At 51.7% G+C, this 70,281-nt stretch overlaps 1 protein-coding gene across 1 annotated transcript; it reads left to right on the forward strand.

Moving 5' to 3' along the window:
• Positions 1–16,685: 16,685 nt before the first annotated feature.
• LOC105072776 (rho GTPase-activating protein 20) lies at positions 16,686–37,275 on the forward strand. Its single transcript, XM_074356963.1, has 7 exons — positions 16,686–16,782; positions 23,894–24,072; positions 25,462–25,623; positions 28,913–29,022; positions 31,745–31,934; positions 33,102–33,216; positions 34,373–37,275. Exons 1-7 carry the CDS (start codon positions 16,704–16,706, stop codon positions 36,220–36,222), a joined length of 2,685 nt encoding a protein of 894 aa, XP_074213064.1. The 5' UTR covers positions 16,686–16,703; the 3' UTR covers positions 36,223–37,275.
• Positions 37,276–70,281: the final 33,006 nt, after the last annotated feature.

Consider the following 70,281-nt stretch of genomic DNA (forward strand, 5'->3'; position numbering starts at 1 on the left):
ATGTGAAACTGAGTGAATATTGACATATAATAAGCACTCAATAGGTGTTAGCTCTTATTGTTTGTACTTAACGTTCATGTTTTCTGTAATTCATAGTACTATGTCCCAGTGGTTCAAGCCAAAAATCTAGGATTCATTTTCAGCTCCTGGCATTTCCTCACTCTATAGCAACCATCAGAAAGGCCAGTTGACTATCACTTCAAAACATGTCTTGAATTTCTCCACTTCATCTCCACTGTTGTCACTGTAGTCCAAACCACCACCATCTCTCTTGTACCTTTGCAGAAAGTCCTTAACTTGCCTAACACCTTTTTTCTTGCTCTTCCCTGACCCAGTCTCCATTTAGAAGCACCAGAGTGATCTTTAAAAAATGTAAATTGATGCTGTTGCTCACCTGCTTAAAATCTTGTAGTGGCTTTCCGTCATACTTAGGATAAAATTCAGACTCCTCTTCTTGGCCCCCGTTTACTTCACCCACCTCACCTGCCTTCTCTGCCTTGTTTGTGGATGCTCCAGCCACATGGGCCTTCTTTTTCACACATCACGTCATCAGATTCATTGTGTCCCGAGGCCTTGGTGTTGCTGTGCCCTGGGCTTCTGCCACAGGTCTTTGCTGTGTGGACACTTCCGTATTGTTCAGATCTTGGGTCCTCCCCAAGACCCGTCCTGACTGCCTAAGTAGGAGTTGCTCCTCAGTCATGCTCTATGCCTTCTGTTTTATTTTCATCTTAGCATTCATCCTGGCCTGATATATTCTTATTTATTTCTTTGCTGTGTTATCTGAACCACTCACCAAATTGTGAAAACCATGAGAAGAGGGACATTATAGTGTTCAAGGCAGCCTCCTCAGTGCCTAGGACACTGCATTTAACATATTCATTAAATATTAGCTGGGTTGTGTACAGCAGCGAACAGGGACAGATACGCCCCTGTGTTCAGACTTTGTGACTTAGGGCAGGGTCAGCAATCCTTTTCTGAGAGGGCCAGGTACTGAATAATTTAGGTTTGTAGACCATAACGTCTCCATTGCAGCTGCCCTCTATGCCATCATAGTGCTAAAGTAGCCATAGACAATGTGTAAATGAATGGGCATAGCTGTTTTCCATAAAACTTTATTGAGAAAAACCGGCAGTGAACTCCTGGTATACAGTTTGCCAACCCCAGTCATTGAGCATCACAGTTGACTAGAGCTTTCTGGGGTGACAGGACTACTCTTTATCTGCAGTGTCCAATTTGATAGCCATGAGCTCCATGTGGCTATTGAGCACTTGAAATGTGGCTGGTACAATTGAGGAACTAAACATTTTTTTAAAAGCTTCATGGAGGTGTAACTGGCATACAATAAACTGCACATATTTAAAGTGTATAAATCAGTAAGTTTTGACATGTGTATACAGCTATGAGACCATGACCACAATCAGGACAATGATCATATTTATCATTCCCCAAAGTTTCCTCGTGCCCTTTTCTAGTCCCTTTGTTCCCTCCTCATTCCTAGGCAGCCACTGGTCTGCTTCCTATCACTATAGGTTAATCTGCATTTTTAAGAATCTTATCTAAATTGAATTATACTATGTATTCTTTTTTTGGTCTAACTTCTTTAATTATTTTGAGATCCTTCCATGTTTTTATGTGAATCAGTAGCTCATTTCATTGCTGAGTAGTATTCCATCATGTGGATAAACCACAGTTTGCTTATCCATTCACCTATTAATGGGCATTTGGGTTGTTTCCAGGCTTGAGATATTACACATAAAGCTGCTGTGAACATTCGTGTACAGATCTTTGTATGGACTTGTGCTTTCACTTCTTTTGGGCAAATACTTAGATGTTAAAATGCCTGGGTCATATTTTAGGTGTATATTTCACTTGTTAAGAAACTGTCAAATTATTTTCCAGAGTAGTTTTACATTTCCACCAACAGTGCATAAGAGTCCAATTCCTCCACATCTTCACCAGCACTTATTATCTGTCTTTTTTGTTATAATCATCCTAGAGACTATAAAGTAGTGTCTTATTTTGGTTTTGATTTGCATTTCACTAATGATTAATAGTGTAGAGCATCTTTTCATGTGCTTACTTGTCATTCATAGATTATTTGTAGTGAAATTCAAATATTTTGCCCAGTTTAAGTTGGGTTGTTGGCTTTCTTATTATTAAGTTTTGAGACCTATTTATATATTCTGGATTCAAGTCCTTTATCATATATGTGATTTGCAAATGTTTTCTCTCATTCTGTGGCTTGTCATTTTATTTTCCTAACAAGGTCTTTGAAAGAACAAGTTCTTAATTTTGATGAAATCCAGTGTTTCTTTTTTTATTTTATTTTACCTAATTGTAATTTATTTGAATTTAAATTTAAATTGCTACATATCTAAAGGTATTGGACACTGCATATTGAGAGGAAGAGACAAAAACAATAATAATTATTATTATTATAAATTAATAAATGGTGATAACTGTTTCTAAAGAAACAAACATGACACTGATTTAGGCAAACGTAGATGTGGAACTAGACCACTCTGGCATTAGGGTGTTTAGGGAAGGCCTCTTTTAAGGGCTTAACTCTTCTATGGGTGAAGAGAAGCATGCGATAAAAAGATTCTAAGAAGTGGAAGCAACTGTTCAAAGGTCCTGAGGTAGGAAAGAGCATGATGTGATTGAAGACCTTGTTTGTAGATGCTGTGTAATGGACCGTACTAAGTCAGTCTCTTTATTTTATAGCCACATTTATTATTTTAACCTCAAGAAGAGTGATCTACCTAGCTGGTTCATCCACCTTCATTTGCTAGTCAATTTGACTGTTTCCAGAAATCGAAGATTTTCCATAACTGAGGTTCTGCCAAAGAATACACAATAAATTTGTACAGTAATTTCTAAAAATGTGATTCTAAAAGAGCAATATATAGGTAATGCTTCTGGATAATGCATAATGGATAATTCTTCTGGATAATGTATCCGTGAGGATATTCACATTTGGACAGAACAGCTTTTGTGAAATGAAAAAGAAGTACATGGGGGAGGGCATAGCTCAGTGGTAGAGCACATGCTTAGCATTCATGAGGTCCTGGGTTCAATCCCCAGTACCTCCTCTAAATATAAACAAACCTAATTACATCCCCCAGCCAAAAAAAAAAATAAATAAAATGAAATAATGAAATGCAAGTAAATATTAGAATCATTTCAGTTAGTGTCATTCTCAAGCACCCTGACCCTTTGGTTTCACTTACTAATTGAAAAGCCTTTAAATAAGATAAGTATTCAGGTAGGGAAGAGAGACTTACAGGCACAGAAAATCAGTCAAAGTGAAAGGATTTTAAAATAGCTCCAACATTTTAAAATGTGACAGCTGCTATTACACACTTTATTCTGTCTTTTCTTCCTCCATTCTCTGGGTTCAAATCTGTTTATAGCAGCTCATGGTAGAACACCCCCAAGAGCCAACTTTAGCCTGTATGTGTCTTGTACTGGGGTTTGAATGAAACGTCTTTGTGAGTAAGACCTGGTTTTATTCTTTAGTACTGAGAAAAATATTATGCCCGTGGTTAAACCAGCATCCTATCGAATACTTTTCTCATGTTATTCACAAAGTAAATGGCATAAAATCAGGTACGTGTTCTGGCTGAGAGCAGTCTGGAATTATCAGAAGCTGAAATAGATTGATCTGACTGTACTGTTTCTTTGTAAAATGGGAATAATAATCCGTATCCATATCTTACAAGGTGGTTTTTTGTTGGTCAGAAGAAGAAAGTATATTAAAACACTTCTGAAAAATGTGCAGAAGCCAGTCGTAATGTTTACCAGATGAAAGTAAGTATAAAGCAATCAAAAGAGTTTTATTTCTTTGAATTTAATACAAGAACATATACATGCAAATGAGTGAATGCAATCTGTCGTATTCAGCTCGGGTTGCCATAACAAAATGCCATAAACTGGGTGACTTGAACAGCAGAGATTTTTTTTTTGTAGCTGTGGAGGCTTGTGGGCTGGCATGATCAGGGTGCCAGCCAGTTCAGTTCCTGGTGAGAGCCCTCTTCTTGGCTTCCAGTCAGCCATCTTCTTGCTTTGTCCTCACATGGGAAAGAGAGTAAGAAAGAAAGAAGGACAGATATCTTCGGTCTCCAGTCTTATCACGGGGCCCCACTCTCATGACCTCATCTCAACCTCATCACCTCCCAAAGACCCCACCTCTTAATACCATTACATCATGGTTTGGGCTTCAACATACGAATTTGTCAGGGACACAAGTGTTTGGTCCATAACACTAATCATCAAAGCAGTCACTCTTGCAGGCCATAAATATCAAATAGCGTAAGGTAGAAACTTGAGCAAAAAAGATGAGAGTTTACTCATTATAATATATGGAATTGTAAAGGAAAGTTTTAAAAATCTCTAAGTGAATACCTAACGATACCTAATGCACCTCAGTTATATGAGGTGTTATTAGCTGCTCTCCGGGAAGCAGGAACCAAGCCCTGCCACGCTACATGCGGCAAACAGCAGAGCTGGAATTTGAACCCAGATCTCCAACTCTGTTTCTCTTTCCAGCTAGACTATAGATGCATTTGCTATTCTCTGTGACATGAGATATAGGAGAGAGTAGACTAGAATTATGTATAACCAGTTGAGCAAAGCATATTTAAGAGGTTTCTTTCTTGAGAGGTCATTTTCTTCTTTAGGGAGCAGAGTCTTTACCTTCTCTGCCTACCATTGAAGGTTATGTTCACTGCTGCCATGAGATGCATGTCAGGGGCAGGTGTTAGTTGGGGATCTCCATTGAAACAGACCAGCAGGAGTCCTGTGACCACCATCTGCAAGCTAGAGACCCAGGAAGTCAGTGGTGTGACTTGCCACCATCTCTTCTGGAGGGCAGGACAGGAGATGAGATGAATGTCCCAGCTCAACAGGGAGCCAGGGAAAAGGGGGCACATTCCTCCTTCCTCCACTTTTCCTTCTATAAAGGTCCTCAGGGGATTGAATGATGCCCACCCACTTTGAGGAGGGCTGTCTGCTTTAGAGTCCACCTATTCAAGTGCTAATCTCATCTGCAAACACCCTCACAGACACACCTAGAAGTAATGTTTTCTCTGGACATAGAATTAACCATCATAGTAAATATTGAATGATAGTGACAATCAATGACACCATTATTGGTATAGTTTCTTTGGAAATTTGTGATCTTTATGCCTTGCCGTCTGTCCTTTTTCAGATGTTTTATATAAGGCACTTGTATTTTGGGAGCTCTTCAGCTAGGTCTGCCTTCCACATTGATATCTCAGTCTTGCTTACTGTTGGAAAGCTTGGTGTGTCTTCCAAACTCCTAGAACCTGATTACAGAGCTCTGTGTGGGTGCACTGAATCCCATGCCTCCGAGGATTCCACCGTGGAAAATTGTGCGTGGGAAACCCAGCTGAAACTCTCTCCATTCAGTAAACATTTTGTGTTGTGAATCTTGAGCATAGGGAAAAACCTGCTTCTATAGTTATTTTCACTTAAAATAGAAACACAATACTGTATTTTAACATAGCAAAAGAAAAAGTAATTTTTGTGAATTTAACATTCATGTATTAGAACAGAGTAAATTATATTTCATAAAATCAAAGTTAGAGACATTTTATTTTTACACACATTTACACATCTGTGTAAAAAGTAATTATTAATTTTGAAAATTGAATCCTCCCAGTTAAATAGAGCATTGTAACTTATGGACTGGAAATTCACAAGTCACAGATACCTGAAGGAGGGCAGTTGTTGCTTTGTGGCTTTGAGGTGAAGACTGTTATGAAGCAATTTATCACTGTCCAATTTCACCGTTCTCCCAGCTTAGGATTTAGGGAGAGGTCTGCAGGACAGGAGGCGGGACATGATCTGTAGACTGGGAACAGTGAAACAGCGGGTGGAACCTGCAGAAAATGAAACCTTCAACTTCAGTAATTTGGGCGTCTGAATTCTTTCACGGTTCTTATCCTGCCATTCAGGACCTGGTGGCTTTTCTTTTCAAAGTAAAGACATCTTGTGCCTTCTAGGAACACATACAACTTAACAAACATACGTGATTATAAAACATGCCTTCCTAGAAGGTATCAGTAGATGAAAATATACTAGACTTCAATTTAAATTGCCACTGAAATGTTATAAATGATACAGTGTCACAAAAATAGATGTATAATATCAAGGTTACATATGTGTGTGTACACACATATACAGTTGTATACTCAGTGCTTTGAAGAAATATATGTATATTTTATTACTGTGATTTGATGGAGTTTTGTGACTGCATGTCTCCAGAGTATTTGGCAGAAACCTCTGTTAAAGGCTGAATGTTTGTGTCCACTCCCCCTACCCATATGTTGAGGGCCTAACCCCCTGTGTGATAATACAGTGTGGGGGGCTAGGGGTGCTGACTGTACGCAGTCAAGAATCCACTTAAAACTGCACAGTGGTCACACCTTATCTGCGCTTCTGTGTCCTTAGAGTCAACCACCCTAGTGCGGTGTAATTTGTAGTATGTTTTTATTGAAAAAAAAAATCACATGTAAGTGGACTTGTGCAGTTGAGACCTGTGTCATTCAAGGGTCAACTGTAACTGTATCTGGGGGCCTCTGGGTGAGGTCATGAGGACAGAATTCCTACGTTGGGATTACTGCCCTTATGAGAGTCCAGAAAGCTTCCTCCCTCGTGTGTCCCCCATGTGAGGATACAACACAGAGGCAGCTGTCTGCAAACCAGGAGGAGGGCCCTCATCAAGAGTTAAATCTGCTGACACCTTGACCTTGGGCTTCCTAGCTTTCAGAACCATGTGAAATAAGAAATAAATCACCCACTGTGTGTAATTTTGTTATAGTAAGTAGGCTAACCGTGCTGACCACCTTGAAAATAAACTTTCCTAGAGGGGGAAAGTTTGCTCTCCTCCTTTCTTCTGCTCGTATCTCAAGTTTTCTGGATCCCAAGGATTCTACAGGCCCAGATGTGTGCAGAAGGCCTGCACGGATGAATGCGCCATTTGGTAGCTACAGTTTTCTGAACCTAGGATGGGGTGAGGTTTAACTTTTGTTTACTTACAGCAGACTGAGCCACAATGTGGGAGGCTGGAAAGGGATCAGAGGAAACTGCCTCTTATCAGCTACCAGTAATGGGGCTTATAAGCAACACAGCCCGGATTATTTTATAATTTGTTTCAGTCTGATTTTCTATATCTAGAACAAGTTTAGATTAGAAACATCCAACCAACAGCAGAAATAGCCCTATCAGCACCATATGTCAGGGAAGAGGAGCGCCCTGGCTGCCCCCTAGTGCCTCCTGTTGGAGGAACATCGCTTCCAGGAAGAAGACTCTCAAGCAAATCCCAGCCCAAGAGATCCCAAGACGTGGTCCTGTCCGCGGGACGGCGGCCGGACGGCCGAGGACGCGCAGTGCCGAGGGGGCCGCTGCGCTCAGGCGGCGCGCGGGGCTCCAGGTGCGGGCCGCGCACCTCCCGACGGGGCCAAGCACCGCCTCCCGCCTTCCGCAGCACAGCTGCAGGCGATTGCGGCGGCGGCCGCCCCGCCTCGGGTCCGCCCCTCCGCGCCGGGCGCCCTGCGCCGGGCCCGTCCCTGGCTGCCCTCCTCTGGCCGCGGCCCTCCCCGCGGCGGCCCGGCCTGCCGCCCGCCTTTCTAGATATACATTAGGACACCGGCCACCGACTGACCTTCTCAGTCCGCGATGCCAAGTGGGTCCAGTCCGAAGGGGCTCACCGGCCGGTGTCACTAACCGGGCCTCTAGCGCGCGGATGCGCGCCTCTCCCGCCGCCCAGCCCACTCGCGCCCGACCCCATCCCTTCCCTCGCTGTGCCCGCGGGAAAGGCGCCGCGGCAGCCCGTGCATCCGCACGGCAGTGACGACTTCAGCCCGAACGGAGGAGTGCGGGTGATGCCTGTCCGGCTTTCTAAGTGCCGCAGGGGGGCCTCCGCCCCCCGCCCCGCCCCTCCCGGGAGGCCCGGGACGGAGTCGTGCGTCGAAGAGGGGTTTGGAAGCACCGGCTGACCTCCTGTGCAATCCCGCACGTTAACCTCCCTGGGGAACCCGCGCCAGCTTCTGCAGCCGCTGGGCGGGCTGGGCAGGCCGGGAAGCAGCCCCCGCGCAATTTGCACCGGCGTTTTCCGCTGTCTGTGGGCGGCAGAGACCCGGGCATTCCAAACGTGCAAGCGCAATTAAGGAAAACGCAGGCAGAGAGCGGACTCCGAAATTTGGCTTGGCTGTTGAGAAGGCTACAATATGTGGAAATGTTTACCAGGTGTGTGCGCTGAGAGCATAGCTTCCTGTCAGCCCAAATAGTGGCAAATTTTTTAAAGGCCAAAGAATAATCAGAGGGAGGGGATTTGGAGCCGACCCGGGCTGAGTTGAGCGTTGCCGCACTTTGTAGGACTGGCTGACTGGTGCGGATGTTTGGGTAGGTGGCATTCTTCCCTTGGAGTCAAGACTACAGAAAGGGCAGATTAGTGATGAAGGACGCCACTCTATGATACTGGCTTGTTGAAGGGGTTTGTTTGTTTTTGTGATAAGAAAAAACAGATCGAGGTTCCTGCCGGGTTGGACTGTTATCAGGACAGGTTGTGGAAGAACAAGGTTCTGGCCCCCCTGTTCCAAACAGGAGTTGCTGTCCAAAACACACCCACACGTACACACGCCCACACACAACCACCACACCAAACCCCGGAATTGTTTATTGTGGAAGTAATGGGGGGAAAATGTTCCAGCCCGTTTTAAGACTTGTCCATATCATATGGTTTAAAGTAGGCTTACACAGGCTTTATAAATCATGCGCGCGCACACACACACACACACACACACACACACACACGTATATAATTATATAAGTCATGCTAATAAATATGTATGTGCATATATATGTATATGTGTGTATATATGTATATATGTGTATGTGTATATATATACACACACATATACATACAAACACACACATATATACAGAGTTTTTCAGGGTGATTCTTTTTCTGCTGCTTAGACCGGTGTCCTGAGATAAGACTTTGCACCCACCCTAGAGTTTATCATGAATTTTACACTTTATACTGCAGAGGGCTTTTCCAGTTCCTTTCATTCCTTGTTGAAATTGTGCTATGATGATTCCTACCATGAATGTATGATTTCAGTTTTTTTTTGACTCTGCTTCATTTTTAAATTTTAATAATTCTTAATCTCCTTTCAATATTTCATGTGATTTACTTGTTCCATTTGAATTTTGTTATTGTTGTGCTGAGCAGCCTTGACCTAATTTTGACAGACAGCTGTCACATGGCAAAACCAAAGGTAAAAACCTGTTTCTGGATGTCTGGTGACTTGTGTGTGGATTCTGAAAGTGGAATGTATGTGTGTCCACATCAGCTCATATTTCAGAGCTACGGAAAACTCAGCTTCTCTGTGGCCTTTTGTGTCCCATTTACCTGGATCCTAATTTATAGCTACAAGTGTGTCTGTATTTCCTCTTCCACCCTGACATTCACCATCTTGAACCTCAGCTTCCACAGTAGGCATTTGCTAGGTTCCAGCACATCTAAATCTGGACAGACCTTGGCCCACGGCCTGTCTTTTTGATTCTCACTTGAGATACTCTGGTTTTTACCATTGCAGTTTCTGAATTTGATCACTGTGCTCTCCCCCTCTGCAGGGGGAAAGTGAGAGGTTGCTGTAAGGCAGAAATTCCCAACACACCAGACTAGAGGGGTCTGACACATTCAGCCTTTAGCCTTCATGCAGGTGGATGGGCACTGGGGCAGCCAGAGAGCCCCTTTGTTTATCGCAGTGTGCTGTGGACGTACAAAGATCACATGGGCTTTGTGTGGGCTGTGATGTGAAAAATGTGGTGCAGCCCTGCCCCGGAAGGGACTGTTAGGAAGAGAGCACTGGTGGTCGACCTTGCCTCCCCTAGGATGCTGCTAAAAGGGAATCGTAACTGGAGGTTGAAACTGGCGATTGGCCGCAGAAGGAAGCCCAGCCAGCCTGAGGGCCTGTAGTGGTCCTCCAGGAGCCCACATGGGGTGGGCAGAGGCCAAGGAACAAATAACAACGTAGAAGGGGGTTCCACTCTGCCTGTGTTTACTGTGTGAGTACTTGCACACTCTGCAGCGTTCCTCCGTGTGGTCTGTGATGCTGTGAAAGCACTTCCCCTGTCAGAGGACTTTCACATGCATAGTCTCACCTGAATCTTCGTGGTGGGTCAGACAGGCATGTCATCTTACAGAGAGAACTCGGAGCAGTGGTAGAATGAGGATCTGGAACTTAGGTCCAGTGTCTCCTAGCCCGGCGCCCTTTCATCTCCGTAACACAAATTGTCCTGTTTGTTGTTTTATTTCAGAGTGGTTGTCTCAGAAAGAGGAAAGATTGAATATTTGTATATCTATGTCTGACTGAAGCACTGGGCTGTACACCAGAAACTGACACAACATTGTAAACTGACTATAACCCAATTAAAAAATAAATAAATAACAAAGAAAGAGGAAAGATAGCCAAGAGTAAAAACATTTGTTCCTTAACCTCAGAAAAGAAATTATATCCATTTGCAGTAGCCTGTGCTGTGATGACGTTTGTTTTAATTAAATGCTCAGACTGATTCTGAATGGGATGATTATGAGTAAATAGAAAATCATACCATCACAGACCAGAGAGACAGCGGTAGGAGCCTCACCTCGCCCAGCACTCAGAGCCTTGTTGTGACAACAGGGCCTGGCAGCGAGGGGCAGGGGTAAAAATAATTTTCTTGTGCCCTTGTAGGGCCACTGTCTTTGAGGTATGTCTCCAAAATAAATGCTGTAGGCATGTAGGAAAGTCGAGAAAGAAGTAGTTTATTGCTCAACAAATTGTACAGATTAGCTACAAAGTATTAATAGTCAGATTTGAGTAAGATAATTTGTAAATTTGATTAAGCTTTCTTTTTCTATCCTTGAAACTTTAGAGTTCTTAAAAGCTTTCCTCAAAGCACTTATTTCAATGCTGTACTAATTTTAAACGTTTGAAAGTGACTTAAGCACATTTGACTTAAATTCAACTGAAAGGCTTGAATTTTTTTCCTTCATAAAGTCACTGGAACAAAACAAAGTATGAAAAATTGCAGTTCGTCTGACTTAACTTTCATCCTGTTTCTCTTTTGATAGGCTTTTCCCCCTTTAAGTCTCTATGAAAACTAAGAATGACCAGATTCAGAGAGATTTAGAGCTTCTAAAATTAGTACTGTATCTCCTGGCTCACATAAAGTGAGAGACTACATACAGGTTTTTATGTAAACAGTGTTTTCCAAGTTGTTGAAAATAAAAGAACAAAACTTTCTTCCTCAGTTACCGGTTTACAATGTACATAGGCGCAACTGTGTTACCACCTTAAACTCGCAGATACAGGTCGCATCAGTTCTTTGATTTAATGCACAGCTGTTGAGAATTTGCAACTGAAAATGCTGAGTGGGGCCCGGGAGGAGTAGGGAGGCGTGGCGGCAGGAGGCAGATGGGCATCTTTCTGAGCTCTCGGGGAGCCACTCAAACATTTTGTACAAAAACATGTTGGACAAAAAGCAAACAAGTAATTTCCATTTTCATGTATTATACTTCAGATGACTGTTAGATGAATAAGGAAAATTACAGCTTCTGGCTATGAACCAGTTTGCTGGGATGGAGGCCAGTGTTTCAGTAGCTCAGTAGTTAGTTTTTTGTTGTTGTTTTTGGTTTTTTGATACTGTGTTGTATGAGCTGTTTACATATTTTGGATATTAACCCCTTGTCAGTCATATCATTTGAAAATATCTTCTCCCATTCTGTAGGTTGATTTTTTGTTTTCTCAGTGGTTTCCTTTACTGCACAAAAGCTTTTAAATTTAATTGGTCCCATTTGGTCATTTTTGCTTTTATTTCCTTCATTGTAGGATATGGATCAAAAAAAAAATTGCTGTGTTTTATGTCAAAGAGTATTCTGCCTATGTTCTCTTCTAGGAGTTTTATGGTATCTGGTCTTACAATTAGGTCTTAATCCATTTTGAGTTTATTTTTTATATGGTGTTGTATATGCTCTATTCTTGTACAGTTAGGGGATTTTTGTATAAGATTCATAATAAGAAAGTTTCAATCTCCTTCTCCATTCCCCACTTGTCATTGTATGACTATTCTTTCCCTGTTTCCTCTCTTAGTTCTTCTTTGTTATCTGTTATTCTCTTTATTATCCCAAAATTCAATTCAGTCTTGGGATGCTGAATTCTGAAGGATTTACTCTATAGAATTTTTACATGAAGAATATATAGCTAGAAACCATATTCACTGGCTACAGGTTCAGAGGATAAGAAGGATGGTGCCTCTGATGAACTGCTAAATTAAAAAATAAGCTTTGAATTAGATCATGGATTTAAAGATCTTTAGTATGCACACCACATTTTCCTTGTTTAGCTTTTAGCTTCCACTTATTTCTTTTCATGTTCAATGGTGAGTTTTTAAAAATTTTATTAGTGGAGAAGATTGGAATGGTTGAGGATGAGGTAGGGAAAGAGCATTGGAGAGTCCCATCTCCTCCTTACCGGTGTATCAACACCACACAGTGGGTCCTCATATTAAAGGGAATGACTTTCAAAAGGATGGATGCTAAAGGAAACACTTGGACAATACCATTTCTTGCGTGAGATTCTCTATAAATATGAAGACACGGTGTTACTATGATGTGACGTGACATGTATAGTCATAGTCATACGTCATACGTCATAGTCTTAAGTATTTTGATTTGCTTCTACACATTGCTATCGTTAAGCCCTTAAGAAAGAACTCAGGGCCACCAAAATTTAGAATAAAATATCTGATTTAGTGTAGTTCAATTTAGTAATATATTTAAGATATAATTAAATCTATATGCACTGAGTAAAGCAGGCCCCTCTGCATAGATTTCTAAGCCTGTAGAATTATACATTGGAAGAGAGTGAATAGCTTGAGGGGAAGGAAGGGAAGTTAATTAATGACGTGACTCATTTTCTTATTTATGCTTTTCTTTTGGATAAGTGATCGGTCTCATCACCCCAAAAGTATTTCTATTCAGTGTGTAGTTAGGAATTAAGTCTCTCTGGTTATACTGCTCTAAGGAATTATTAATGTGTACACTACACTACATGAAAAGAAAGGATTTTTACTAGATTGCTCTTCCTGTTTGCAATAAAAATTTTTGACTAGAGGATAGGAAAGGAAGTGACAAAGTAGGGGAGGGGACTTGGCAGGATGATCTCATAGCCAGTTCCCTTCATTATAAGGTCAGGGTCATGATTTTTAATCAGAAGATAAAGGCAAGAATATTAAATATTGCCATTCTGTTCTGACTTCATTTTAAACATTTTTGCTTTATCCTCTTCTAGACGATACAGCAAAGTCTGTAATAATTTGCTATTATTTCTTTCAAATGGGATTTTTAGTATTACTGGGTTGTAATTCTGCTAGTGAACGGTTTCATTGTTTCCCATAACTGGGCCTATTCTCTAGACAGAATTCTTGTCCTTTCTGTCCCCAGGACTGGACTTGCCCAAAATAAAGCCAGTGTACACTGTGCCAACTACCTGTCTCCTCAAAGCCCCTTGGTCAGTCTTTTCTTTCCACTCAGGAGCAGCTGACTTAATAATCAGCCTCTGAGATTTTAGTTTTTCATCACAGACACAGCAGTGTTGTGGTTTTCTGGATAACAAGGTTGTCTTTGCAGGGGCACATTGGAGATTAATTCTAGTATTTGCTAAGGAGTGCAGAGACCTAACAGAAGTCAGGACTCTAAGTAAGATAGATTGATCTTTTAGTAAACCAGGAAGGGTTTTGGGGGGTTTTGGGGGTTTTGTTTGTTTGTTTGTTTACTTTACACAAGGGCATGTATGTGATTTCACATTCTGTGGGCTACCCTATTTATAATACTGAGAGCCTGATTCCACTGAAGTTCATGGATCCCTCGTCATCACTAGGGGAAAAGGGCAAGATTTCTGAATCCTCTGTTAGGGGTTAGAGGAGAGATGGGTTGTAGGAACCAGCATTACCACCTTCAAAAATCATATCACCCCCATGAACCATGAAAGCATTTATATTGGCCCTGTGTTTTTGCAAAACACAGAAATGCCAAAAAAAAAAAAAGTCTTTGTTTAGTTACCAAATATGAGAGAATGATTGTTAATTCTTTTATCTCCAAGGGCTCTGAGAAAAAGTATCATTTCTGGGTGAATTCTAGCAAAGAAGAGGCACCATACCCACTTATTGGTAAGTTTCTGTGAAAATATAAGATGGATTGTGTTTTAATTATAGTTCTAAATGTCTCAGAGAATTGGTCATATGGTCCTAAATTTAAAAACTATTAAATAATTAATCCCATGTAATATTCACTTATTCATTTAATAAATACATATATCAAGTATGTCCTATGTGCAGATAAATGATAGCTCTTCATTCAAGCAACTAGTGGTGTAGAGGAGAAGAGAAATGTCAATTTTCCTTTCTTTTTTTTTTCACTTTACAAACAGAACTATTTTGTCAAACCTTTTAAAACTTTCTTTCTAAGAGAAAGCAAGATGTGCTGGAATTCCATTTTTCTTGTATATTTATTTTTCATATTTAGTTCTTGAATCTCCTTTCCTTTTCCTACCTTTTGCCTCTATAGAAAACCTTCTATGATCCAGTCATGCCTCTTAATCTATCAGTGAGTATTTAATACCTGCCCTGTACCCAGATCTTTGCTAGGCATCAAAAAAGAAAATGAAATTAAACCATTTAGATTCCTAAAAATCTTTATTGACTTATTTAGCAATAGGTACTACCTTACCAACTAACTACTTAGCTATTTCTCCAGCCAAATTTCCCAGCATCTGTTTTGAGGAATTACTGGTAAATAGGTCACATCTCACCTTATTTAAATCATTTAGCTACAAAAATATTTCTTGATCAGTGAAGTCCTTCAGTATAGTTAATGGAAGTAGGGCAATTAAAATAAGGGACAGCATCTGGAGCAAATCTTGAGATGATGACATTGATGATGACGATTTCTGTTAATGATTTTTAAATGCTTGCTATCTGCCTAGCATTATGCAAAGCATATCACATGAGTTATCTCATGTAATCCTTTCATTGACCTGTGAGATCACTACAGTGTAATTTAGGTTTCAAGTGATCTGAATAATCTAAATCCAAGCTTTTCTATGAAATGTATATTCTCAAGCTTTAAAGCAAGCCATCATGCACATAGCACAAAATTCCCTGCATTTCCAGTTTATTTCTTAATGTTGTCATTTGTGTAAAAGTCAATGAGCAACAATTAAATCTGTGATGAAAAGTCAAATAAGTACTTAAAATAGTTGTTTTAATAAAATATATTAATTTAATTAAAACTATGTAGGTAGTAACTGTCAGGCTTAAAACAACATGAAGCTTCATTTTTAACTCACTAAAAAGAAAAACATAGGATATGGGACATGGTTGTTACTTAGCAGCAATTCTCCATTGTATATTTTACTGCACCTTGCAAATTTCAGTTGTGGATTAGCTACTGGCTATTTTGGTAAATCAATTTTGTTTTATTGCTGTTATAGAAGTCTTTATTTTTCTGCCTTAGTCCCTGAAAGTTGCTGTAGTACTTAATATCAATGAAACATTGACACTGTATGCCTATGCGAGATGAAAAGGAAAAGTTCACTGAATTAGATTCAGTGATAAGTCTGGAATAGAAGAGACCTTACTCTCTGTACTTAAAAAGTAAACAAATCTACAGCACAATGGTACTTAAGAATTGAGAAAATGAAATTACTCAGCGTACTAAAGAGCAAAAACTGATATTGCAGTCAGGTGTCCAGGGTTTAGTTTTTCTAGTTTGGAAATTCCTCTTTGAATCTTGTTTTTGTGTCTCTCATACCCTGCAGTCTTCCTTCTAACTATTGCCTGTGAATAACAGCCTCAGAGTGGTGTGGTGGGAGGGAAGCATAAGTCAGACAAGCCAGCCCTTGAGTAACTCTAATTGTGTATAACTAATAAAGAGTATAAAATGTCTTCTTTCAGGTAGATATCTTGTACTGAATAATAGTAATAATAGTGATCTTTGAAATATATAGTTATTTGCCCTTTGTATTTAAATACTATTAACCACTGAATTTTACTTATTTGATCCTTATAATAGTGTGTGATGGGTAGGATAAATATTTTAAATCATGGATTTAAGGCTGAGAGAGGTAAGGGACTTGCTGAAGATTTACAGAGGTAGGAAGTGTCAAAGGAGAAACTAGAATGCCTTTCAGTATTCTCAGATGTGAACATAGGAAAAGTCAACATGATGCAACTCAAACTAACCTGTGCACTCCCAAACAAGATATTCTTTAAAGACTTTTTTCCCTTTGTTTCTCCTCTCTACCCCCCCCCAAAAAAAAACTACTTTGGTGGGGCCACCTGCATTACACAGTGGTCTCCAACTGTAAGAGTGTGCATGGCGATCGCTCAGTCAACAAAAGGATTCTTTATACCAAAAGTCCCAGGAGCAAATTGCAGAACATTCCAGTCTGCAGCACACATGCTCATACTGACACGGTGCCAGTCAGCCTGAAGTCTACATTTAGATTTTTCTCTGTATAGGACATGAATTCCCCTATGGGATTGAAATGGGTCACCTTCGAGACACGGCACTCCTGACGCAGGGGTCGAAGGACTCCCCAACACCTTCCAACCTCCAAGAGCCCTTCCTCATGGAACAGCTGCCCCAAGAGAAGCAGTGCCACTTCATCTTGAAGCCCAGCCAGCTGGCTGTGGCGCAACAACTGGGTGGTGAGTTTTCTCCCTCTTTCATGAGAGCCTTTTTTTAGCAAAACTTTTCATTCCTGAAAACCAAGTTTTCAAAGTTCTTTGCCTTTATACAGGCAAAGACCCAAACTTCCAGCCAGTTGAGGTATTTTTTTTCTTTTGAATTTTCTAAGTGTTTTGAAAGGAAAGATGGAGCTTTAGAAGATGGGTTTGTAAATCAGCGGTAGGAGTGACTGACGGGTAATCAGTGGTTGGTTGTGGTACAGTCTGTTCTTTCTTCACTATCCTTCCCCCTTTAACCTTATGCCCACTGCAGAGTCAAAGGCACCAGGCAGTGCGGCAGGTGCTTCAATGCCTTCTTTGTACTGTAATGCATTGCATTGTGTGTTCCCCCTAAATGATCACATTATTAAAAGAAGGCCATCAGTGATGGGTGTCAGGAGACGCTGGTGCCCTACCTGGATCCTGGCACTGATGATCATGTGAAGATGAAGGTAATTTCCACAGAAATCTCTCCTTAGCCTGCTAAGCTAATCTGAATTCCCTGGGAACATAGCCATCTGTTACCCTCCCCATAATAAAGACTCCAGAGTGATAAAAAGTGGTGTTCAACATAGGAGGACCATCATTAACTACCCTAACCTGTGTTTGAGCTTTAAACCCTCAGTCTGAAAGTAAGATTGTATAGAAATAAAAGCATATGTATCATAACAAAAAGTGTGAGTTGGAGGTGGGGGATAGCCGAAAATTGATGCTGAATGTTTGGAGCTGCTTCTGTAAACCTAAACAAACTGGGATACTCCATGGACAGTGGCCACTGTTTTATGCTCATCTCCACACACATGCATGTCCAGCCCTGTCTCTTTTGGTTGATGACCTAGCCTCAAACTTTATTCTGTATTGAAATCACTGGTCAGGACTCCTTCATCTTGCCAACACCAGCGATAAAAACTGACCCTGCATTTGCACCAGTCCTCCTCTCTTCCAGAGAGTTAAAGTGAGTTTTTGAACTCTAAGGCTGTTTACTCACATCTTTGGGGTGTTATGGAGACATTACAGTTTTCCATCCCCTGAAACATGAGCTCCATGAAGGCAGAGAGTTGAGTCTGTTTTGTTCACTGCTATGTTTTCAGCACCTGAAACAGTGTCTGCATATATAAATTGAACTCAATAAATATTTGTTGAATGAATTATTTTATTGACAGGTCTGTTGCTGGTACTCATTGAAGACACAAAGGGAATGTTGCCTTTATAACTAAGCTGAGGAAAATGGTGTTTTACTCTTCTATCTTTATACCCATGTTGTTCAAAATGATATCTTTGGGTCCCTTGTCAGTAAAATAAATTTATTTTAACTGACTTGACCAAAACAATCAGGGGTCAAGAATCCTAAGAGTTTTACCCAACTTTGTCAACAGCTTGCTTAATTAGACTGTAGACATCCTCTGTGTGTTAGTCCTCTGTTTCTCTCTGTTGGAAGTTAGGATGATATTGGTTGCAGCTGTAAGATGATTCACGCTAAGGGAATGGAGTGACTACAGACCCATGGTGGCAACCTACCTGTGAAACTGAAAATTTAACAAGCAAACCAGTTTTGTATTTTTTTAATACCCAAGATTTTGATGAACAGCTACTTTGGAAACCACTGACTTAGACCAGAGCTCAATAGACTTTTTTCTGTAAAGGGCCAGATAGTAAAATTTGCAGATCAAGAGACAGAATTGACGGTATTACACAGGTACTTAAATAACAAGAGGAAAAGCAAATTTTAACAAATTTTTTTATCGATGACATTCGATACATAGTAATAGAGTACGATTTTGTGTAGTACAGATCTACTAATGAGAGGAATTGGATTGTTTTGGGGGAATAACATTTCACTTAATTGAAGTGCAAAGTTAGTATTCCAATTGTCACCATTGATTGGAAAGTGTTCTGATATGTAATTAGGTTTTATGTATTTCATCATCTTTGAAAATACCTTTTCACACAAGTAGATACTGCCAAATACTGAGATACCATGCTACAAGTGTACAATTTTAATGGAGAATGTTTCTCTCTTCAGAGACATTTGTAGAATTTTGTTAGATTCTTCTTTTGATATTTGTCTTTTGGCATGTCGTTTCATTGCATAGTAATCACTTCCACTTGAAAGTTAGGTAGAAGTGAAAGGCTTTTGAAACATGAAATTCCTCTTTGCACAGGTTAAAGGATTTTTAAATGTAGAAATATCCTTTGCACTTACATTGAGGCAGGTAAATACTGCTAGACGTGTAGTTTGAGCTCAGAAAATACAACTGCTGCAGTTTTTTTTTATGGGAATGGAGATCTTGCTTCTTGTTTTGACTTTAGACGGCGAGAAAAGTGTGAAAGTAGCTTGGCATTACTTGATCACTAAATGTCATTAAATGTCAAAGTAGTGTTTTTGTTTTCTTTCAATAAATACCCAGCAGTGGAATTGCTGTGTCATATGGCTGCACTATTTTTACTTTTTGGAGAAGCCCCCATGCTGTTTCCCATAGCGGCTGCCCCAAGTTGCATTCCCACCAACAGTGTGTGAGGGTCCCCTTTCTCCACATCCTCACCAACACTTGTCATTTGTGTCCTGCTGATAATAGCCATTCTAACAGGTGTGAGTTTCTATCTCATTGTGGTTTTGATTTGCATTTCCCTGAGAATTAGTGATGTTGAGCATCTTTTCATGTGCCTGGTTGCCATCTTTATATGTTTCTTGGAAAAAGTCTCTTCAAATCCTCTGCCTATGTTTAATTGGGTTGTTTGTTTTTTTGCTGTTGAGTTATATGAGTTCTTAATATATTTTAGACATTAACCCCTTATCAGATATGTGATTTGCAAATAGTTTCTCCCATCAACTTATTGAAGTAGGTTGATTTTTCATTTTGTTGATGGGTTCCTTTGCTGTGCAGAAGCTTTTTAGTTTGATGTACTCCTGCATTTTTTCTTTCTTTGCTTTTCATTTTTGGTGTCAAATGCAAAAAAATAAAATCATTGCTCAGACCAGTGTCAAGTAATTTACCCCCATGTTTCCTTCTAGGAGTTGTATGATTTCAGGTCTTCTATTCACATCTGATCCATTTTGAATTAATTTTTGTGTATGGTGTGGTCCAGTTTCATTTTTCACTTACTGCTCTCCAATTTTTCCACTAGAACAAATCATAATAAAATTTATGTGGAATCACAAAAGACCTAGAATTGTCAAAGCATTACTGAAGAAAAAGAAGGAGGCTGGAGGAATAACCCTCCCAGACTTCAGACAATACTTCAGAGCTACAGTAATCAAAACAGCATGGTATTGGTACAAGAACAGACATCTGGATCAGTGGAACAGAATAGAGAGCCCAGAAATGAACCCACATCACTTTTGAAGAGACTGTCCTTTTTCCATTGTGTATTCTGGGGGGTATCCCAGTGGCCCTGCCCCTCAGACCAGTGCCTTAAAATTGGGAAATGAGTCTCTTTAACATGAAGTCAGTGATTTGGAAAGAACTGCTTCTGCCCTGAGACCTGGGGTGGGTAGTGTGCACACAAGTGCTCTAAGAACTGTTCCCCAGTCCACCACGGACCACAGATCTCCTGGGCATGAGCTCTCTTGGCCTTCAAAGTGAGATGTTTTAGGGGCTTGTCTCTCAGGTGCCAGACCTTAAAAGTTGGGGTGACCTATGTGGGGTACAAACCTTTCACTCCTTCTGGAGAAGGTCCGGGTTTTGAGGAGATTTTAAGTTCCCTCACAACTGTAGGTTGTTGCACCAGGGGTGGGGTTTATGGTGAGATTGTCTCAGCCTTTTCTAGCCACTTCCCTCTCATTTGCCCAATGTGACAGTCTCTCTGCCAGTTTTTAGGTTTTCTTCCAGAGAAAACTGTCGCATAGGTAGCTGTAGATATGGTGTGTGCGTGGGAGGAGGTGAGTTCAGGATCTTCCTATGTCACCATCTTGCTAAAATCTATTAAAGGGTTTTTTGTTGTGATTATTCTTTAACAATCTATGAGGACAGACTTCTGAGAATTATACTTTTTAATATTCAGCTCCCTAATTGAAGCATGGAGAAACACTGGCTTGGACCTTGTTGGGGCTGTCTGGGATGCTAAGACTTCCTGAACCCCACCGGCCCTGCATTTACATCTCCCTTACAGTTTTTATAGCAATTGCATGTCTTTTCATCAGTCTTTGACATTTGGAAAGTAAGAGCTGTGCATTAAAGCTCTGCAAGAAAGTAAACTTTAATGAGATTTTTTTTCTCTCAGTCCCAGAGGGAACGTGAGCTCTAAAATTGAATGTTGTACATTGTAAAAGACATGGCTGCAGCTGAAAGTATTTATAATAAAGTTCAGGACTCAATTTCTGCTTTATCCTCTGTCTGCACTCATAGGATAGCTGGGTATATAACTTTATGATAGAGCATTCTTCCTAAGTGTATGAAAGCTAAAAAAAAAAAAAAAAAAAAGCAAATAATTCTGATAGTTTTAGAAATAATGAAACCAGATTAAATGTGAGGAAACTAGACTGAGTAGAACTACTCATCATATGTAAACATACATACTCAACAAACATTTGCACAGATTGGCATTGCTGGCACCCAGGAACCCTGTCCTGGATTTAAGAATGGGTTCAGCTTCCTTTCCTGTTCTTTAAGATGGTGCGAGTTGGGGATGTCAGGACAGGAAGAAAGTGCTTTAGTTAAGCAGAGTCTGGGATTCCTTCCTGTCCACACACTTCCCAAAGGCTGTTAAACAAGTGGAGAATGGATGTGGGGAGGAGGTCCTCTTTCTGGGGAGGAGATTGGTGTCTTGGCAGCTCTGTTCAAGGCTGCTGTGGACCTATGCCCTGGGCAAAGTAACACTTTTCAAACATTATCCTACTTAATTCTCTCGGTGAGGCTGTGAGCTGTAGGTGGTGTTCTCATGTTAAAGTGAAGAAGCAGGATAAGTAACTTGCACAAATAAATGTCTGAAGTGGGAGTCTAGCTGGGCTCCTGACTCCTGAAACAAAGACCTCTACACCTGGGTGTATGAGCATTTATGATGCACTTCCTGTATCCTGAGGAAGCCAGGGGTGGATGATGGTCTAGATGCTGTTCAGTAAAATGTTTCCTATTTGATTATCTTCCCATGATGTGGCTTTTTTAGTATTTGGTTTATGTTGGTTATGCTGAGGAAATAAACAGTATGAAACACTTGATTGAAATGAGCACCGGGCACTGCCGACCGTGCCCCCCCACCCCCTGAATCATCTCCTTCGTGCCCCCCCGGAATCATCTCCTTCGTGTCCCCCCCCCGAATGTTCTCCTAGGTGTCCCCCCCCGGAATCGTCTCCTCGGTGCCCCGGCCCCTGAGATCGTCCCCTTCGTGCCCCGTGGTCAGAGAGAGCTGAGGGGTAAAGCACCATCTCTGGCAGCATGGTTGGCTGTCAGGGCCTCACAGCCAGAGCATGATGACCAGTTTCATGCACTGTCCCTGGTGAAAAATGTAGTCAGACTCTATGTGGGCACCACCTGGGGGCCCGTTCCCCTCAAGAGCTGTTTCGCATCTGCCCCACGCAACGCAGGCTTCGGAGGTCAGCCAGAGGCTTGGGCAGAATTCATGCCCATTATTTGGGTTGGGGCTCCCACTAGTCTGTCTGCTCCTTCCTGGGGTTCCCCCTTCACCCTCCAGCTGCTGTGGTCACGTCCATCTCCATTCTTTCTAGTTTTTTCAAACCAGCAAGAGGACAGGTTTCTCTCCAAATTTTAGTCACCCCTGCCACCCTGGGGCCTGTGCTCATGGAAGAAGCTGTAAAAAGGGGAAACTCACCCAGCGCCATGCCATTCCCTTCTTCCCAGGTGTAAAACTGTTACCTCCACTCTGTGCCTTCCTTTGGTCACTCTTTAGCGTCTTCAGGTCGGCTCTTGTATCTTTAAGTGTTGCCTGGAGTTTATAGCTGTTACCTGTGTGTATTTGTTTAGGCCAGGGGGTGTAGGTGGCAGAAAGGTCAAAAAGGACCCTAAAGAGCTGTCTTTTTAGGTATCAGGTCCTGTGCAGATCCATCCATTTTTTGTCTTAAAATTAGATGCAGATGACATCAGAACTGTTTTAGAACTATGATCTCACAAAACCGTGATTCACTGCTGACCTTTCTCCTGCCTGTTTTGTTCCTGCTGTCTTTTTTCACCTAAATGTCTGCTCAGCTCAATTACTGTTTGAGAATGATTTATTGATTACTTACTAGACATAAGGGATGATGCTGGATCCTCTACCTGTTGAAATCATGTTGATTCAAAATTCCCATCCAATGCAGGTGCCTGCAGGACCGCTCCCTCTCTCCTGACGGGGAGGCAGATGTGCTTCATGGTTCTTCTGAACGCCTCTGGTGCCTTGTTCCTCCCTTAGGACGTCTTATTTATTAATATACTTGCTCCCCCCCACCCACCCATCACCAGTCTTGTCCCCCCGTAAGATTATAAACTTTACTGTGGCAAGGGTGAGTCTCACTCATGTTTTCATCCATCCATGCTGCCTTAAACATACTTTTTAAAGTCAGAAACCAAAAAGATACATGAAAAGTCTGCAGTTGGAGAGAAAGGGGGGGAACACAGAGCATTAGCTTCCTGCCTCTGTGCTCGACAGCAGAGTGGGGCATCAGGTAGCAGAGCGTTCTTGTTCTCAGAGAGCACCTTCATAGCGACGCCTCCTCCCCTTCCCCCAGGTCTCCTCCCTCCCCTTTTCCTCCTCCTCCTCCTCTTCCTTCTCCCCTTTCCCCTCTCCTTCTCTCTCCTTTTCCTCCTCCTTCTTCCTTTCTTTTTCTCATTATTGAGTTGTGGTCTAATTTGATCTTCAGCTTTTTTGTTCACTTAGTCTCCTCTTTAAAATGGCCTGTGTGTTGGTATGAAATGCTTTGTGCTGTAAGTTCAGTAAAGGGGGAGCCCTTCTTTCACCTTTGAAAATTTGGTACCAGAATTCAAGCACATAGATCAGTGATGTCCCCAAAATGGGGGGGGGGGGAGAATAACCCAAGCGTTTAATGTTTCCTTACCTTATAAATTGCTGAGCCGTGGTGCTGAGCATACTATAAAATGGAAACTATAGAAATAAGATTAAGTGAATTAAATTAGTTTTGCTAATAATCTCACTTCTTCCTTAGATTCAGGTCAGAAGACGTTTAAAAGAAGAAGATCTATCATTAACTGGGCCTTCTGGCGGGGCTCGAGCACCCACCTGGACAACCAGCCCGTGTCACCAACGTCTCTGATGCCGGGACTGCTCTTCGGAGTGTCTTTGCCAGAAATCTGTGAGAACGACAATCTACCCAAACCTATCTTGGTAAGTCTTGTTTTGGTCTGTAACACTTAACAGGAAAGGTGAGCTCCGGAGGGAAAATGGAAAATTTGTGGACACTCATGGCTTTGGCTAAGAACCTTTACTATTACTTCAAAGAATACAAATCTTGACTAAACTATTGCAGCATCATAAGGCAGATGTGATGGGGAGAGATGGTCTCGTCTGCTGGCGGCAGGAAGGAGCAGCGTGAACCTGCTCAGATCAACTAGAGTCTGTCTGCTCCGTGAACGGAGATCGCACTTTATCCCCACGTTCCTCTCACATCCTTTCTTGAACCCTGTGTTGTTCAGAACATGACTCTTTTAGTCACCTTAGCAGCAGGAACTAAACCTCATACTTTTTATTAGTATTCTAAGTGTTTAGGCATGAAGATACATCCTCTGGCATTTAGTTACCTTTTTATGTACAACAGATCAGGTGAAAGCCACTGAATGTGTATGGTCTTCAGTGAAGGTAGTAAATGAACCCTGTCAAGCAGCATTTTTTGAGTGTCCAGTACCCTTCAGGCACCGTCCCGGATGCCTGGCACTTCATGCTCTGCTGTGTGTCTGTGAGTACCAGACGCTAGTCTAGTCACTTTATCGCTTGTCTTTCGCAACAGATTTAGAGGGTAGTTGTCACCATCGTCATCATCACCATCACCATCTCCATCATTCCTACTTTACAAATTAAAGCCCCACTCCCCCCCCAAAAAAAACCCTCAAGTTTACTGAAAGTCACACACAGCAAGCCTGAGCTGTAACTAGGTCTCAGGTCCTGTGGGTTGCATGTCTCCGACACCCACTTGTTCCTCCTCTGCAAGCATAGGATGTGCAGCTGGAAAGGAAGCAAAATGAAAGACTGATTGGAATGGAATGGGACAGAGAAAGCTTCCTGGAGGCGATGATTTTGGAGGCTGATTTTAAAAGAAGTCAACACAGGAAGTAGGATGAAGTGTAAAGTCGCATGAAAAGCAAGACAAGCAAGTGGAGGATGAGTTAGGCAAGAACATTTCCATGTCTGGGGACAAGATTTCGTGTTAGAGAACAGTGGGCAAAGAATAGTGAGACAGGAGGGAGGCGAGGTAACAGGTACCTTGAAGTGACTATTGGATCGCTGAAAAAGGACAGTCACATGAAAGCAAGTGTTGAAATGTAGCGAGAACAAATGGGAGAAAATAGATTTAGACACACACACACACACACACACACACACACACACACACACACACAAAGTGACTTTAATCCTCTGGCAGCCTGTCCAGCCCCAGCCCTTCAGTGCCTCCCGCCGGGCAGCCCCGGCCCCTGGCAGCCAGGGAGGGCAGCGGTGTGTTCTCCGGCTCCTTCTGCGTCAAGTGCCATTTTGATTTTTGTTTCCTTTGTTTCCCCGTAGGATATGCTTTTCTTCCTTAATAAGAAAGGACCCCTCACAAGAGGGATCTTCAGACAGTCGGCCAACATGAAATCCTGCAGAGAGCTGAGAGAGAAACTGAATTCCGGAGTTGAAGTATACCTAGACTATGAATCGGCTTTCGTGATAGCCTCTGTCTTAAAGGTGGGGAACGCACGCCCTTCGCCCCCCCCACAGTGGAGCTCTGGGGGAAGACAGCTGGGGTCCCTCATTATAACGAAGAAGCGTCATAGTTAGAGTCTCACAGCCAATTAGCTATGTGGTAAAAGTATTTGTAGCAGAAATTCTTGTGGCAAAGATGTCTATGGCAAATAGGTTTACTTACGGGAAAAAAAAAAAACCTGGAACCCAGCCCCATGGTCACTTAACTCACATCCATAGTTGAGTTAGACTTCTTCTAAAGTGTTTTCCTCCCCACATTCTTGAAAATGCCTCACGTCTTTGCAAAACCTAAAGTCAAAACGAGCTTTCAGCAGCACTCTTGACCACAGCAATGGCTTCTGCAGACCAGTGTCAGGCTGCCGTCTCTCAGCAGGCTTGGTGTGCGCCCGCACCAGGGGTAGGGACAGGGCCCCAGCCTGCATCCCAGGGCCTGAAGCATAAAACCCAAATTCCGGAAAACGTGGTGAAGAAGGCTCTTACGTGTCCCTACTCCCAGGCAATTGCTTACAGAACCGTGCTTTATGAATTTAGGAACAGTCAGATGTCTCTCGGTAAAAGGGCCATGTCTGCTCTTAAAACAATCCCTGCCACAGACTTTGACAATAAAGTATCACTCAGAAGAGCTGGAGAGTGGAAGCGGGGAGCATCTTGTCTGTTTTACACAGGGTTTGCACTTGCCTTTCAGTCGTGGAGCTCAGTAGAGATATGTGTGGTGCGCTAGCTGAGCGAGACCCATGTCAGGGATGTGTATGCATGGTGGATTTTTCTTTGCTTTTTTTTTTTATCATATAATTAGGCTTTCTCCCATCTCTTAATTTAAGAAGTTAAAGGCTATGTTTTAGAAGATTTTCCTAATTCTGCTATTCTTCACAGCACCATACTCCTCAAAATTTTGAACTAAATTGTTGAGGCTGTTAACAAAGAAGTTTGGATGTAAAAGAGTTAAGCTGCATTTCACATTGCAGAGAAAGTAATTGTACAAGAATAAGCAAAGGGCAAAAAATAATTCAAATGATTGGAAAGTCTGGTTAGATGGGTTCCAACTAATTAAAGCTTTGTGACCGTGGAACTGTGCTTTACTCTCAATTTTTTTCCAAGTGGTTGCAGGAAAGGAAGTACTTTTTGCCAAAAGTTATTGAGCTTTAGTTTTGTTTCTTGTTTTTGAGACTATTTGGGAGTGGTACTTAAGTTTTCCCTTAATTTTTCACTTAGGCTGGTTTTGCTTAAATATAAGCTTCACTCTGAACTATAATTGGAATAAAATTGCTTGAGAAAGCATAACTTTGACCCATCAGACATTTGAGAAAAAGTTCGTTTTTTAATCCTGTAGGAATCTCATCTCAGATTAATCTGGGAGCTCTGCTGATGGCCAAGGCTCTGCCTTTGGAGGGGAGGAGACTTTGAGTCGAGCACTGGGTGCTGGCAATTGTAATTCAGAACCAGCTTTCACATCCTTCTCAGCTGTGATGGTTGTTATTTCGTAACTTGTTATTCCAGCTGTGGAGAGTTCATTGCGATGTTACGACTTATCTTTCAAGTGTAGGTTTTAAGATTTAATGATGTTTTTCTTCAAGACAGATCATAAATATGTTTTCCACTGAGGTTTAAAAAGAGAGCTATTGTCACTGCCCCACTTTGAAATAACTGATTTCGGCTCTTCTGAATCTGACTTGTCAAGTAGGTGCAGCACTAAAATTAGTTAGGAATTATGAAAATTCGATAGCTTTCCCCCCAAAAAAGGTAACTTTTGTGATGACACATCTGAATCACGAGTATCCAGGTACGTCTCTCCTGGAAAATACAATAGAACAGAGAAAGACTTTAAATCAGTCACTTTCCTGCTTACTAACCACTCCAAAAAATTGTCTGATAATAGGTAACATGACCACGAAGAGGCTTTTAAATTATTTGAGAGCCTCAGCTATAGTTAGCTGGCCTTCCCTTGTCCCTCACTAATATTTGGCCATAGGACATACAGCAACATTTCAGTAATGACCCCTGCTACGTCTGCGACTGTGCTTGGCGTTGAGTGTATGCAGTGAAAGGCAAGGGTCTGGTCTGGTCCTGCCCTGAAGTAGCTCGTAGGCTTGTGGGAGACATGCTCACCTAATCAGCTGACTGCAGCACCGAGGCCCAAGGCTTCCATGTTAGTCACAGAAACACGACATGTTTTCTGTCACAAGTTGTGTGTCGCCTTTGGTAAGGCACATATGTAAGGCTGCTATTTGATTTTCCAGCAAGAATTAAAATTACTCCATTGCACACCTGTCTCCGTGTTGTAAGCAGGAACTTGCAAGAGGGTGGTCAGCCATGGGTCCAGCACTTAGACATAGAATTGGGTTTTCTCTGCCTGAAGTTTCCTAAGGTGGAGATCAGACTTCGCAAGCTTGGCTTGTTAGGACCGTGCCAAAAGCAACAGAGAGTGTTGGCCTAGAAAGGAAAGGAACATAGGACCAGGACCAAAGTGTGTTTACTTTTAAACTTTTTTATAAACAAATGTCAAACAACAACCTCCCTTGGTCAGATCCTACTTGTGTCATAGTCTGGTTTCACCCACACCCAGCCCCACAAGTGCTCTCAGCAGGAGTCTCGAAGGCCGAGAAGCATAATGTACCAGGGACATGTTATTTAATATACATTAGGGATGAGGGTGCTGCCCCAGGCTCCCAGAGCCAGCCATAGCCTGGAATGCCATCTCCCCCCCTATGAAGAATACAGAGAGACACTCCAGACACCTCTGGATGGAATTAGTCACCAATGCCACTGGAATCTAAAGTTCTAAATTACCAGGGACTTTGTGTTATTTACTACCCTGTTCCTGGCACCTCAAACAGTGCCTGGCACAGATGAGTAAATATGTGTAGAATGACTGGATGACTGACTACCACATTATGAATCTCACAGATACCTTCGTGCATTCCTTTTAACTAGTGATTTGAGAGAGAGAAAAAAAAAAAAGATTAGGATGGTTTGCCAGACCCTGCCATGTTATACTAGTTTGCTAAGATGTATACAAACAGGAGGTTTCAGCCCAAACAGGTTGTCCTTTATCTTTCCCACTGTACTCCAAACCCCAATTTCCCTCTGGTTTTTTGTTAGAAAAAAAATCAAAGCATATTTTTCTCTGTGTGCACATCACTGGAGGGCTGGCGCAGAGCTCTGTGTGTTCCAAAGAAGGGAGGACTGAACTTTCCAATAAAGTGTCTTCTTTCTAATTTCTCCAATACAAATTATTAGAATAACAATTTAAATTTTTTTCCCTCTATGTAAGGATTTTCTACGGCACATTCCGGGAAGCTTATTATCATCAGATCTCTATAATCATTGGGTCTGTGTAATGGACAAAGGAAGTGACGAGGAAAAAATAAATGCAGTTCAAAGGTAATTATTCCAATTTGGTCATTTCTCAAAAATACTTTTTAAAAAAACTTATTTTATAAGCTTGTCTGTTAATGTAATAATAACTATCAAAGTCATATCCATAGGGGCCAGTTTAAAAATAGACTTATGCTAGCAACTGTTGTTGTTATTATTGGTTTTTTTCCTAATCTTATTAATGTGGAATACTCAACCATTGTACACCTTCTGTATATTCTAATCTGATAGGCACTGAAACCCATTAGACTAATAGCTAATACTGTAGACCCAATCTACAATTTATGACCTTAATTTTGGTAAATATATAACTAACCAGATGATTCCTTATACACTTCATTTAGGAGCCGAATTCATACAGAAAATTCCTTCCCCTCAAGGAGCTCACAGTCTAGTAGAAATAGACAGATAAAACCCAGAATTCCAGTGCAGCACAGTCAGTGCCGTGACAGGGGTATGTGGAGGAGGGGACGTAAGGACAGTCCAGAGAGACAGTCAATTAATTGAAAAGTGTCAAGGGAAAAGGGAGTTGCAAAGCCTCAGCCTGATCACAGAGATTGCATTGTCTGTCCTCATGGAAAGGGAAGTGGCCGGCAGAACCCAGCACCCCCATTCCTGAGTATTTCCCACATCATAAGAGAATAGAAAAGAAGTGTCCATTAATGAAAAGCAATGCTTGCATTTCTGTGAAACCCAAGAATCCCAGTATCATTTATTTGCAAACGCTTGTTTAGTGCAGTGTTATCTTGAGCAACTTTCAAATGTAAATCATTATCTACATGCAGCTACTGATGGTGTAAGTGTTGAAGACACCAGACTCAGAGCCATGAACAAAATGCTGTCTCTGCTTTCGTGACAGCTTGGTGGGAACCGTTCAGAGACAGGGAACCTGAGATTCTGTATGTTGTTGCTCATTGTCTAAAACTTTATATTCTAGAAGCTATTAAAGGATGATTTTTAAAAGGACAGAATTATGGCTCTCATATAAATATGCACACATAAAAGAAATTTTATTTAAAACATGAATTAATAAAGAGAAGTACTAAGACGTTACTGCCGCCGGTTCAGAGAAGACGGTTAACTACTACAAGTTATAATAGTTGAATCAGAAATGCTGAAATGAACTTATAAATAGATATAAAAACCAAAACTGGCTTTTTCTGCTGGGGCATGAGGCAGTGCAAGTAAATCACGTGTCTCTTCACCAGAGAGAATTTTCAGGTCTATGGACAAGTATTATGTGTCCATATTGCTGTCAATATTCTATAGTTTACAGAGGTGTAAAATAACTCAAAGGCTCAGGGCCCCCTCAGAATCTGACACCCCAAAAGAGCACACTAGGCAAGGCCTTAATTTCCACTGAATACATTCAGTAATCTTTTGGCCCGTTGTAATCTGTCATAATTTGTCCCTAGAAAACCATACTCATTGTCAGTCTGTGGTGCTGAAGAAGCACCTCTCTGGTATTTATGCAACAAGAGTCAGATTACCTGATTTTCTTCCCCAGGTTGTGATACAGGAAAGCGGGGCACGAGAGGAGGGCTGTGTCCCAGGTCTCACTTGAGTCCCTGGGATGCGCCCCGCCAAGTGAGGGTTGTTGGCTTCACGCAGGAAAGAATTCAAGAGCGAGCCCTAGTTGAGTAAAAGTAGATTTGTTTAGAGAGATGTACACTCTGTAGACAGAGTGCAGGCCGTCTCAGAATGCAGGAGAAGGGCAGAGGGGAGCAGGGTTGGGTGTTTAGTTTAAAGGAGAAGTAGACACACAGTCCATAGACAGAGTGCCGGGCATCTGGGAAGGTGAGGGAGCAAGAGAGTCCATGAGGCGCGGTGTTGTGAGTTTTTATACGTTAACAAGTGAGAGGATTACTCCAACTGCTTTGAGGAAGGGGCGGGGATCCCCAGGAATTGGGCCACTACCTTCTCCTTGACTTTCATGATCAGCCTCAGAGCTGTCATGGCACCTGTGGGTGTGCCGTTTGCGGTGCTAGTACATTACAGTGTGTGTGAGGGAGCTCAGGGTCCGCTGGAGGTCAGCTCTCCATCCATCCTGGTCCTCAAGGTCCATCAGGAGTTGACTGTTCCTCCACCTTGGTGCTAACTGCTGTGTCATTCCTTTAATGGCTGTATCCTGCCCCCTTCCCTCCCGTCTCAGTTACAGGTTCTTGTTGGAAAAAAGTAACAACCATGAATATATATATATGTACACACACACACACACACACATATATATGTATATATATATATATATATACATATATATATATATATATACATTTCCTGGATGGTAGTACATGATGGTGAATGATAATTTAAAAATTCCTTATCAAGTACAAAATCGGAACAGTAGGAAATATACTGTTATAAGCTTGACTGACGTGTGAAAGTGGGACCACTGAGATAAAGAGACATGGGACAGAACTGACCTTAGAAGCTGGTAGAGCAGAGTGTAAGCTCTCAGGATGGAACTGGGTGTCTTTGTGGCTGAGGCTTGAAAGGTTCTCACCCAGAGACAGAATATACAAAATAAATGAATAATCCCCCTGAGTCTTACTCTCTCCCCTCTGTAAGACAGTCCTCGCTTTGCACGTACTGTATGAGCTGACACTCCTGCATACCTGAACTATGTTTCTGCTTCGCGTGGTTCCCCATGAAAAGCGAAGAAAGGTTGCCCTGTCTACAAGTTTTCCATGAAATGTCTTGCTTAAAGAGCACCTTTGTCTGTCTTTAGGCTGTTAGACCGGCTCCCAGGAGCGAATGTTGTTCTGCTAAAGTATCTTTTTGGGTTATTGCACAAGATTGAAAAACACGCGTCATCGAATCAGATGAATTCATTTAACTTAGCGGTGTGCATCGCTCCAAGCATCCTTTGGCCTCCTGCTTCCTCCAGCCCCGAACTAGAAAGTGAATTTACAAACAAGGTAATGAAGTTTTTCATTTTTCTGCCCTGGGGGACTGAGTCCCCGTTTTGAACCTAAAGTTTGGGGTATTAATTCTGAAAGACATGTCCTTAAGTACATCTTCTTATAAGTCTGAGTTCATCAACTGTTCCGTCCTCTCCTGGTAGACTGCAGAAAGGTGATTTCTTAAGCAAAGAAAGTGATAGTAATTGGGTTACTTCTGTTTTCCCTTTAAGGAGGCAAAACAGCTGTGACTGACTGAAACCATAGAGGGGGAAGAGCAGTTGATAAGATTTTAAAAAGAAACAAAAGACTTTGAAATTGAACAGGCGCAGGTGGAAATCTCAACCCTCCCCACTTGCCAGATGTACAATCTAGGGCAGAATTAGTTACACTGATCCACAGTTTCCTCATCTAACACAATGGAGGTGGGGATGGTACCTCACTCACTCAGTACGTACTTGAAATCACACTCCTGCAGTACCTGGTGGTTAGTACAAGGATGGGGCACTGATTCCTCTTCCTCCCAATGTTCTGCCTGCTCCTTTGCCTCAGCTACTGGGGCAAGAAGACTATGGAAAGGTTCCAGTATATCTCAGTGGAGGCACAGCGCTCCCCAGTGAGCTCTTCTCCAAGCATCTCCAGTTCTGGCTCCTCAGGGAGGGAAACGCATAGGAAGAGGCTGGTCAGGGAACATGTACGCTTTTCTCTCCAGCCGTCTCTCTCCTTCACAGTAAATCCACAGAGGATGCCCACCTCCCACACTTATGACACCTGCCTTTTACATAAGAAACATATTTTATAAGTCTTTATCTAACGATGCTCCATGAATTTTAATAAGAAAGTATATTTCTTCATCCCAAATGCCCTGTACAGAGAATATTTAAATTACCCTAATTTTAAAGACAGGACCATTAGTATCAAAATGTTAGCATTAAACCAAGGCCACAAATAATAACTTTAAGCCACTGATTAAAATCAATTTCTATACTCAAACTACTCTTGTTTTTTTAGGGGAAATGGTTCTGTTTAGTTTCTAAGCAGACATGAACTTTGAATTTTTCTCAGGATTCTTTCGCTTTTTTTTTTTTGGGGGGGGGGGTTTGAACCAGGATTCGTATATGAAGTGTGATTTATAGGTGCACTATGTGAAAAGTAGCCCTTCATTTTTGTTCCTTTTTTGTGCAGGTTTCTCTGCTTATACAATTTTTGATTGAAAATTGCTGTATAATATTTGGAGAAGAAATCACTTCCCTTTTGGAAGAGGTTTCAGTGACATGTGATACGAAAGAGAAAGCCTCAGGTATTGTGAATAATGGGGTTGTTTTTGTGTGTGAGAAATAGACACACATGTGAAGGTCAGTGAGGGCACCGGTTACCCTGCAGCCCAGAGCAACTCGGGTGAAGGGGCCTCTCACCTGAGTCAGGGGCTGAGGGCTTCTGCCCCTTCCTTAGAAGGCCTGCTCGTAGGTCAGGCTGTGTTAACACTGTGGTCGGGTTACCTAGTGTATAAGACAAGGTTCCCAAACTCCAAGAAGTTGTTAGTGGCAGAATTTTAACTTTTTTTTTAAATAAAACCTTACAAGGATATACAATAGAACAATTAACAGACTTACAATATAACAATATTGTTACAACATATTGTTACAATATCTTACAATATAACAGAACTGCTGTGGTTGAAACTGGAGTAGGAGACCCAGAAGCAGGCCTGGTCTGGTTCCTCCTCATCTTCCTCTCCGAGGTCCCTGACACCTCTCAGAAATCCAGCACCCTGCAAAACACTTGAGAAAACAGCTAGCTTCATGGGGCGGGGCAGGGTGTGTGGGGCTTGAAGACATTCAGCCTTCCAAAATATGAATGCCTGTACCACCAATTCTTGGTTATCTTTGAACAATTATTCTGTGCCACCATAACATTAGTATCTTCTCCTGTAATTGTGGGAAACCATAACATCTAACTGGTATGATTGCTGTAAAGAATAAACAAAGTAATAGATATTAAAGAACTTTGTCAAAGGGAAATTGATAAGGTTGGTAAATGGTTTCTCTGAGACTAATAGAGTTAATTAGGTATATCCACCAGCTAATCCATTTAAAAGACAGTCTTATTCAGAACCTGAGTGTTCTGAATAAGTGCATTAATTTCTTCATATTTTTTACCATTACCTGGTATTATGACATGTCTTCATTGCTTTGAGGAAATCTTACTTAAAGAAAGGCTATTTCTTCAGGGACTGAGGTAAATCTAGTATACCCCAAGAATTTACTTTTAGTTTCTGCACTAACAACTAGAAAGATTATGAAAGATGCTTTCTTTCTTGAGAGTAGGAATTTAAAAAATCTGCATGAAAACAGAATTAAACTGAACAGCATAGTTGTTTAGTTTTTTTTTTTTTTAAGGCAGCGTGTATTTGAGGCAAGTGCAAATGTTAATCATGGTTTGATTTTTTTCGACAGATAACTCTTTCTTCCAGCTGAATGACTCCTCCTATGACAGCCTGGAAAATGAGCTGAACGAAGAAGTCGATGCTCCGTGCAGTGACTTGGTAAAGAAACTCAGTCTGGGCAGCAGAAGCATGGACTCCATGTTAACCCTCAGTGACTATGACCTTGAGCAGCCTGAGGTGGAAAGCATTTTAACCCTGAGCGACTTTGACTTAGACCATCCTGAAGATGAAGACGTTCAGGTGGAACAGCCCGGTGAGCCCGAGCCGGTGACCGTGGCGGCAGTGTACAGAAAGGCCTCGCTGCAGGACCAGGCCAGTGCCCCCTCTGGCATGAGCACCCCCAGCCACCTGTCCGCAGCTATGGAAGATGCTCCAAAAACCCCGAGGCAACAGCGGCGCTGCTCGGAGCCCAGCATCGGCTACCTGGGCTCAAAGCTTTCCTTTCTCAGGGCGTTTTATCCGAAAAGGATACGCAAGTCGAGCTGTGATGCAATCCTCCTGAAAAAAGATGAGAACCATCTGAGTCAGAATCCACCCCTCCAGGAAGAGGGTAAGACAGGTTTTAAAACAAGTTTAGTCACAGACACTGATGTCAAGAAAAATGCCACTGATAAAAATGATAAGAAGAAAAGCTGGTGTGATAGCGAAGGAAATCATGTAAACCTTTTTCCTAAATCCAAGCCAGTGACCATTTCTCACAGCCACCTGTCTTCACACGATCGTCCCAGGAACCAGCCCTTCACTGTGGACACGGCTGGGTACTCCCCACCATGCACAGCAGAGCCCCTCAAGGGCTCAAGGAGGCAGCGGCGCTGCTCAGAGCCCAGCACTGATGACCGACGCTGCAAACTGACCTATCTCAGGGGACTTTATTCAAAAAAGAAGCAGCACAACACGAGCTGTGACACCAGTCTCTTGCACAGAGAGGAGGATTATCTCAAGCGGCACAAGTCTTTGCAGATGGAGGGGCAAAAGCTTATCAATCAGAGCTTGGTCATGGGGATCGAGGTTGGCAAGAGTGGTGCCGCAAACCAGAACACTGAGAAGGTCTTCCCTCCAAGATTAAACATTTGCCCGAGGAGTAGCTGTTCCAGCTTGTCCTCCCCGGACACGTCCCCATCTGGCTCGCCAGTAAGCTCCCAAGACAGCGCATTTTCTCAGATTTCTGAACAATCGGTGTTTACACCCACTGAAACATCCTCTCCAATAGATTGCACTTTTCAAGCTCAAGGAAAACAGGAAGAGCTTTCTTCTGACTTTAGCAGTTCCAGCCTCATTTCTGGAATTCCCGGTCCCTCATCAGGGCAGGCCAGCAGCCACCAGGCTCATACAAAAAAGGACAGCCTAGAGGGGCATTCACAAATGCGTTCTGTAAGTCTTCACCCCAGCACATGGTTGAGAAATGGTATAGCCAGTTTGAAAAATTGGTCTCTCAAAAAGAAGGCAAGGGCACCGAGACCAGAAAACAATAAAACAGGTTCTCTAAAAGGACCCACGGAGCCACCTCCACGTGCTCCTGGCATTCCAGAAGCCAGCGCACTGCAAGAGAGACAGACAGACATTCCCCAAAGGGCAGCCGAAGGGCTTGGAGCTGTGCAAACAGCCCAGTCCTGTAGTTCTTACCCCAGCCAGGACTCAGAGAAGGATGGTAGCTCTCCATCCAGCCTGGCAGAAGACGGACTTGAGCTTTGTATGAAGTCGCCTGAGGAAGGAGAGAAGGATGGGCAGTGCTCTCCTGGTACTCTGCCTCTAGAAGGATCCTCACCCAGCTCTTTGCCAGTGGATGACGTGTCCAGCCCAGACTCAGGGCCAGCAGTGGTTTCTGATGTTGAGGACACGCGTGTAACCAAAGACATTTAACCACAATCAGAATCTAATATCTGCAAGGACAGAAACCGGGCTACTAATAACATAAAGATAATAATTACTATGACCCCTGTGTATAGAATAACCGAGACAGGTAGCATCGGGGTTATCACTGCTGATACTTAGAACAACAAAAGAATCCTCTTTGTTGAGACTATTTGGCAAAAAGTCAAGGCTAAAAGATTTTATCACCTAACTGGGAGGCTTTTCCTTTTTGGAGCATGGATTGATCCTGTCATGCATTTTAAGGGATCCCAGCAGAGGGCTAAAGATGCATCATCTTCTCTAGAGGAAACATGCCTTTGATGACGCTAAGAAGGCCAGGATATCAAAAGTGAAGAATAAAAGCCATGGGCAGAGGGGGAAGTCTGCAAAGAAACCATCCACATTCCATGAAATGTTTGTAATAAGTAGCAAGAAAAATGCCACCAATCAAAGCATTAAGAAGGAAAGCATGTCAGATGATCGAGGAAATCACGTCAGACTTTTCCCCGAAACCAAGCGAGTGGCCAGTTCTGAGACATCTCATAGTCAATCACGTGCCCTCACAGAATCATTCCAGGTACCAGCCTATTAAGGCAGCTAGTGTGGAAGAAACTCAAGGGATTCGAGCCACGAGTACCATGACATCATAGTTTTTGTTGGTCAGTTTGTTTTTCCATGAGCGTTTCACTGCTCTGCAGAGGCCCCCGGACACAGCTGTGGGGAGAAAGAAGGAAATGGGTGCTCATTTCAGTGTTCTTTCCAGAGGTGCCTGAGCCAGGAACATTCTCCAGAAATGTACTTTTTCCTCCTAGGAGGTGCCCTCCTGACAGCATTGGCTGTTCTTAGTGAGGAGGAAGAGTCTGCAACAACAGTCCTTCCTTTGTTACACGGTCACTGTTGCCAACAGGTGATCAAAGCAGGACTCCTCTTTGCTGAAATGTTTTTCTGCAGCCTTGCCTCTTGGATTAATCAGCCAGAAAAAAAATTGCTGATAAATCCTCCTTTTCTGATGGCCATTTAACAGCCGAGAGAGCAGTTTTGAGAGCTGGCAGGTTGTAAAGAGTCACAAAACAGAAGAGCCACCACAGTGGCTGTCTGGCCTTCTTTCAGATACTCCTTGACGCTGGATTTTCTGACCTCCAGAAGTTTTTACATCATTTTGTCCCAAAATGATTCACGGTGTATACCCCACTGGTTTATTCCAGCGGGGTACACACCACCGTGCGTACCCCACTGGTTTATTCCAGCGGGGCATACACGGTGGTGTATACCCCATTGGTTTATTCCAGCGGGGCATACACTGTGGTGTATACCCCATTGGTTTATTCCAGCGGGGCATACACGGTGGTATATACCCCATTGGTTTATTCCAGTGGGGTATACACTGTGAATCATCTTGGGACAAAAAGATGTAAAAACTTCTGGAGGTCAGAAAATCCAGCGTCGAGGACTGTCTGAAAGAAGGCCCGACAGCCACTGTGGTGGCTCTTCTGTTCTGTGACTCTTTACAACCTGCCAGCCCCTCTCTCTCAAAGGTTACACCTCTCCTGGATTACCTCCATGGATTATTAGGCCTTGCCAGACAGTACGAAGGGACAAGCAGGAATGGCTGCGCACCTTCCTTCATTTTAAACACTTACTTATTAGAAATTGCTTAGAACCCATTTGACCTCTTTAATTCAAATTCCGATGGCCCTTTCTCCCACAAACTTGCTTATTCCAAATCACTTTTCTTAGCCACCCAGAAACTTTCATGCCAAATATGCTTCCCCTGTTGTCCTAACGATTGCATTTTTTCGTTGTAAAAAAAAAAATATTTTTTCTGTAAGCTAGAAGTCCTTTCAGTATTAGCCATAGGTGCTACCTACCTCTTGGGGACATGGCCCTTTTTGTCCTTAGCAGTATAATAAACCTTTAGAATTCTGTGTCCAAAGAGCTCCTTTATGACACTGGCCATCTCAGTCACAGATGTGAAGTAGATTTTACCTTATCACCAACCACTCCTATATTTAGACTAATCTAAGTGTCCATATGCATCTCACGTGATACGATATATGAGAGCAGCAGGGATTCCCCTCACCCTGCGGGCACACTACTGTCAGAACTGCAATATGTGAATGAAGCTCTATGGCTTGGAGTGTCTTTTCCAGAAGCAGACTGCTTCTCTACTTAACAAAATAATAGTTCTAGCCATTTTTTTTTCTTTTGTATTGGCGGGAGAAAATCATACGCCCCGTTTTAAGCAGAGAAAAGAATAGACACTCGAGTTCTTTAATAACCATTTCTACTCTGTGTTCCCTTAGATACTCCTTACATACTTAATGTGAATACTTAATATTGCTGTAAAGTATTATATTGTATGATTTGAAGACAGACTACATGTCATTTTATTACACTCTTGTCAATCTATAATATATCAGACTGATGCTTTATCTAAGATGCTTTTGAGTTTGTATAATATATCTTGACAAATTTAACTACATATGTTTTGTAATAAATGTGTATTTTTGTAGTTGCAGAAACCGCTGCTAAATTTTAAAGTTGTTTGATTTTTCAAGGCACTGATAATGGATATGTATGAAGTCCATGCTATGTATTAAATGAAACACCATTCTTCAAAAGTTAACAATCCCACCAGAATAATACTGCCCTTTGTGCAATTGTTTTAGCTAATGAGCTCAATTTCTGCTTAACGTTGGAGATTTCGTAAAATGTAATTAATGCTGAATTGGAACTTTGAACTTTTCGTCATAGGCCATGGTCAGTCTTTCCAGAAAAAGACATTTTTCTATTCTTATCATTTACCAAACAAGTCATGCTTTAGACACAAAGTCTTCATTTTCTTAGGTATTACATTCTCACGGTAGTCCTACAATCAGATGCACATATAGTCTACATTCTTATAGCAAAAAAAAAAAAAAAAAAAAAAACCAACTCATTTGATTGTATAAGATTTTCTTATCTAAATTTGAACCATTCTGACCAGAGTGTCCAGTTGATTCCAGACACATCCAGGCATCCCAGGATGTCTGGATCCAGATTCTACAAGACATCAGTATTTCTAAGGTCATGTAAACTTAAGCAGTATTACTGGTTTCTTGTGACTGCTGCATTTTTGCCCCCTCAAAGTTCATGGAGTTCACTCTGTGTGAGTCTAAGCACCATTTCAAAGAGATTCAAAAATATATATACTACCTTAGTCCAGAAAAAAAAAATGATTTGCTTTGAGCAGTAAAGACCTACAACCCACTGTCAGAAATGTCACTGATTAAATTTGGGCAATGTACACATATACTGATGTTGATTTCTCCTTAATGTTAAACAAATAATGTATTTGTTTGCTTTTAAAGAAGAATCTCAATCTACTGTGAAACCATTGGGTTCAATAAACTATCTCACATTGTATTTTTCTGCTTTTCATGGTGTGATATTGAATTGAAAGCGTCTAATGTATCCTTGAACCAGTAGCATATTTTGTCTGTTGAAAGGTAACTGAGACTATTATGTATCTTAGTCCAACTTATGGTAGTAAATGTTTAACTGATCTTTTCATCCCTGGTCATGTTTTAATGACTTGAGAGGAAGTCTTTGGAAAGTGTTTATTTCAATACAAAGAAAAAAAATTGAACCATAAAGTTGGGTAAAATGTTGACTTTTTTTAAAAAAAAATATCTGTTCTGGTTATGAGGATATCTCATAAGCTAACTTTCCTGCTGAAAGGAAGAGTACTCTTGAGTTCTGGGTTTTCTACACCAAGCATGAATCTCCCTTATCTCTGAGCCACTTATGGGTATAAGTCCTTCATGTTTTGTTTTGTTTTTTAAGTAAACTCCTTAAGCTTCTGTTTTGCATGATGTCAGATGTGTGATAGAATTGGCAGAAGGCTCTGGGGTGTGATTTGGAAAGTTTTGCTTCCAAATCCTCCAAAAAATATACACAGGATGGTATTAGATATATATTGTTACTTAATTTGTACAGCATGTGTGCTCATTGTGTAGTGCCAGAGTGCACGTACGTACGTAGGTAGATAGTTCAAAGTGCTTCTCTAACCTATTTTAATTTGTTAAGGCAAAGTAAATGTTTTCTGGAGTTTGATATTATATGACAGCGTGAGATGCAGGTTTGGGAGATGTTGAGATTTAAATGCTAGTTGTTTTATCTAGGTTTGATTTTTAGATTACAGCAACTTGGAATTCAATTTAGAACTCCTCACAGCCTCTTCATCTGCTGTGAGGAGTGAATAAATTAGCTAAAAACCTATACTTGTGAGGCAGGCCCATTACTTTGAGCAAGTAAAATAGATATTTTAAAGAAATACCCCATCTTTCCCAGGTCATAGGGATGGTGATTATTACTGCCTAAAATTTTCAGAAGGAAAAGAAACATTCTATCTTTGCCCCAAGAATGAGATGACTAAGAAGCAGAGAATCTTCAAAATACATGAACACAGAGAAGCTTACTGTTTGAAGGCACAGCAGATGAATAGAGGGGGAGGAAAGCCGGAGATGAGCTAATCCAAGCAAGAAACTGAATCACAAGGAGTTAATAGAAAATTGAGAAAAGGGAAAGAATATGGCCAGAAGGAGATAGAAGTGTTACAAATGATATAAATGCTAGTCAGACAGTGTAATTTTTATTGCCAGGTACTATTCTAGACCCTAGGATACAAGGTAAAAAAGGATAGATTGTTTCTGTCCTTGAGGACTTTAAAACAACTTGGGAAAATTAGGCTGCAGAGAAGAAGGGGAGCAGTAAACAACCACTGGGCACTTACTGTTGCCTCTGTGCACTGGTGATCAGTGCATTGTTTTATTTCATTTAATGTTCACAATACCCTATGTGGTGGGTACCTTCAGAACCTCACTCTGACTCCAGCCTCTTTTTTTCACCCTTTCTTAAAATAGGCATGATAATACTTCTTCCATAATAAAGCAGACACAAGGCGTGTACATGAGGACCCATCCAAGCCTTACTAAGTTATTGTGTCTCAGCTAAGTAACTCTAAGAAAATCCCCTCTCCCCTCCATGCGCCTTCCAACAGAGACACCTGCTGATGCCACACGTGCACTCAGAGCTGTGGCAGCAGACAGAGCAGCAATTGGAACTGTAAGAGGGGGACAAGCAAACAGAGCCCCCCTCAGCCGGGCTGGGTCTGAGGGATGCTCTGACCTACGGCTCTACCTATCCCCGACCTGGTGTCCAACACAGGCCACAGGTGACGGACAAAGTCAGAGGAGCTGATTTCAGTCAAAGCAGCTCTCCGCGCCCTGTCACACTAGATCAACCAGTGGTTGGTCTGGTATCATGTGGAAAAAACAACTCTTTGATGAGTGAGTTTTTCACTTCCCCCAGCTCAAGTCAGCATGAGTCTAGGGTGGCACCTGCCAAGTACGTGGGCAAATTGGCGCCCCAAACACCTTGCTGTTTGCCATGCTGGAGGCAGCCTCACTTTCTCACTGCCCTCAGAGGGGTTTGGTTTGGAGTTGGGGGCAACAGAAGGAAGCTAAGACTGGGAAACTGACAACTAGGATGGGGCTAACCTGAGAAGGTCTCAGGGGTTTCCCAAGTTTAGTTACCCTCTTGTCCAGAGTGGGGTTGGCAGAGACCTTGACATCACCCCAGCGTGTGCCTGTGTGTGACTGACCAGGCTGTAACAAAGGCTTTCTAGGAATCTGAGGTTAAGAAAGATGAAGGGCAGGGGCCGACTGTCTGTCTGCAATGGGCATATTGCATAATAATAGCTTTCTTTGATCTTTCTTCTGCCTATTCGTGGTTTCTCTACTTCCTTTCAACTTTGTAACGTGACACCCAGCTGCTGGCTTCTTATCTCTGCTACCTGCCCCCACCTCCCAAATCTCCTCCTCAGACTCGCACAGAGAACAGAGACCCCCTCCTGTTTTGAAGCCTGGAGGATCACACCAGTTCCCTTACCATACCTCTGTTTGCTGGACTCGTTGTTTAGTGATACTGTAGCCAGTTGAGGACCATTCATCCTGCCTCCATGTCTTCCTCTCCCAGTTTAGTCTAAGGTTACTTATTTAGGCAGGTCACATGCCCCCGTAAGCCAGGAGGACCCATCTCGGGGCCAGGATAGAGCCTAGATTTGAATATTTTGTCTGGAGTTTTTCCACTCCTACATAAGCTCAGGAGATGAAAAACAAGACTGCTGACTTTCTTAAACTGTTGCTTGGAGGATAACAAAGACCCCTGTGCCATCAGGCTGAGCCCAGGAGAGACGGCATCTCCCGGGGCTGCACAGCTGGTGGGGGGGGCAGATTCGGGAGCAGGTGGCTTGGTGATGAGCTATAACAGGGCCAGCCCAGGTCAACACTTCTGGGTCTGAGGACTCCTAAGCTGCTGGCTCAGCGAGAATGTAATGAGAGTGTCCCAAGTTTGGAAACAGATCATTCCCATCAAAATAAACAGATTACTTTATAAAGAGATTCTCTGCCTGCCTTTTTTGCTCCTTCTAAAAAGGAGAACTGTGCTTTGAAGGAAAAAAAAAATGCCCTCTGAATAGGTTTTCTCAAAGACATTGATGAGCAGGAGTTCCCTGTCAGGGGTCCCCAACTACCTGGGCCTCTCAGAAGCAGAAATGGAGGCACACACATAATCTCAACAGTGAAAAAGCCAATTATCAAACTGCACAGGCTAATGACAATATTAGCAGCAGCAGCATCCTTTACTTTTAGATCTAATTCCTGAACTTAGTATGTTAACTTTGGGGGGAAATAAGGTCTGTGTCCTGACGAAAGAAATTATCTGCAATCACATAACTGTGTTGGTTGGTTTTTGTGGGGGGTTTGGGGGGGGTTGGTGGAAAAGTATGTTAAAAATTGAGAAAAGAAGTAAGAATCTACAGGAAAAGGAAAAGCCCATTAGGAAAGGCAAATATGTAGTAAGGACTGAGGATCAACTGCTTGAATAAGCCAGTACATAGTTTAAAGACAAAAAACGGCAAAAGCAACTATAACTGTAATAAACAGATAAAAGATAAGCATGAAGATGTAAAGTATAACATAAAAAAAAATGTGGGGGAGGGCAGTTAAAATGTAGCTCATTTAGCATATGATTGAACTTAAATGACTATCTTATTTAAAACAAGTAGACATAATTATAGGTCAACATATATGAAACCAATGATAACCACAAAACAAAAAATCTACAATAAAACATAAAAACTAGGAAGAAAGGAACACAAACATTCTGCTAAGGAAAATCATCAAACCACAAGGAAAGAAACAGAAAGAAGAAGAAATGAACATAGGAGAACTGCAAAGCCAACTGGGAAACAAACAATGAAATGGCAACAGGTTCATCTCTATCAATAATTTCAATGAACTAAATGCTCTTGATCAAAAGACAAGGGTGGCTGTTTGGATAAAAAAAAAAACGAGTCATCACTATGCTTCCTAAAAGAGACTCACTTCAAAGCTACAGACACACACAGACTGAAAGGGAGAGGATGGAAAAGGTATTTCATGCTAACAGAAACAAGAAAGCAGGGAAAGCAGTATTCCTATCAGACAAAATAAACTTTAAAACAAAGGTTATAACAAAAGACAAAGAAGGGATCAATAAAAGAAAAAAAAGTATTACATTCCTTAACACATGCACCCAAAACAGAAGCATCTAAATAAATATAAAAGCAAATACTAACAGATATAAAGGAAGAATTGACAATAATATAATAATAATAGGGGACTTTAACACCTCCACTTAAATTAAAGGGTATGCCATCCAGACAGAAAATCATTAAAACAGCAGTTGCTTTAATAATACAATAGACCAGTTGGTCTTAAAAGACATTACAGGACATTCCATTCAAAACCACACCGATACACCTTTTATTTTTTTTTTCAAGTGTAAGCCTTGCTCAAGAGATGAAGCAAGTGGGTCAGAAGAGCTGAGAATTCCAACAACAGACCAGGAAAGGGGCTCATCGTGGGAAAGGGTTCCAACAGATCAGGCATCACCAGGGGTCCCAGGGCTGGGTGTTCCCCAGGACTGGTAGCAAAGGTTTTGAGGAAAAAACCATTCCATATGCTGCTCTCTGAATGAACCCAGGCCTGTAATTAACAAAAATACTGATGATAAAACTGCATCCTCCAATTTCACCAGCAGCCTGGCTTAGGGGCAGCATCTGGTACCCCAGGTTGCCAGGACTCGCGTGTTGAGGTCAGCCTCTTTCCTGGAGGACTGCGCGGTTCGGTCAGGGAGCAGCAGGGAAGATAGCACCGGCGGCACCTGAGGCGGCAGCGAGAGAAGGTGGCGCTGTCCTGGGCCAGACACGGTGTTGCACTCATCTCCGAAGCAGCCTGGCCTGGGGGGGGCTTCTGCTGCCACAGGGTCGCTGGAGGCTTGTCTTCAGATCAGCCTGCTCCTGAGAGGTGGGCGTGGTGCAGTCAGTGTGCGGGGCGGGGGCAGCCACAGGGACAGAGACAGCGACAGCGGGAAATGGGAGCAAGTCCCCCGTCTAGCAGCATGGGGCAGCCCCAATCCTGCCATCTCCAGCGCTGCTGCTGCCACTGCCGCCGCCCCGCCCCCCTGGCCGCAGCCGGCCTGCCTCCCAGGGGCAGGCTGACAGGGGGACACTCCTTCCAGGAAGCTCTGGCAGCAGAGGCCAGGCGGCGGGGGAGGTGGGAGCAAGTGGACTGGCTCTCCCAGGGCAGCCGCCCTCCCCCGCCGCCGTCGCGATCGCGACCGCCAGCACTGCCACTGCTGCACGCTGCCATCCCGGGGGCCGAGTGCCGGTCTATGGTGAGGGCTGCACACTCCCTCCCCGCAGCAGCATCAAGCAGCCAAGGCCCACTGGCGAGCGGTGTGCAGCTCGGGACAACCTGACCACTGGGTTCAGAGGAGGTAGTGGGCTTGGGGGTGGGGTGGGGGGATGGATTTGGGCGTGGGGGGTGGAGCAGGGAATTGGAATGGCCTCGAGCCCCGCCCACCCGCCCGCCAGGGAGGGGCACCTGGGACCCAGGGGTGTGTGCCTGCAGTGGGCCCCGGGGATCCCTGTCAGGCGGCTGTCGCCGCGGTGATCGGAGCCCGGACCGCCCTGCTCCCGCGAGGAGAGGGCTGAGGGGGTCATCTGGGGTAGGGGTGCACTCCGGGTGTGGGGCGATCTGGCGGTGAGGGCGGACAGGCTGAGGGGGAGGGGTTGCTGGGAGCGGAAGTGACCCGGCTGTAGGGTGGGGGGTCATCCCGAGGTGCAGGGTTAGGGGAGTATCTCCGATCGGTGGGGGGACCTGGGGTGAGGCATGAGGGGTGTGCTTGGTTTGCAGGGGCTGTAGCGTAGGACCTAGTGGGGCGCAGAGCTGGGGCGGGACTTGGGTGTGAGGAGAAGCAGGTTTGTGTCAGGGGTGCAGTGGATCGGGGACCGGGCGTGGCAGGGGGAGGCATTGACTGGGTGGGGGTCGGCGAGCAGTGGCGGTGGGGCTGATGGGGTGTGGCCTGGCCCTGGGCCCGTGGTGGTCCTGCTTGGGTGCCGGGACCCTGGAGGGGGGCGTGGCGGGGCGCGTCGGTGTTGGGGACCTGGCCAGCCCTGGCCGCGGGCTGGGCGATTCCCACCGCCCCAAGCTCCACCGGCCCACCGCCCGGCCCCACTCGCAGCATCCCTACTGCTGGATTCCCAGCCAAGCGTCCATGCTGCGGGCCGGCGGACGGGAGGGGGAGGGGCGCTCACCGCCGAGCGCGCGTGCGCGCGCGCGCACCGTCGCCGGGACGCCGGGGCGCTGGCGCGCTCCCAGAACGTGAGGAAGCTGGGCGGGAGCTGGGTGCCCCTGGAGCAGCTCCCGGAGGAGGAAGGCTGCTCGGGGTCTCGGCCTCCCGCCGCTTGCTGTCACCTCTGCTGCCGTCGCGAGACAGGTAAGGGGGCGCTGGTGGGGGCGCGCAGGTCGGGGAGTCGGGTGGGTGAGGCCTGGGCTGTGCAGTTGGGGAGGCGCCCGGGGTGGGGGAGGGGTGCGTCGGTGGGTCCAGGCCGCAGGTCCAGGTTGGGACCCTGAGGCGGGTCCCGGGGCCCCCCGCCCTGGTTGGGGTGCCTACCTCCCCCTCATTAGTATTGGCTGAACCCCGCGGCTTTCTTGGCCGCCGCTCATAGGCGGGTTTGTCAAAGTGGGAGCAGCCCCGTGAGATGGGAGGGCGCTGGACGGCCCCGGACCAGCCGAGACTGGCCCTCAGGCCTTGCGTGGCCTTCCCGCGCGGGTGGCCCTGCCCTGGGAGTGGAGGCCGCCCCGGACCCTGTGGGGCACAGGCGAGCTGGGGCAGAAGCAGGGGCAAGGCCCGGCCTTTGGGAGCTTGTTGGCCTGCCCCCAAGATCCAAAGCTTCTGACCAGTGTATTTTGCGTCTTTTGAGGACTCTCCCTCCTGTTTTGCACAGTGGCTGCACCAAACGACATTCCCACCGACAGTGTAGGAGGGTTCCCTTTTCTCCACAGCCTCTGTAGCGTTGCTCCTTTGTGGGCTTTGGAATGATGGCCACTCTAACTGGGGTGAGATGCCAGCTCATTGTAGGTTTGAATTGTATTCCTGGGATAATTAGCAACATTGAGCCTGTTCTTTCACGTGTCTCTCTTTGGTGGCTGGTATGTCTTCGCTGGAGAATTGCCTCCTGAAGTCGTCGTCTGCCCATTTTCAGATTGGGTTGTCTTCTTTCCGTTCAGGTGGATGAGCTGTTTGTATGTTGTGGAAATTAGCCCCTAGTCAGTCTCGTGTTTGGCAAATACTGTCTCCTAGCTCGTAGGTCGTCGTTGTGTTCTGCTTCTGGTTTCCTTTGCTGTGCCAAAGCTGATGAATTCAGTTTGGTCCCGTTTGTGTGTTTATTTTGGGTCAGTTTTCTGTTCCTTGGGTAGACTGCCCTAGGAGAACGTGGTTGAGGTGTACGTGGGATAGTGTTTGGCCTATGTTTTCTTCCGAGAGGTGTGTGGTGTCTTGCCTTTCGTTTAAATGTCTAAGCCACTTTGGATTTATTTCTGCGTATGCTGGCGCTGTATGCTCAGGGGCCGGAATTGGGGGAGGGGGCGGGGCGGCTGCAGAGAGGGCAGCAGCGAAGGACAGCAGCTGCCCAGGCAAGCCTGTGGATTTCCTCCCGTCTGCCCCTCAGCCTGCTGTGGGGGGCGGTCTCTGCTGCCCCAGGGTCCCTGGAGGCTTGTCCTCAGGTCAGCCTGCTCCTGAGAGGTGGGCGTGGTGCAGTCAGTGTGCCAGGCCGGGGGCAGCGACAGCGGGAAATGGGAGCAAGTCCCCCGTCTAGCAGCATGGGGCAGCCCCAATCCTGCCATCTCCAGCGCTGCTGCTGCCACTGCCGCCGCCCCGCCCCCCTGGCCGCAGCCGGCCTGCCTCCCAGGGGCAGGCTGACAGGGGGACACTCCTTCCAGGAAGCTCTGGCAGCAGAGGCCAGGCGGCGGGGGTGGTGGGAGCAAGTGGACTGGCTCTCCCAGGGCAGCCGCCCTCCCCCGCCGCCTTCGCGATCGCCACCGCCAGCACTGCCACTGCTGCCCGCTGCCATCCCGGGGGGCCGAGGGCCGGGCTACGGCTGCACCCTCCCTCTCCGCACCAGCGTGAAGGTCCACTGGCGAGCGGTGTGCAGATCGGGACCATCTGACCCATGGGCTCAGAGGAGGCAGTGGGGTTGGGGGTGGGGTGGGTTGAGGGAAGGGGGCGTGGGGTTCGGGCAGGGAATTGGAATGGCCTCGAGCCCCGCCCACCCGCCCGCCGGGGCCGGGCACCTGGGACCCAGGGCTGTGTGCCTGCAGTGGGCCCCGGGGATGCCTGTCTGGCGGCTGTCGCCGCGGTGATCGGAGCCCGGACCGCCCTGCTCCCGCGAGGAGAGGGCTGAGGGGGTCATCTGGGGTAGGGGTGCACTCCGGGTGTGGGGCGAACTGGCGGTGAGGGCGGACAGGCTGAGGGGGAGGGGCTGCTGGGAGCGGAAGTGACCCGGCTGTAGGGTGGGGGGTCATCCCGAGGTGCAGGGTTAGGGGAGTATCTCCGGTCGGTGGGGGGACCTGGGGTGAGGCATGAGGGGTGTGCTTGGTTTGCAGGGGCTGTAGCGTAGGACCTAGTGGGGCGCAGAGCTGGGGCGGGACTTGGGTGTGAGGAGAAGCAGGTTTGTGTCGGGGGTGCAGTGGATCGGGGACCGGGCGTGGCAGGGGGAGGCATTGACTGGGTGGGGGTCGGCGAGCAGTGGCGGTGGGGCTGATGGGGTGTGGCCTGGCCCTGGGCCCGTGGTGGTCCTGCTTGGGTGCCGGGACCCTGGAGGGGGGCGTGGCGGGGCGCGTCGGTGTTGGGGACCTGGCCAGCCCTGGCCGCGGGCTGGGCGATTCCCACCGCCCCAAGCTCCACCGGCCCACCGCCCGGCCCCACTCGCAGCATCCCTACTGCTGGATTCCCAGCCAAGTGTCCATGCTGCGGGTAGGTGGGCTGGAGGGGGCGGGGCGGCTGCAGTGAGGGCAGCAGCGAAGGAGCGGAGCTGCCCAGGCAAGCCTGTGGATTTCCTCCCCTCTGCTCCTCAGCCTGCTGTGGGGGCGGTCTCTGCTGCCCCAGGGTCCCTGGAGGCTTGTCCTCAGGTCAGCCTGCTCCTGAGAGGTGGGCGTGGTGCAGTCAGTGTGCCAGGCCGGGGGCAGCGACAGCGGGAAATGGGAGCAAGTCCCCCGTCTAGCAGCATGGGGCAGCCCCAATCCTGCCATCTCCAGCGCTGCTGCTGCCACTGCCGCCGCCCCGCCTCCCTGGCCACGGCCGGCCTGCCTCCCAGGGGCAGGCTGACAGGGGGACACTCCTTCCAGGAAGCTCTGGCAGCAGAGGCCAGGCGGCGGGGGAGGTGGGAGCAAGTGGACTGGCTCTCCCAGGGCAGCCGCCCTCCCCCGCCGCCTTCGCGATCGCCACCGCCAGCACTGCCACTGCTGCCCGCTGCCATCCCGGGGGCCGAGTGCCGGTCTATGGGGAGGGCTGCACACTCCCTCCCCGCAGCAGCATCAAACAGCCAAGGCCCACTGGCGAGCGGTGTGCAGCTCGGGACCACCTGACCACTGGGTTCAGAGGAGGCAGTGGGCTTGGGGGTGGGGTGGGTTGAGGGAAGGGGGCGTGGGAGTCGGGCAGGGAATTGGAATGGCCTCGAGCCCCGCCCACCCGCCCGCCGGGGCCGGGCACCTGGGACCCAGGGGTGTGTGCCTGCAGTGGGCCCCGGGGATCCCTGTCTGGCGGCTGTCACCGCGGTGATCGGAGCCCGGACCGCCCTGCTCCCGCGAGGAGAGTGCTGAGGGGGTCATCTGGGGTAGGGGTGCACTCCGGGTGTGGGGCGAACTGGCGGTGAGGGCGGACAGGCTGAGGGGGAGGGGCTGCTGGGAGCCTAAGTGACCCGGCTGTAGGGTGGGGGGTCATCCCGAGGTGCAGGGTTAGGGGAGTATCTCCGGTCGGTGGGGGAACCTGGGGTGAGGCATGAGGGGTGTGCTTGGTTTGCAGGGGCTGTAGCGTAGGACCTAGTGGGGCGCAGAGCTGGGGCGGGACTTGGGTGTGAGGAGAAGCAGGTTTGTGTCCGGGGTGCAGTGGATCGGGGACCGGGCGTGGCAGGGGGAGGCATTGACTGGGTGGGGGTCGGCGAGCAGTGGCGGTGGGGCTGATGGGGTGTGGCCTGGCCCTGGGCCCCTGGTGGTCCTGCTTGGGTGCCTGGACCCTGGAGGGGGGCGTGGCGGGGCTCGTCGGTGTTGGGGACCTGGCCAGCCCTGGCCGCGGGCTGGGCGCGCCCCACCGCCTCACCGCCCCAAGCTCCACCGGCCCACCACCCGGCCCCACTCGCAGCATCCCTACTGCTGGATTCCCAGCCAAGCGTCCATGCTGCGGGTAGGTGGGCTGGAGGGGGCGGGGCGGCTGCAGTGAGGGCAGCAGCGAAGGAGCGGAGCTGCCCAGGCAAGCCTGTGGATTTCCTCCCGTCTGCCCCTCAGCCTGCTGTGGGGGGCGGTCTCTGCTGCCCCAGGGTCCCTGGAGGCTTGTCCTCAGGTCAGCCTGCTCCTGAGAGGTGGGCGTGGTGCAGTCAGTGTGCCAGGCCGGGGGCAGCGACAGCGGGAAATGGGAGCAAGTCCCCCGTCTAGCAGCATGGGGCAGCCCCAATCCTGCCATCTCCAGCGCTGCTGCTGCCACTGCCGCCGCCCCGCCTCCCTGGCCACGGCCGGCCTGCCTCCCAGGGGCAGGCTGACAGGGGGACACTCCTTCCAGGAAGCTCTGGCAGCAGAGGCCAGGCGGCGGGGGTGGTGGGAGCAAGTGGACTGGCTCTCCCAGGGCAGCCGCCCTCCCCCGCCGCCTTCGCGATCGCCACCGCCAGCACTGCCACTGCTGCCCGCTGCCATCCCGGGGGCCGAGTGCCGGTCTATGGGAAGGGCTGCACACTCCCTCCCCGCAGCAGCATCAAGCAGCCAAGGCCCACTGGCGAGCGGTGTGCAGCTCCGGACCACCTGACCACTGGGTTCAGAGGAGGCAGTGGGCTTGGGGGTGGGGTGGGTTGAGGGAAGGGGGCGTGGGTGTCGGGCAGGGAATTGGAATGGCCTCGAGCCCCGCCCACCCGCCCGCCAGGGCCGGGCACCTGGGACCCAGGGGTGTGTGCCTGCAGTGGGCCCCGGGGATCCCTGTCAGGCGGCTGTCGCCGCGGTGATCGGAGCCCGGACCGCCCTGCTCCCGCGAGGAGAGGGCTGAGGGGGTCATCTGGGGTAGGGGTGCACTCCGGGTGTGGGGCGAACTGGCGGTGAGGGCGGACAGGCTGAGGGGGAGGGGCTGCTGGGAGCGGAAGTGACCCGGCTGTAGGGTGGGGGGTCATCCCGAGGTGCAGGGTTAGGGGAGTATCTCCGGTCGGTGGGGGGACCTGGGGTGAGGCATGAGGGGTGTGCTTGGTTTGCAGGGGCTGTAGCGTAGGACCTAGTGGGGCGCAGAGCTGGGGCGGGACTTGGGTGTGAGGAGAAGCAGGTTTGTGTCCGGGGTGCAGTGGATCGGGGACCGGGCGTGGCAGGGGGAGGCATTGACTGGGTGGGGGTCGGCGAGCAGTGGCGGTGGGGCTGATGGGGTGTGGCCTGGCCCTGGGCCCCTGGTGGTCCTGCTTGGGTGCCTGGACCCTGGAGGGGGGCGTGGCGGGGCTCGTTGGTGTTGGGGACCTGGCCAGCCCTGGCCGCGGGCTGGGCGCGCCCCACCGCCTCACCGCCCCAAGCTCCACCGGCCCACCACCCGGCCCCACTCGCAGCATCCCTACTGCTGGATTCCCAGCCAAGCGTCCATGCTGCGGGTAGGTGGGCTGGAGGGGGCGGGGCGGCTGCAGTGAGGGCAGCAGCGAAGGAGCGGAGCTGCCCAGGCAAGCCTGTGGATTTCCTCCCGTCTGCCCCTCAGCCTGCTGTGGGGGGCGGTCTCTGCTGCCCCAGGGTCCCTGGAGGCTTGTCCTCAGGTCAGCCTGCTCCTGAGAGGTGGGCGTGGTGCAGTCAGTGTGCCAGGCCGGGGGCAGCGACAGCGGGAAATGGGAGCAAGTCCCCCGTCTAGCAGCATGGGGCAGCCCCAATCCTGCCATCTCCAGCGCTGCTGCTGCCACTGCCGCCGCCCCGCCTCCCTGGCCACGGCCGGCCTGCCTCCCAGGGGCAGGCTGACAGGGGGACACTCCTTCCAGGAAGCTCTGGCAGCAGAGGCCAGGCGGCGGGGGTGGTGGGAGCAAGTGGACTGGCTCTCCCAGGGCAGCCGCCCTCCCCCGCCGCCTTCGCGATCGCCACCGCCAGCACTGCCACTGCTGCCCGCTGCCATCCCGGGGGCCGAGTGCCGGTCTATGGGGAGGGCTGCACACTCCCTCCCCGCAGCAGCATCAAGCAGCCAAGGCCCACTGGCGAGCGGTGTGCAGCTCCGGACCACCTGACCACTGGGTTCAGAGGAGGCAGTGGGCTTGGGGGTGGGGTGGGTTGAGGGAAGGGGGCGTGGGTGTCGGGCAGGGAATTGGAATGGCCTCGAGCCCCGCCCACCCGCCCGCCAGGGCCGGGCACCTGGGACCCAAGGGTGTGTGCCTGCAGTGGGCCCCGGGGATCCCTGTCAGGCGGCTGTCGCCGCGGTGATCGGAGCCCGGACCGCCCTGCTCCCGCGAGGAGAGGGCTGAGGGGGTCATCTGGGGTAGGGGTGCACTCCGGGTGTGGGGCGAACTGGCGGTGAGGGCGGACAGGCTGAGGGGGAGGGGCTGCTGGGAGCGGAAGTGACCCGGCTGTAGGGTGGGGGGTCATCCCGAGGTGCAGGGTTAGGGGAGTATCTCCGGTCGGTGGGGGGACCTGGGGTGAGGCATGAGGGGTGTGCTTGGTTTGCAGGGGCTGTAGCGTAGGACCTAGTGGGGCGCAGAACTGGGGCGGGACTTGGGTGTGAGGAGAAGCAGGTTTGTGTCGGGGGTGCAGTGGATCGGGGACCGGGCGTGGCAGGGGGAGGCATTGACTGGGTGGGGGTCGGCGAGCAGTGGCGGTGGGGCTGATGGGGTGTGGCCTGGCCCTGGGCCCCTGGTAGTCCTGCTTGGGTGCCTGGACCCTGGAGGGGGGCGTGGCGGGGCTCGTCGGTGTTGGGGACCTGGCCAGCCCTGGCCGCGGGCTGGGCGCGCCCCACCGCCTCACCGCCCCAAGCTCCACCGGCCCACCACCCGGCCCCACTCGCAGCATCCCTACTGCTGGATTCCCAGCCAAGCGTCCATGCTGCGGGTAGGTGGGCTGGAGGGGGCGGGGCGGCTGCAGTGAGGGCAGCAGCGAAGGAGCGGAGCTGCCCAGGCAAGCCTGTGGATTTCCTCCCGTCTGCCCCTCAGCCTGCTGTGGGGGGCGGTCTCTGCTGCCCCAGGGTCCCTGTAGGCTTGTCCTCAGGTCAGCCTGCTCCTGAGAGGTGGGCGTGGTGCAGTCAGTGTGCCAGGCCGGGGGCAGCGACAGCGGGAAATGGGAGCAAGTCCCCCGTCTAGCAGCATGGGGCAGCCCCAATCCTGCCATCTCCAGCGCTGCTGCTGCCACTGCCGCCGCCCCGCCTCCCTGGCCACGGCCGGCCTGCCTCCCAGGGGCAGGCTGACAGGGGGACACTCCTTCCAGGAAGCTCTGGCAGCAGAGGCCAGGCGGCGGGGGAGGTGGGAGCAAGTGGACTGGCTCTCCCAGGGCAGCCGCCCTCCCCCGCCGCCTTCGCGATCGCCACCGCCAGCACTGCCACTGCTGCCCGCTGCCATCCCGGGGGCCGAGTGCCGGTCTATGGGGAGGGCTGCACACTCCCTCCCCGCAGCAGCATCAAGCAGCCAAGGCCCACTGGCGAGCGGTGTGCAGCTCCGGACCACCTGACCACTGGGTTCAGAGGAGGCAGTGGGCTTGGGGGTGGGGTGGGTTGAGGGAAGGGGGCGTGGGTGTCGGGCAGGGAATTGGAATGGCCTCGAGCCCCGCCCACCCGCCCGCCAGGGCCGGGCACCTGGGACCCAGGGGTGTGTGCCTGCAGTGGGCCCCGGGGATCCCTGTCAGGCGGCTGTCGCCGCGGTGATCGGAGCCCGGACCGCCCTGCTCCCGCGAGGAGAGGGCTGAGGGGGTCATCTGGGGTAGGGGTGCACTCCGGGTGTGGGGCGAACTGGCGGTGAGGGCGGACAGGCTGAGGGGGAGGGGCTGCTGGGAGCGGAAGTGACCCGGCTGTAGGGTGGGGGGTCATCCCGAGGTGCAGGGTTAGGGGAGTATCTCCGGTCGGTGGGGGGACCTGGGGTGAGGCATGAGGGGTGTGCTTGGTTTGCAGGGGCTGTAGCGTAGGACCTAGTGGGGCGCAGAGCTGGGGCGGGACTTGGGTGTGAGGAGAAGCAGGTTTGTGTCGGGGGTGCAGTGGATCGGGGACCGGGCGTGGCAGGGGGAGGCATTGACTGTGTGGGGGTCGGCGAGCAGTGGCGGTGGGGCTGATGGGGTGTGGCCTGGCCCTGGGCCCGTGGTGGTCATGCTTGGGTGCCGGGACCCTGGAGGGGGGCGTGGCGGGGCGCGTCGGTGTTGGGGACCTGGCCAGCCCTGGCCGCGGGCTGGGCGATTCCCACCGCCCCAAGCTCCACCGGCCCACCGCCTGGCCCCACTCGCAGCATCCCTACTGCTGGATTCCCAGCCAAGCGTCCATGCTGCGGGCCGGCGGACGGGAGGGGGAGGGGCGCTCACCGCCGAGCGCGCGTGCGCGCGCGCGCACCGTCGCCGGGACGCCGGGGCGCTGGCGCGCTCCCAGAACGTGAGGAAGCTGGGCGGGAGCTGGGTGCCCCTGGAGCAGCTCCCGGAGGAGGAAGGCTGCTCGGGGTCTCGGCCTCCCGCCGCTTGCTGTCACCTCTGCTGCCGTCGCGAGACAGGTAAGGGGGCGCTGGTGGGGGCGCGCAGGTCGGGGAGTCGGGCGGGTGAGGCTGGGCTGTGCAGTTGGGGAGGCGCCCGGGGTGGGGGAGGGGTGCGTCGGTAGGTCCAGGCCGCAGGTCCAGGTTGGGACCCTGAGGCGGGTCCCGGGGCCCCCCGCCCTGGTTGGGGTGCCTACCTCCCCCTCATTAGTATTGGCTGAACCCCGCGGCTTTCTTGGCCGCCGCTCATAGGCGGGTTTGTCAAAGTGGGAGCAGCCCCGTGAGATGGGAGGGCGCTGGACGGCCCCGGACCAGCCGAGACTGGCCCTCAGGCCTTGCGTGGCCTTCCCGCGCGGGTGGCCCTGCCCTGGGAGTGGAGGCCGCCCCGGACCCTGTGGGGCACAGGCGAGCTGGGGCAGAAGCAGGGGCAAGGCCCGGCCTTTGGGAGCTTGTTGGCCTGCCCCCAAGATCCAAAGCTTCTGACCAGTGTATTTTGCGTCTTTTGAGGACTCTCCCTCCTGTTTTGCACAGTGGCTGCACCAAACGACATTCCCACCGACAGTGTAGGAGGGTTCCCTTTTCTCCACAGCCTCTGTAGCGTTGCTCCTTTGTGGGCTTTGGAATGATGGCCACTCTAACTGGGGTGAGATGCCAGCTCATTGTAGGTTTGAATTGTATTCCTGGGATAATTAGCAACATTGAGCCTGTTCTTTCACGTGTCTCTCTTTGGTGGCTGGTATGTCTTCGCTGGAGAATTGCCTCCTGAAGTCGTCGTCTGCCCATTTTCAGATTGGGTTGTCTTCTTTCCGTTCAGGTGGATGAGCTGTTTGTATGTTGTGGAAATTAGCCCCTAGTCAGTCTCGTGTTTGGCAAATACTGTCTCCTAGCTCGTAGGTCGTCGTTGTGTTCTGCTTCTGGTTTCCTTTGCTGTGCCAAAGCTGATGAATTCAGTTTGGTCCCGTTTGTGTGTTTATTTTGGGTCAGTTTTCTGTTCCTTGGGTAGACTGCCCTAGGAGAACGTGGTTGAGGTGTACGTGGGATAGTGTTTGGCCTATGTTTTCTTCCGAGAGGTGTGTGGTGTCTTGCCTTTCGTTTAAATGTCTAAGCCACTTTGGATTTATTTCTGCGTATGCTGGCGCTGTATGCTCAGGGGCCGGAATTGGGGGAGGGGGCGGGGCGGCTGCAGAGAGGGCAGCAGCGAAGGACAGCAGCTGCCCAGGCAAGCCTGTGGATTTCCTCCCGTCTGCCCCTCAGCCTGCTGTGGGGGGCGGTCTCTGCTGCCCCAGGGTCCCTGGAGGCTTGTCCTCAGGTCAGCCTGCTCCTGAGAGGTGGGCGTGGTGCAGTCAGTGTGCCAGGCCGGGGGCAGCGACAGCGGGAAATGGGAGCAAGTCCCCCGTCTAGCAGCATGGGGCAGCCCCAATCCTGCCATCTCCAGCGCTGCTGCTGCCACTGCCGCCGCCCCGCCCCCCTGGCCGCAGCCGGCCTGCCTCCCAGCGGCAGGCTGACAGGGGGACACTCCTTCCAGGAAGCTCTGGCAGCAGAGGCCAGGCGGCGGGGGTGGTGGGAGCAAGTGGACTGGCTCTCCCAGGGCAGCCGCCCTCCCCCGCCGCCTTCGCGATCGCCACCGCCAGCACTGCCACTGCTGCCCGCTGCCATCCCGGGGGGCCGAGGGCCGGGCTACGGCTGCACCCTCCCTCTCCGCACCAGCGTGAAGGTCCACTGGCGAGCGGTGTGCAGATCGGGACCATCTGACCCATGGGCTCAGAGGAGGCAGTGGGGTTGGGGGTGGGGTGGGTTGAGGGAAGGGGGCGTGGGGTTCGGGCAGGGAATTGGAATGGCCTCGAGCCCCGCCCACCCGCCCGCCGGGGCCGGGCACCTGGGACCCAGGGCTGTGTGCCTGCAGTGGGCCCCGGGGATGCCTGTCTGGCGGCTGTCGCCGCGGTGATCGGAGCCCGGACCGCCCTGCTCCCGCGAGGAGAGGGCTGAGGGGGTCATCTGGGGTAGGGGTGCACTCCGGGTGTGGGGCGAACTGGCGGTGAGGGCGGACAGGCTGAGGGGGAGGGGCTGCTGGGAGCGGAAGTGACCCGGCTGTAGGGTGGGGGGTCATCCCGAGGTGCAGGGTTAGGGGAGTATCTCCGGTCGGTGGGGGGACCTGGGGTGAGGCATGAGGGGTGTGCTTGGTTTGCAGGGGCTGTAGCGTAGGACCTAGTGGGGCGCAGAGCTGGGGCGGGACTTGGGTGTGAGGAGAAGCAGGTTTGTGTCGGGGGTGCAGTGGATCGGGGACCGGGCGTGGCAGGGGGAGGCATTGACTGGGTGGGGGTCGGCGAGCAGTGGCGGTGGGGCTGATGGGGTGTGGCCTGGCCCTGGGCCCTTGGTGGTCCTGCTTGGGTGCCGGGACCCTGGAGGGGGGCGTGGCGGGGCGCGTCGGTGTTGGGGACCTGGCCAGCCCTGGCCGCGGGCTGGGCGATTCCCACCGCCCCAAGCTCCACCGGCCCACCGCCCGGCCCCACTCGCAGCATCCCTACTGCTGGATTCCCAGCCAAGCGTCCATGCTGCGGGTAGGTGGGCTGGAGGGGGCGGGGCGGCTGCAGTGAGGGCAGCAGCGAAGGAGCGGAGCTGCCCAGGCAAGCCTGTGGATTTCCTCCCCTCTGCTCCTCAGCCTGCTGTGGGGGCGGTCTCTGCTGCCCCAGGGTCCCTGGAGGCTTGTCCTCAGGTCAGCCTGCTCCTGAGAGGTGGGCGTGGTGCAGTCAGTGTGCCAGGCCGGGGGCAGCGACAGCGGGAAATGGGAGCAAGTCCCCCGTCTAGCAGCATGGGGCAGCCCCAATCCTGCCATCTCCAGCGCTGCTGCTGCCACTGCCGCCGCCCCGCCTCCCTGGCCACGGCCGGCCTGCCTCCCAGGGGCAGGCTGACAGGGGGACACTCCTTCCAGGAAGCTCTGGCAGCAGAGGCCAGGCGGCGGGGGTGGTGGGAGCAAGTGGACTGGCTCTCCCAGGGCAGCCGCCCTCCCCCGCCGCCTTCGCGATCGCCACCGCCAGCACTGCCACTGCTGCCCGCTGCCATCCCGGGGGCCGAGTGCCGGTCTATGGGGAGGGCTGCACACTCCCTCCCCGCAGCAGCATCAAGCAGCCAAGGCCCACTGGCGAGCGGTGTGCAGCTCGGGACCACCTGACCACTGGGTTCAGAGGAGGCAGTGGGCTTGGGGGTGGGGTGGGTTGAGGGAAGGGGGCGTGGGTGTCGGGCAGGGAATTGGAATGGCCTCGAGCCCCGCCCACCCGCCCGCCAGGGCCGGGCACCTGGGACCCAGGGGTGTGTGCCTGCAGTGGGCCCCGGGGATCCCTGTCAGGCGGCTGTCGCCGCGGTGATCGGAGCCCGGACCGCCCTGCTCCCGCGAGGAGAGGGCTGAGGGGGTCATCTGGGGTAGGGGTGCACTCCGGGTGTGGGGCGAACTGGCGGTGAGGGCGGACAGGCTGAGGGGGAGGGGCTGCTGGGAGCGGAAGTGACCCGGCTGTAGGGTGGGGGGTCATCCCGAGGTGCAGGGTTAGGGGAGTATCTCCGATCGGTGGGGGGACCTGGGGTGAGGCATGAGGGGTGTGCTTGGTTTGCAGGGGCTGTAGCGTAGGACCTAGTGGGGCGCAGAGCTGGGGCGGGACTTGGGTGTGAGGAGAAGCAGGTTTGTGTCGGGGGTGCAGTGGATCGGGGACCGGGCGTGGCAGGGGGAGGCATTGACTGTGTGGGGGTCGGCGAGCAGTGGCGGTGGGGCTGATGGGGTGTGGCCTGGCCCTGGGCCCGTGGTGGTCATGCTTGGGTGCCGGGACCCTGGAGGGGGGCGTGGCGGGGCGCGTCGGTGTTGGGGACCTGGCCAGCCCTGGCCGCGGGCTGGGCGATTCCCACCGCCCCAAGCTCCACCGGCCCACCGCCCGGCCCCACTCGCAGCATCCCTACTGCTGGATTCCCAGCCAAGCGTCCATGCTGCGGGCCGGCGGACGGGAGGGGGAGGGGCGCTCACCGCCGAGCGCGCGTGCGCGCGCGCGCACCGTCGCCGGGACGCCGGGGCGCTGGCGCGCTCCCAGAACGTGAGGAAGCTGGGCGGGAGCTGGGTGCCCCTGGAGCAGCTCCCGGAGGAGGAAGGCTGCTCGGGGTCTCGGCCTCCCGCCGCTTGCTGTCACCTCTGCTGCCGTCGCGAGACAGGTAAGGGGGCGCTGGTGGGGGCGCGCAGGTCGGGGAGTCGGGCGGGTGAGGCTGGGCTGTGCAGTTGGGGAGGCGCCCGGGGTGGGGGAGGGGTGCGTCGGTAGGTCCAGGCCGCAGGTCCAGGTTGGGACCCTGAGGCGGGTCCCGGGGCCCCCCGCCCTGGTTGGGGTGCCTACCTCCCCCTCATTAGTATTGGCTGAACCCCGCGGCTTTCTTGGCCGCCGCTCATAGGCGGGTTTGTCAAAGTGGGAGCAGCCCCGTGAGATGGGAGGGCGCTGGACGGCCCCGGACCAGCCGAGACTGGCCCTCAGGCCTTGCGTGGCCTTCCCGCGCGGGTGGCCCTGCCCTGGGAGTGGAGGCCGCCCCGGACCCTGTGGGGCACAGGCGAGCTGGGGCAGAAGCAGGGGCAAGGCCCGGCCTTTGGGAGCTTGTTGGCCTGCCCCCAAGATCCAAAGCTTCTGACCAGTGTATTTTGCGTCTTTTGAGGACTCTCCCTCCTGTTTTGCACAGTGGCTGCACCAAACGACATTCCCACCGACAGTGTAGGAGGGTTCCCTTTTCTCCACAGCCTCTGTAGCGTTGCTCCTTTGTGGGCTTTGGAATGATGGCCACTCTAACTGGGGTGAGATGCCAGCTCATTGTAGGTTTGAATTGTATTCCTGGGATAATTAGCAACATTGAGCCTGTTCTTTCACGTGTCTCTCTTTGGTGGCTGGTATGTCTTCGCTGGAGAATTGCCTCCTGAAGTCGTCGTCTGCCCATTTTCAGATTGGGTTGTCTTCTTTCCGTTCAGGTGGATGAGCTGTTTGTATGTTGTGGAAATTAGCCCCTAGTCAGTCTCGTGTTTGGCAAATACTGTCTCCTAGCTCGTAGGTCGTCGTTGTGTTCTGCTTCTGGTTTCCTTTGCTGTGCCAAAGCTGATGAATTCAGTTTGGTCCCGTTTGTGTGTTTATTTTGGGTCAGTTTTCTGTTCCTTGGGTAGACTGCCCTAGGAGAACGTGGTTGAGGTGTACGTGGGATAGTGTTTGGCCTATGTTTTCTTCCGAGAGGTGTGTGGTGTCTTGCCTTTCGTTTAAATGTCTAAGCCACTTTGGATTTATTTCTGCGTATGCTGGCGCTGTATGCTCAGGGGCCGGAATTGGGGGAGGGGGCGGGGCGGCTGCAGAGAGGGCAGCAGCGAAGGACAGCAGCTGCCCAGGCAAGCCTGTGGATTTCCTCCCGTCTGCCCCTCAGCCTGCTGTGGGGGGCGGTCTCTGCTGCCCCAGGGTCCCTGGAGGCTTGTCCTCAGGTCAGCCTGCTCCTGAGAGGTGGGCGTGGTGCAGTCAGTGTGCCAGGCCGGGGGCAGCGACAGCGGGAAATGGGAGCAAGTCCCCCGTCTAGCAGCATGGGGCAGCCCCAATCCTGCCATCTCCAGCCCTGCTGCTGCCACTGCCGCCGCCCCGCCCCCCTGGCCGCAGCCGGCCTGCCTCCCAGGGGCAGGCTGACAGGGGGACACTCCTTCCAGGAAGCTCTGGCAGCAGAGGCCAGGCGGCGGGGGTGGTGGGAGCAAGTGGACTGGCTCTCCCAGGGCAGCCGCCCTCCCCCGCCGCCTTCGCGATCGCCACCGCCAGCACTGCCACTGCTGCCCGCTGCCATCCCGGGGGGCCGAGGGCCGGGCTACGGCTGCACCCTCCCTCTCCGCACCAGCGTGAAGGTCCACTGGCGAGCGGTGTGCAGATCGGGACCATCTGACCCATGGGCTCAGAGGAGGCAGTGGGGTTGGGGGTGGGGTGGGTTGAGGGAAGGGGGCGTGGGGTTCGGGCAGGGAATTGGAATGGCCTCGAGCCCCGCCCACCCGCCCGCCGGGGCCGGGCACCTGGGACCCAGGGCTGTGTGCCTGCAGTGGGCCCCGGGGATGCCTGTCTGGCGGCTGTCGCCGCGGTGATCGGAGCCCGGACCGCCCTGCTCCCGCGAGGAGAGGGCTGAGGGGGTCATCTGGGGTAGGGGTGCACTCCGGGTGTGGGGCGAACTGGCGGTGAGGGCGGACAGGCTGAGGGGGAGGGGCTGCTGGGAGCGGAAGTGACCCGGCTGTAGGGTGGGGGGTCATCCCGAGGTGCAGGGTTAGGGGAGTATCTCCGGTCGGTGGGGGGACCTGGGGTGAGGCATGAGGGGTGTGCTTGGTTTGCAGGGGCTGTAGCGTAGGACCTAGTGGGGCGCAGAGCTGGGGCGGGACTTGGGTGTGAGGAGAAGCAGGTTTGTGTCGGGGGTGCAGTGGATCGGGGACCGGGCGTGGCAGGGGGAGGCATTGACTGGGTGGGGGTCGGCGAGCAGTGGCGGTGGGGCTGATGGGGTGTGGCCTGGCCCTGGGCCCTTGGTGGTCCTGCTTGGGTGCCGGGACCCTGGAGGGGGGCGTGGCGGGGCGCGTCGGTGTTGGGGACCTGGCCAGCCCTGGCCGCGGGCTGGGCGATTCCCACCGCCCCAAGCTCCACCGGCCCACCACCCGGCCCCACTCGCAGCATCCCTACTGCTGGATTCCCAGCCAAGCGTCCATGCTGCGGGTAGGTGGGCTGGAGGGGGCGGGGCGGCTGCAGTGAGGGCAGCAGCGAAGGAGCGGAGCTGCCCAGGCAAGCCTGTGGATTTCCTCCCGTCTGCCCCTCAGCCTGCTGTGGGGGGCGGTCTCTGCTGCCCCAGGGTCCCTGGAGGCTTGTCCTCAGGTCAGCCTGCTCCTGAGAGGTGGGCGTGGTGCAGTCAGTGTGCCAGGCCGGGGGCAGCGACAGCGGGAAATGGGAGCAAGTCCCCCGTCTAGCAGCATGGGGCAGCCCCAATCCTGCCATCTCCAGCGCTGCTGCTGCCACTGCCGCCGCCCCGCCCCCCTGGCCACGGCCGGCCTGCCTCCCAGGGGCAGGCTGACAGGGGGACACTCCTTCCAGGAAGCTCTGGCAGCAGAGGCCAGGCGGCGGGGGTGGTGGGAGCAAGTGGACTGGCTCTCCCAGGGCAGCCGCCCTCCCCCGCCGCCTTCGCGATCGCCACCGCCAGCACTGCCACTGCTGCCCGCTGCCATCCCGGGGGCCGAGTGCCGGTCTATGGGGAGGGCTGCACACTCCCTCCCCGCAGCAGCATCAAGCAGCCAAGGCCCACTGGCGAGCGGTGTGCAGCTCGGGACCACCTGACCACTGGGTTCAGAGGAGGCAGTGGGCTTGGGGGTGGGGTGGGTTGAGGGAAGGGGGCGTGGGTGTCGGGCAGGGAATTGGAATGGCCTCGAGCCCCGCCCACCCGCCCGCCAGGGCCGGGCACCTGGGACCCAGGGGTGTGTGCCTGCAGTGGGCCCCGGGGATCCCTGTCAGGCGGCTGTCGCCGCGGTGATCGGAGCCCGGACCGCCCTGCTCCCGCGAGGAGAGGGCTGAGGGGGTCATCTGGGGTAGGGGTGCACTCCGGGTGTGGGGCGAACTGGCGGTGAGGGCGGACAGGCTGAGGGGGAGGGGCTGCTGGGAGCGGAAGTGACCCGGCTGTAGGGTGGGGGGTCATCCCGAGGTGCAGGGTTAGGGGAGTATCTCCGGTCGGTGGGGGGACCTGGGGTGAGGCATGAGGGGTGTGCTTGGTTTGCAGGGGCTGTAGCGTAGGACCTAGTGGGGCGCAGAGCTGGGGCGGGACTTGGGTGTGAGGAGAAGCAGGTTTGTGTCGGGGGTGCAGTGGATCGGGGACCGGGCGTGGCAGGGGGAGGCATTGACTGTGTGGGGGTCGGCGAGCAGTGGCGGTGGGGCTGATGGGGTGTGGCCTGGCCCTGGGCCCGTGGTGGTCATGCTTGGGTGCCGGGACCCTGGAGGGGGGCGTGGCGGGGCGCGTCGGTGTTGGGGACCTGGCCAGCCCTGGCCGCGGGCTGGGCGATTCCCACCGCCCCAAGCTCCACCGGCCCACCGCCCGGCCCCACTCGCAGCATCCCTACTGCTGGATTCCCAGCCAAGCGTCCATGCTGCGGGCCGGCGGACGGGAGGGGGAGGGGCGCTCACCGCCGAGCGCGCGTGCGCGCGCGCGCACCGTCGCCGGGACGCCGGGGCGCTGGCGCGCTCCCAGAACGTGAGGAAGCTGGGCGGGAGCTGGGTGCCCCTGGAGCAGCTCCCGGAGGAGGAAGGCTGCTCGGGGTCTCGGCCTCCCGCCGCTTGCTGTCACCTCTGCTGCCGTCGCGAGACAGGTAAGGGGGCGCTGGTGGGGGCGCGCAGGTCGGGGAGTCGGGCGGGTGAGGCTGGGCTGTGCAGTTGGGGAGGCGCCCGGGGTGGGGGAGGGGTGCGTCGGTAGGTCCAGGCCGCAGGTCCAGGTTGGGACCCTGAGGCGGGTCCCGGGGCCCCCCGCCCTGGTTGGGGTGCCTACCTCCCCCTCATTAGTATTGGCTGAACCCCGCGGCTTTCTTGGCCGCCGCTCATAGGCGGGTTTGTCAAAGTGGGAGCAGCCCCGTGAGATGGGAGGGCGCTGGACGGCCCCGGACCAGCCGAGACTGGCCCTCAGGCCTTGCGTGGCCTTCCCGCGCGGGTGGCCCTGCCCTGGGAGTGGAGGCCGCCCCGGACCCTGTGGGGCACAGGCGAGCTGGGGCAGAAGCAGGGGCAAGGCCCGGCCTTTGGGAGCTTGTTGGCCTGCCCCCAAGATCCAAAGCTTCTGACCAGTGTATTTTGCGTCTTTTGAGGACTCTCCCTCCTGTTTTGCACAGTGGCTGCACCAAACGACATTCCCACCGACAGTGTAGGAGGGTTCCCTTTTCTCCACAGCCTCTGTAGCGTTGCTCCTTTGTGGGCTTTGGAATGATGGCCACTCTAACTGGGGTGAGATGCCAGCTCATTGTAGGTTTGAATTGTATTCCTGGGATAATTAGCAACATTGAGCCTGTTCTTTCACGTGTCTCTCTTTGGTGGCTGGTATGTCTTCGCTGGAGAATTGCCTCCTGAAGTCGTCGTCTGCCCATTTTCAGATTGGGTTGTCTTCTTTCCGTTCAGGTGGATGAGCTGTTTGTATGTTGTGGAAATTAGCCCCTAGTCAGTCTCGTGTTTGGCAGATACTGTCTCCTAGCTCGTAGGTCGTCGTTGTGTTCTGCTTCTGGTTTCCTTTGCTGTGCCAAAGCTGATGAATTCAGTTTGGTCCCGTTTGTGTGTTTATTTTGGGTCAGTTTTCTGTTCCTTGGGTAGACTGCCCTAGGAGAACGTGGTTGAGGTGTACGTGGGATAGTGTTTGGCCTATGTTTTCTTCCGAGAGGTGTGTGGTGTCTTGCCTTTCGTTTAAATGTCTAAGCCACTTTGGATTTATTTCTGCGTATGCTGGCGCTGTATGCTCAGGGGCCGGAATTGGGGGAGGGGGCGGGGCGGCTGCAGAGAGGGCAGCAGCGAAGGACAGCAGCTGCCCAGGCAAGCCTGTGGATTTCCTCCCGTCTGCCCCTCAGCCTGCTGTGGGGGGCGGTCTCTGCTGCCCCAGGGTCCCTGGAGGCTTGTCCTCAGGTCAGCCTGCTCCTGAGAGGTGGGCGTGGTGCAGTCAGTGTGCCAGGCCGGGGGCAGCGACAGCGGGAAATGGGAGCAAGTCCCCCGTCTAGCAGCATGGGGCAGCCCCAATCCTGCCATCTCCAGCGCTGCTGCTGCCACTGCCGCCGCCCCGCCCCCCTGGCCGCAGCCGGCCTGCCTCCCAGGGGCAGGCTGACAGGGGGACACTCCTTCCAGGAAGCTCTGGCAGCAGAGGCCAGGCGGCGGGGGTGGTGGGAGCAAGTGGACTGGCTCTCCCAGGGCAGCCGCCCTCCCCCGCCGCCTTCGCGATCGCCACCGCCAGCACTGCCACTGCTGCCCGCTGCCATCCCGGGGGGCCGAGGGCCGGGCTACGGCTGCACCCTCCCTCTCCGCACCAGCGTGAAGGTCCACTGGCGAGCGGTGTGCAGATCGGGACCATCTGACCCATGGGCTCAGAGGAGGCAGTGGGGTTGGGGGTGGGGTGGGTTGAGGGAAGGGGGCGTGGGGTTCGGGCAGGGAATTGGAATGGCCTCGAGCCCCGCCCACCCGCCCGCCGGGGCCGGGCACCTGGGACCCAGGGCTGTGTGCCTGCAGTGGGCCCCGGGGATGCCTGTCTGGCGGCTGTCGCCGCGGTGATCGGAGCCCGGACCGCCCTGCTCCCGCGAGGAGAGGGCTGAGGGGGTCATCTGGGGTAGGGGTGCACTCCGGGTGTGGGGCGAACTGGCGGTGAGGGCGGACAGGCTGAGGGGGAGGGGCTGCTGGGAGCGGAAGTGACCCGGCTGTAGGGTGGGGGGTCATCCCGAGGTGCAGGGTTAGGGGAGTATCTCCGGTCGGTGGGGGGACCTGGGGTGAGGCATGAGGGGTGTGCTTGGTTTGCAGGGGCTGTAGCGTAGGACCTAGTGGGGCGCAGAGCTGGGGCGGGACTTGGGTGTGAGGAGAAGCAGGTTTGTGTCGGGGGTGCAGTGGATCGGGGACCGGGCGTGGCAGGGGGAGGCATTGACTGGGTGGGGGTCGGCGAGCAGTGGCGGTGGGGCTGATGGGGTGTGGCCTGGCCCTGGGCCCGTGGTGGTCCTGCTTGAGTGCCGGGACCCTGGAGGGGGGCGTGGCGGGGCGCGTCGGTGTTGGGGACCTGGCCAGCCCTGGCCGCGGGCTGGGCGATTCCCACCGCCCCAAGCTCCACCGGCCCACCGCCCGGCCCCACTCGCAGCATCCCTACTGCTGGATTCCCAGCCAAGCGTCCATGCTGCGGGTAGGTGGGCTGGAGGGGGCGGGGCGGCTGCAGTGAGGGCAGCAGCGAAGGAGCGGAGCTGCCCAGGCAAGCCTGTGGATTTCCTCCCCTCTGCTCCTCAGCCTGCTGTGGGGGCGGTCTCTGCTGCCCCAGGGTCCCTGGAGGCTTGTCCTCAGGTCAGCCTGCTCCTGAGAGGTGGGCGTGGTGCAGTCAGTGTGCCAGGCCGGGGGCAGCGACAGCGGGAAATGGGAGCAAGTCCCCCGTCTAGCAGCATGGGGCAGCCCCAATCCTGCCATCTCCAGCGCTGCTGCTGCCACTGCCGCCGCCCCGCCTCCCTGGCCACGGCCGGCCTGCCTCCCAGGGGCAGGCTGACAGGGGGACACTCCTTCCAGGAAGCTCTGGCAGCAGAGGCCAGGCGGCGGGGGTGGTGGGAGCAAGTGGACTGGCTCTCCCAGGGCAGCCGCCCTCCCCCGCCGCCTTCGCGATCGCCACCGCCAGCACTGCCACTGCTGCCCGCTGCCATCCCGGGGGCCGAGTGCCGGTCTATGGGGAGGGCTGCACACTCCCTCCCCGCAGCAGCATCAAACAGCCAAGGCCCACTGGCGAGCGGTGTGCAGCTCGGGACCACCTGACCACTGGGTTCAGAGGAGGCAGTGGGCTTGGGGGTGGGGTGGGTTGAGGGAAGGGGGCGTGGGAGTCGGGCAGGGAATTGGAATGGCCTCGAGCCCCGCCCACCCGCCCGCCGGGGCCGGGCACCTGGGACCCAGGGGTGTGTGCCTGCAGTGGGCCCCGGGGATCCCTGTCTGGCGGCTGTCACCGCGGTGATCGGAGCCCGGACCGCCCTGCTCCCGCGAGGAGAGTGCTGAGGGGGTCATCTGGGGTAGGGGTGCACTCCGGGTGTGGGGCGAACTGGCGGTGAGGGCGGACAGGCTGAGGGGGAGGGGCTGCTGGGAGCCTAAGTGACCCGGCTGTAGGGTGGGGGGTCATCCCGAGGTGCAGGGTTAGGGGAGTATCTCCGGTCGGTGGGGGAACCTGGGGTGAGGCATGAGGGGTGTGCTTGGTTTGCAGGGGCTGTAGCGTAGGACCTAGTGGGGCGCAGAGCTGGGGCGGGACTTGGGTGTGAGGAGAAGCAGGTTTGTGTCCGGGGTGCAGTGGATCGGGGACCGGGCGTGGCAGGGGGAGGCATTGACTGGGTGGGGGTCGGCGAGCAGTGGCGGTGGGGCTGATGGGGTGTGGCCTGGCCCTGGGCCCCTGGTGGTCCTGCTTGGGTGCCTGGACCCTGGAGGGGGGCGTGGCGGGGCTCGTCGGTGTTGGGGACCTGGCCAGCCCTGGCCGCGGGCTGGGCGCGCCCCACCGCCTCACCGCCCCAAGCTCCACCGGCCCACCACCCGGCCCCACTCGCAGCATCCCTACTGCTGGATTCCCAGCCAAGCGTCCATGCTGCGGGTAGGTGGGCTGGAGGGGGCGGGGCGGCTGCAGTGAGGGCAGCAGCGAAGGAGCGGAGCTGCCCAGGCAAGCCTGTGGATTTCCTCCCGTCTGCCCCTCAGCCTGCTGTGGGGGGCGGTCTCTGCTGCCCCAGGGTCCCTGGAGGCTTGTCCTCAGGTCAGCCTGCTCCTGAGAGGTGGGCGTGGTGCAGTCAGTGTGCCAGGCCGGGGGCAGCGACAGCGGGAAATGGGAGCAAGTCCCCCGTCTAGCAGCATGGGGCAGCCCCAATCCTGCCATCTCCAGCGCTGCTGCTGCCACTGCCGCCGCCCCGCCTCCCTGGCCACGGCCGGCCTGCCTCCCAGGGGCAGGCTGACAGGGGGACACTCCTTCCAGGAAGCTCTGGCAGCAGAGGCCAGGCGGCGGGGGTGGTGGGAGCAAGTGGACTGGCTCTCCCAGGGCAGCCGCCCTCCCCCGCCGCCTTCGCGATCGCCACCGCCAGCACTGCCACTGCTGCCCGCTGCCATCCCGGGGGCCGAGTGCCGGTCTATGGGGAGGGCTGCACACTCCCTCCCCGCAGCAGCATCAAGCAGCCAAGGCCCACTGGCGAGCGGTGTGCAGCTCGGGACCACCTGACCACTGGGTTCAGAGGAGGCAGTGGGCTTGGGGGTGGGGTGGGTTGAGGGAAGGGGGCGTGGGAGTCGGGCAGGGAATTGGAATGGCCTCGAGCCCCGCCCACCCGCCCGCCAGGGCCGGGCACCTGGGACCCAGGGGTGTGTGCCTGCAGTGGGCCCCGGGGATCCCTGTCAGGCGGCTGTCGCCGCGGTGATCGGAGCCCGGACCGCCCTGCTCCCGCGAGGAGAGGGCTGAGGGGGTCATCTGGGGTAGGGGTGCACTCCGGGTGTGGGGCGAACTGGCGGTGAGGGCGGACAGGCTGAGGGGGAGGGGCTGCTGGGAGCGGAAGTGACCCGGCTGTAGGGTGGGGGGTCATCCCGAGGTGCAGGGTTAGGGGAGTATCTCCGGTCGGTGGGGGGACCTGGGGTGAGGCATGAGGGGTGTGCTTGGTTTGCAGGGGCTGTAGCGTAGGACCTAGTGGGGCGCAGAGCTGGGGCGGGACTTGGGTGTGAGGAGAAGCAGGTTTGTGTCGGGGGTGCAGTGGATCGGGGACCGGGCGTGGCAGGGGGAGGCATTGACTGTGTGGGGGTCGGCGAGCAGTGGCGGTGGGGCTGATGGGGTGTGGCCTGGCCCTGGGCCCGTGGTGGTCATGCTTGGGTGCCGGGACCCTGGAGGGGGGCGTGGCGGGGCGCGTCGGTGTTGGGGACCTGGCCAGCCCTGGCCGCGGGCTGGGCGATTCCCACCGCCCCAAGCTCCACCGGCCCACCGCCCGGCCCCACTCGCAGCATCCCTACTGCTGGATTCCCAGCCAAGCGTCCATGCTGCGGGCCGGCGGACGGGAGGGGGAGGGGCGCTCACCGCCGAGCGCGCGTGCGCGCGCGCGCACCGTCGCCGGGACGCCGGGGCGCTGGCGCGCTCCCAGAACGTGAGGAAGCTGGGCGGGAGCTGGGTGCCCCTGGAGCAGCTCCCGGAGGAGGAAGGCTGCTCGGGGTCTCGGCCTCCCGCCGCTTGCTGTCACCTCTGCTGCCGTCGCGAGACAGGTAAGGGGGCGCTGGTGGGGGCGCGCAGGTCGGGGAGTCGGGCGGGTGAGGCTGGGCTGTGCAGTTGGGGAGGCGCCCGGGGTGGGGGAGGGGTGCGTCGGTAGGTCCAGGCCGCAGGTCCAGGTTGGGACCCTGAGGCGGGTCCCGGGGCCCCCCGCCCTGGTTGGGGTGCCTACCTCCCCCTCATTAGTATTGGCTGAACCCCGCGGCTTTCTTGGCCGCCGCTCATAGGCGGGTTTGTCAAAGTGGGAGCAGCCCCGTGAGATGGGAGGGCGCTGGACGGCCCCGGACCAGCCGAGACTGGCCCTCAGGCCTTGCGTGGCCTTCCCGCGCGGGTGGCCCTGCCCTGGGAGTGGAGGCCGCCCCGGACCCTGTGGGGCACAGGCGAGCTGGGGCAGAAGCAGGGGCAAGGCCCGGCCTTTGGGAGCTTGTTGGCCTGCCCCCAAGATCCAAAGCTTCTGACCAGTGTATTTTGCGTCTTTTGAGGACTCTCCCTCCTGTTTTGCACAGTGGCTGCACCAAACGACATTCCCACCGACAGTGTAGGAGGGTTCCCTTTTCTCCACAGCCTCTGTAGCGTTGCTCCTTTGTGGGCTTTGGAATGATGGCCACTCTAACTGGGGTGAGATGCCAGCTCATTGTAGGTTTGAATTGTATTCCTGGGATAATTAGCAACATTGAGCCTGTTCTTTCACGTGTCTCTCTTTGGTGGCTGGTATGTCTTCGCTGGAGAATTGCCTCCTGAAGTCGTCGTCTGCCCATTTTCAGATTGGGTTGTCTTCTTTCCGTTCAGGTGGATGAGCTGTTTGTATGTTGTGGAAATTAGCCCCTAGTCAGTCTCGTGTTTGGCAGATACTGTCTCCTAGCTCGTAGGTCGTCGTTGTGTTCTGCTTCTGGTTTCCTTTGCTGTGCCAAAGCTGATGAATTCAGTTTGGTCCCGTTTGTGTGTTTATTTTGGGTCAGTTTTCTGTTCCTTGGGTAGACTGCCCTAGGAGAACGTGGTTGAGGTGTACGTGGGATAGTGTTTGGCCTATGTTTTCTTCCGAGAGGTGTGTGGTGTCTTGCCTTTCGTTTAAATGTCTAAGCCACTTTGGATTTATTTCTGCGTATGCTGGCGCTGTATGCTCAGGGGCCGGAATTGGGGGAGGGGGCGGGGCGGCTGCAGAGAGGGCAGCAGCGAAGGACAGCAGCTGCCCAGGCAAGCCTGTGGATTTCCTCCCGTCTGCCCCTCAGCCTGCTGTGGGGGGCGGTCTCTGCTGCCCCAGGGTCCCTGGAGGCTTGTCCTCAGGTCAGCCTGCTCCTGAGAGGTGGGCGTGGTGCAGTCAGTGTGCCAGGCCGGGGGCAGCGACAGCGGGAAATGGGAGCAAGTCCCCCGTCTAGCAGCATGGGGCAGCCCCAATCCTGCCATCTCCAGCCCTGCTGCTGCCACTGCCGCCGCCCCGCCCCCCTGGCCGCAGCCGGCCTGCCTCCCAGGGGCAGGCTGACAGGGGGACACTCCTTCCAGGAAGCTCTGGCAGCAGAGGCCAGGCGGCGGGGGTGGTGGGAGCAAGTGGACTGGCTCTCCCAGGGCAGCCGCCCTCCCCCGCCGCCTTCGCGATCGCCACCGCCAGCACTGCCACTGCTGCCCGCTGCCATCCCGGGGGGCCGAGGGCCGGGCTACGGCTGCACCCTCCCTCTCCGCACCAGCGTGAAGGTCCACTGGCGAGCGGTGTGCAGATCGGGACCATCTGACCCATGGGCTCAGAGGAGGCAGTGGGGTTGGGGGTGGGGTGGGTTGAGGGAAGGGGGCGTGGGGTTCGGGCAGGGAATTGGAATGGCCTCGAGCCCCGC

The sequence above is a fragment of the Camelus bactrianus genome, chromosome 33 (assembly GCF_048773025.1).
Source record: "Camelus bactrianus isolate YW-2024 breed Bactrian camel chromosome 33, ASM4877302v1, whole genome shotgun sequence".
NCBI classification, from domain to species: Eukaryota; Metazoa; Chordata; class Mammalia; order Artiodactyla; family Camelidae; genus Camelus; species Camelus bactrianus.

Excerpts from the sequence above, each read along its gene's own strand:
- LOC105072776 (XM_074356963.1), top strand. The coding sequence starts at position 16,704 with ATGGAACAGCTGCCCCAAGAGAAGCAGTGCCACTTCATCTTGAAGCCC. Across the intron at positions 16,783-23,893 it reads TGTGGCGCAACAACTGGGTG|ATTCAGGTCAGAAGACGTTT; the intron begins GTGAGTTTTCTC and ends CTTCTTCCTTAG. Across the intron at positions 29,023-31,744 it reads AAAATAAATGCAGTTCAAAG|GCTGTTAGACCGGCTCCCAG; the intron begins GTAATTATTCCA and ends GTCTGTCTTTAG.